This window comes from Uloborus diversus, chromosome 2 (genome assembly GCF_026930045.1).
Source record: "Uloborus diversus isolate 005 chromosome 2, Udiv.v.3.1, whole genome shotgun sequence".
Classification (NCBI taxonomy): domain Eukaryota; kingdom Metazoa; phylum Arthropoda; class Arachnida; order Araneae; family Uloboridae; genus Uloborus; species Uloborus diversus.
The window spans coordinates 216,616,597-216,688,685 of record NC_072732.1 but is presented as its reverse complement, the minus strand read 5'-3'; positions in this window follow the sequence as shown (position 1 = coordinate 216,688,685).

Sequence of the window (72,089 nt, the reverse complement as noted above, 5' to 3'; positions counted from 1 at the left end):
GTACCCTTTACCCCCCCCCCCCTGGAAAAAATTTGAAATAACAGGCCTGCACATGGTGAGTCCTGAGTCATTTCAGCACGAGAGAAGTGTACGTAAACATAAAAGCGGATGTTTAACGGATGTTTATAAGACGGTACATTTAGCAAACTTGTCATTTCATTGAGAAAGTTCGTATCGTGAGGTTTATTAAGTAACTTGCGGTGGTTTAAACTACTGATAATTACTCCCTCTAGGGACCTAATTCGGCTTAAAGCTACATGTGCTTGACCTTCAGCAAAAATGCACGATCGTAAGTCAACCAAAGCACAGCAATATAAATAGCCTGTATAACTCATGATGATGCAAGCTAAGAAACGTAGTCACTCATATCTTTATCGCAAAACTAAAAAAGCCTGTCAAGAAAGTACACGTCGCGAAACTCAATCCCCTGAATCACGAAAAAAACAAATGCAATCTGTTCGAGATGAAAATCGAATTAGTAGACTTTCTTTCTTTTGGTGCTTATTACAAAGGTTTATTTTGATGAGGACTGCAATCCGAGTGTCTTGCCTCCCTTACGCATGATATATTTTTTTATTACAGTACAAAATACATATAAACAACGTATGAAAGAATTTACATCAGAAAGAGGGGAAAGTACATCCGGAGCGAGGGTGGGAGTCGAGCCCACCGCCTCAAGCGTGAGAAGCAATCGTCTTGACCACTCGGTCACTGAGTTTAGTAGACTTAGTAAACAAACAATTCAGGCAGTGAAAGCTACCTGCATTTGTCGCAAGTTGTGTCTCACGCAGGTAGCGTGCGACACGATCCCGAACTGACAAAATAGCAATTGTTTTGTTGATATGGTGAATTTTGATTTCTGTCATGTGTTTAGTGACACTCCCAAGGTTAAGACAAATCGATTTGCGTAAGAATTACCAAAGTTGGCCAAGGCGTTTAGCCCCTACAACGCCACATAGGAACAAATATACATACATAGACTTATAAACACATTACCCTACTTTGCTTCGCGCAGTCGGGTAAAAATGGACGCTCTTTGAACATAGATTTAAGTTTCCATACCCTTGCAAAAATACTAAGAACTCAATTCAGCTCCAATTATTCTTCTTTATTCTAGTTTGGCCAAGAAAAGGCGGAGGATGATCTTGAAGCAAAAACATCATTTATGATAGGTTTTTTTTTTTTTGGTATCATTTTGGAATATATAGGATTAGCGAGACCGTGCCTCTTACTATTTGGTACTTTTTGGCAGAGTCTACCTATTACGAATGATACAAATGATTTTTCACATCAAAATCATCCGCCTTCTATCTGTGGTCAAGCTTTACCCCAAACGAGCTGATGTGTGCATCACATGACTTCCTTTTACTCCAATTTAATGCCATTTCCCCATTATTGGCAATTTTAATGTGATTAAATTGTTTACTCTCTAAATATCACCAACAGTGGCCAAATTGAAACCAAATTTTAAAAAAAGGAGACAAAAATCGCCAAATTTTTCGCCAAGTTGGCGACAAAACTTGGTGACCAAAAGACTGGCGATACATCGCCAAGTGTATCATACATCGTAAAGTGTTATTGTACATCGCCAAGTGTGCCCAATTATAACACAACTCGAGTTTACATCGAAATTAACTATGATTTCCCCCCAAAAAGGGGCAAAAGACCCCCTTAAGAACATCCGAATGCAACCAGTAGACAAGGTGCACAACTAGACCCCACTAGGAGCCTACGTACAAAATTTCAACTTTCTAGGCTATACCGTTTTTGAGTTATGCGAGATACATACACACATACGCACGTACATACGGACGTCACGAGAAAATTCGTTGTAATTAAGTCGGGGATCATCGAAATGGATATTTCGGGAGTCTGTACGTTCCTAGGCGTGTGATCCACGTGTGATCGGGTCGAAAAAAAAACATTCATTCGGGGGTAAGGAAAATGGAAATTAAGGCCGATTTTTGAGTTAAAATTTTTTCGCGAATACAATACTTCCTTCTTTGTAAAAGGAAGTAAAAAGAGTAAATATTGTGAAAGTTATTGAACAATATGCTGCTTAAGTAGTGCACGCGCAATCAATAATGAAAGCCTACTGCAGCGTACCGGGTACGCGAGCGTCGTTCAGGCTGAAAGCCTGAACGACGCTCGGGAAAAAAATACAGTTAGTCGCTGAATAAAATTGAAATAAACGAGGAACAGAACGACAACAACGTGCTTTGTTACTGTCTCGGCTAATATAAAATCTCCACAATAAAAAAAAAAAAAAACTCTCTACAAGTACTCGAGGCTTTTTGAAACATTTGCCCTTCAAATTCAATCTTTAGCAAGCAGCCAATGAGCAGCCAGTCCCGGTTTTCAGACAAAATCCCGGTGTCCCTGCCGGTTTACTCCATGTCCCAGTAATGGATAAATTTGATTAAAAATGACCAAAAAAGTCGATAAATAATTAACTGGGAAGAATTATCTAGGATTATTACTTTGTCGCGCGTTTGTAACATTGACTCAAAAAATTAATATCGGATTAGCTTGTGAGGATTTTTACAACAAGATTAAAACCAAGAAAAGATTTTCTAAAAAAAGTCCTTGTCAAGGAAAATTATATGTAAATATTGTTCAATTTTTTATCCCTCATTCAAAGTGTTTCTCCTAACTAGAATAACTTGTAAATATTAAAATGCAAGAAGTAAAATTTTTAAATTAATCTCCTTATGTCATTTCTTACTAGCCTTGTTTTAGGTTCATAATTAGTAACCATTTACACATAGCTTTAAGAATGAATAGCCGTGGAAAAAGAAAATATTCTAAAAGACAGCCAGATGTGTTTTCCCTTTTGAATACTAGCGACACTGGTGTGGGGGGGGGGGCATTCCAGATTCCGGTGTCCTGGTTGAACATTTCAAGCCTACTTTTGCCAAATGTCTTTACAATCCAACTACTTTGCGATGAGAAAAACTGATAATCGTCTAAATTGTTATAGACAATACTGTGTTTACTAAAGTTCACTGCAACGATCTCCGTAATGAGAAAACTGGCAAGTTTTTTGTCACTAAACATTCCTGGATTAAAAAGACTGAGTTTTCTTCGGGATGCCCTACAACCGGTAAAACTACCTTTGGGGTAGACAACGGTATATGAAGATTTCGGGGACATTGAAGAATTTTTACTTTGTCGTACGAAACAAAATGGTCAATTATTCTTACTGACATCAGTGCTTCGTTCTTAAAAGTCTTAATTGTTCGGCTGTTAATTCATCAGCCTTTCTATCCACCAAACATGAATTCTTTTGGCTATCAAAACATGCAATTAAAGAGAAAAATCATCCCTTCACTGTTTAATGAACAAGAGAAAAGCCATTTGTAAACATAGTCGAGCCAACATCCCGACGGGCATTAATGACCCCAGAACAACAATTAAAAATAACCGAAGGGAAAAGAGAAACTAATTAAAGCAATTAGCAAATGAAATGAGACCACAAACCGCCACCTGCATCTCGAAAATGTTCCTGGCGAAATGGAATGCTTTCTCCGACCTTCCTTAATTCCATTATCGCCCTCGCAGATCGTTAGGCGGAGTTACCATTTTCAATCAACAGTTCGGAAATGGAACGGAAACCTAATGGAACATCGTTCCTGGGGAAGCGATGAGGACGCAGATTGCGAGGGACACTTTCGATGGAGCACGCCTCACCGGTTAACTTACTGATGGTGAAAAAGCAGCGGTGACTGGACTGTGTTTGAATGTCTCAGTGCGTACAAGCGTCATTACATTTACATAAAAGACTCATTCAGAGTCAAAAAAGACTTGCCTCCGGAGAAATAGAGCAAGCATTATAATGGAGCTGAAAATTCATATCGATTCCTGTGTTACCTAAAAACTTTGGGATCCACAAAACTGAACAAATATAGTTAAAATAAATAAGATTGAACTCGGTTTTAGCGATAATGAGGACCAATCTTCTACACAGGGTGACAAGAAATAACTTGGACACATGATAAATTTCAAATTTTCAGAGCGGCCACCTTTAGCCTTGATACTTGTCACAACCTGTTAGCCTTGATACTTGTACCTTTAAACTTGTCACAATATTTTGGGCTATGGGCCGCAAATCATTTACTGGTATTTTTTTCCATCCCTTGCGTAAGGATTGCTTTAGGGATGCCAAAGTTTTATGAGGTTTATCTCACACCCTTGTCTCAACGATGGACTCCATTGGATTCAAATCTGGGGAATACGGTGGCCATTTGTGAGCTCCAATGAAGTCCGGAAAATGTGTCTTGCACGAATATTGAGTACTTTTAGCTCTGTTTGCAGGTGCGGAGTCCTGTTGAAAGGTCCATTTTTTGTTTACAAAGAACTTTTGTGACCAAGGTAAGACAACATCTTCCAAAATGAGTTTGGGGTAAGTTTCTTGATTATTTTTTTCCCTTGATCAACAAAAACAAGTGGTGTTTTCCCGCTAGCACATATCCCACCCTAAACCATTAGACCGGGGTCGTTGACGCCGGTTTACCAATGCAAGAAGGTCTTGAAGACAAGGATGTGTGTTAAACCCCAAAAAACTTTGGCATCTCTAAAAAAATCCTAAGGAAGGAATGGGATAAAATATCAGTAAGCGAGTTGCGGCCCATAGCCGAAAATTTTGTGACACGTTTAAAGCTCCGTATTACGGCTAAAAGTCGACACTTTGAAAATTTTTAAATACATTAGACGAAATGATGTATTCAGATTAATTTTGAAGTTTGGTCGCAGTATTTTCATTAGCGTTAAAGTTATAACGTATTATGTGTCTCCAAGTTATTTTTTATCACCCTGTATAATAACAGCACCCAGAATCTTTTCAACAGTTGATAAATCTCTTTACCTGCGGTCTATTAAGTGATTACGAGCAACACGGACAGTCCGATTATGAAATCCAAAATACTTCAATTTCGCCACTGTTTAGGCTAATCTGCATGGAGTAGTCATACTCGAGCTGGAGGCAGATGCTTCTCATTGAAGCAGAGATTACCTACAAACTGAGAGCTAAAGTAAATTTAACGCACCAGTGAGAATCCGTAACAATCGTAAGGCTCAAAACGTAAAGAGAAGGTGAAAGCTTATGTAAATCTTATCTACCAGTGTTAAAGTAATCTCAGTTTCAATGAAAAGACATCTGACTCCAGTTCGGTTATGACTATTCCAAACTGAAGAGCCCAAAACTAGGGCAAGTTAGTGTTTGTTTGTAATTCTGTCTGAAACTTGCAGCTTTTATGAGGCGATAATTGCAGAAGATCGTCAATGCTCATGTTGCACGATCATGCAATGTGTTCGAGATCTCTTGAGTGTTTGACTAGGATACTCTCGGATAAACTAACTTCCATGTGAAATTTTGGATCTCAAGAAACCCAGGTCGTTCGGTGGGAAACTAGACGCCAAAATTCTCAAATGGCCATGGGGAATCACTACATTAGTGGTACCACATAAATGATTAGATGCCAATATCTGGGGATCATACTAATTATGCAAACTAGCGAGGAGCCAATAAACAGATTGCTTTTTTTTTTATAAAAATTAATCTAATTAAAATGAAAAAATTAAAAGTCCGTTTCGCCAACATTCATCGAACGGCTGTTAGCTACAGGGATGCATCGAACAATGTTTTGGAAAAAATATTTTGACTGGAAAAACGACTTTTAGCTCAATATTAATTACGTAAAAAACAATACCTGCGAAGAGCCCTTTTAGTGCATCCGAGTGCAACCAAAGGGAAGGGAAGAAGGGGACCCAATTGGGTGGTTCAAAAAAACTTTTTTTTCAGCTAGAACCCAGGCCACCCCCTATTTTCTTCACACTTACTAATAGTATTATGCTGTAAAATTTTTAGCTTCTTACACAAAATTTAAGACGGTGCTCAACGACCCCTTCATTTAACATTAGCCGTATCATAGAAAATGCCACAAATTGAGAAATATTTAATTTCCCCAGTTTTTTTTTTTTTTTAAATAATATCTTATTGCAATGTATATGCATATTTCTATTGTATATTATAATCTGTAGCATTGTTTTTTTCAGTTCGAAGTATTTTTTAACCCCCCTCCCCATACCATGAAGCTTGGGGGAGGGGGTTGAGCACCCTCTTTCAGTTGAACTAGGAAGCTAAAATTCTTCCAGTATATTGCTATCCACAAGTCTGAAAATATTGAGGGGTGTCTCGTTATCTAGGAGAAACTTTTTTTTACACATGTATTTTTGAACCACCCCAGTGCCCAAGTAGATGTAGTACAAATCCTGAACATTAAACTTCAACTTTTTATGGCTAACCGATTTGCAGCTATGCGAGATTCGTGCCTGTGACATACAAAACGTAGCAGCAAAACCCGTCAAAATCAACTTGAGGGTTGTTAATACGGATATTTTGATTGCTTACATTTGGAACCCCAGAGATCTCTGCACCTACTAAATTTAAATGGTGTATCCTGTTCAAATAACCACGGCAAGTCTTGGCAAGTGGGTCACTGAGACATCTCCAAGTTTTGCACGGTGCTGAAAGAGGATGATCTCCAGTTCCCTATAGCCGAGGTAACTGCTAGCGACCTAACCCAGGACTTTCGGACCTACAGATTTTACGACCACCTACCCCGCACATACTCTCCGGGTACCTGGTATTGTCAATCTCCGAACCCGGAACACTGTGATTCCGAGTCCAGCGCCAGATCCACTATGTTCCACACGGCCCTTTGGTCGCTTACTGATTCGAAGAAATAGCTGAACATACGGAGATGACGAAAGAGCTTTTTTCTTACCGTAAATTTAACGTATGCTCATGGAGTGGAAGATACTCGGTCAAAATTTATTTAGGGCTGACAATAAAAAGGAAACTTAGGCAGAAATTAGAGTGAGAAATTTTTTCGTGAATAGAATACTTACTTTACTCAGAAGAAATAAGTAAAAATATTTCATAAACTTCACTCCTTTAAACTGAACGCTTGAAGCGAATTGGTAGAAAATGTAATAAATTGCCTTACTAGTATGGTTTCGAATCAGAAAAATTATGTACGCTTTTGAATCACAAAAATTAATGATTATACCTTATGTACTAAAGAGCTTTGGTTAGTTTCAATAATTTCACGAAGCAAACACGTTTTTTAATTTAAAAAAAACTTCTGAGGAGAGAGCTTTAGCGTATGATTTTCCGGCTTTTCATGTAATTGTGATGTTCCTGAACCCCTTAACAGTCGGATAATTTTCAAGAAAACGGTCATAAAAGTGTCTGTTTTTTTTATTTAAGAAAATTGTATTAAAATAAGTGTATGAACAACATGTGCATTCAATTTTTCATTTTCAATATTTCTTAGATTGAAATTTTAAAAACATTTAAAATTTTATGAAAAGTCAACAAGCAAGCCCAAGAAAGCAGCGAAAATTTAAGAAATACGTCTTTTAAACATTAAAAAAGAATTTTATTAATCTTTTGTGTAATATAAGTAAAGATAAGTAAATTTTTCTTGTGTGGTAAATTTCAAAGCTTGAGATACAGAGGCCAACGTCACAATCGGGTAATTTAGTACCAAAATTCCTACCTGTATCTCTGCAATTACATTTAAAATCCGCAATTACGTTTAAAATTGACCCGTGCTGCCATCTGATGTATTAAAAAAGAAATAAAATGTATTCTGGGTCTTAGAAATAAATTGATTTTAATCGTTTCGTCGCGTTAATATTGCACACCCCAGCACGGCAATATCACGGGCGCGAGAAATGAAAATCGAAACCCCAGCCCGGCATATTCACGGGAGCGAGAGGGAAGGGGATCAGAAAGCCACTTGAAGAGTTTTTGAGGGGAAAAAAGTAAAAGTAAACAAATTCGTATCCATCAACATTTTCAGACATCTTACTGATCGAACAATTCATCACGTTCTGAGAAAATGGTAACTTTTTGATCACTACATTTTTGTTTTCTTCTCCTTCTGCGTAACATTCTCTACAACCTCGATCCTTCCTTTTTCTTTTTCCTCTAAATTTTCTTTTTCTTCGCTCTTTGAACAAAAACTTCTTCTCTATGGGATTTTCTATTTAAGAAAAAAAAACTTTAAAGTTGACGGGAAATCGATCGCTTTCAAAAAAATAAAATCGACAGCGCGGCAAGAAATGTGAATGAAAAGTTAAATCGTTTATCTCCATCGAGCAGATGAAACTGCTATGGCAGAATTCAAGGTGGGATGTTGGGATTACCGGCGAAATTTTTCAGGCCTCCCTCTTTGAAAACAGACTTGTAAAATGGAGCGCCGAACCGTGGGAAGAGGGATCAAAATCGGGCAACATGCTCTCATTCTTGGCTACAGACCAAAAGAACAGCTTTTCAAATATATAACATATTTATTCTTTTACGAAATGCTTAGTTCAAAACTTAAAAACTGAAGTCCTAATTTTTCAATTGAATAAAAAACGAGCTGATGTGTGCATCACATGACTTCCTTTTACTCCAATTTAATGTCATTTTCTCATTATTGGCAGTTTTAATGTGATTCAATTGTTTACTCTCTAAATATCACCAACAATGGCCAAATTGAAACCAGATTTTAAAAAAATGTAAAAAAATTGTCAAATTTGTCGCCAAGTCGGCGACCAAACTTGGCGGACAAAAGACTGGCGATATATCGCCAAGTGTCCGCCAATTTATAACACCACGTGAGTTTACATACAAATTAACAATGATTTCCCCCCAAAAGGAGCAAAAGACCCCCTTTGGAGCATACGAATGCAACCAAAAAAGAAGGTGCACAACTAGACCCCACTAGGAGTCTATTTACAAAATTTCAACTTTCTAGGAAATTCCGTTCTTGAGTAATGCGACATACATACACACATACGCACATACATACGTACATACAGACGTCACGATAAAACGCGTTGTAATTAACTCGGGGATCGTCAAACTGGATATTTCGGGTGTCTGTACTTTCCTAAGCACATATCTACGTGTGGTCGAGTTGAAAAAAAAAAACTCAACATTCATTTGGGGTGAGCAAAATGGAAATTAAGGCCGATTTTTTGGTGAAAATTTTTTTCGCGAATACAATATTTCCTTTTTTGTAAAAGGAAGTAAAAACAATCAAGATCTTAACAATCCCTAATTTTGCATTTTCGTTTAAAAGATTGATGTTCTTTCTTGATTGGTATTTGTCTATCAAATCTGTCTGAATAAATGTTGCTTGAAGTGGAGATAACGGATCTGTGCTAAAAAAAAAAAAAGCTGAACAAAATACCGAATTAATGATCTTGTTATATTTCCATCCATTGCAATAGTCAGGGTGTTTTGCTTAACACATAGCAAAACCTTTTGCTTTATGCACGCAAATACTATTGATATTTTAATTGTAAAACAGCAGTTTACTAACGTGAATGTTGATATTTGAATCTCGAAAAATAGCATACAAAATAATAGTCCGTTACCCAAGGAAATTCAAGTCCGTTACCAAAGTAAAAATTGTCATTTCAGTGGACTTCACCTTACAGATGAATTTTGCATGAACTAACAATTATTTAAAGAAACAAATATTTATTTTACAATGAGTTTGAATACTATGTGTAACTTCTTTATCTTTACTAATAATAAAGCTGAAAGTCTCTCTGTCTGGATGTCCGAAGGGTGTCTGGATGTTCGGAGGATGTCTGGATGTCTGGACTCTGTGACGCTCATAGCACCTAGACCGTTCGGCCGATTTTCATGAAATATGGCACAAAGTTAGTTTGTAGCATGGGGGTGTGCATCTCGAAGCGATTTTTCGAAAATTCGATGTGGTTCTTTTCTATTCCAATTTTAAGAACAAAACTATCATAAGATGGACGAGTAAATTACGAAATTATCATAACGAGGAACCGTAACATGGGTACACTAATACATAATAAAACTGTGCTTTGAGAGCTCGTGTAATTATTATTCTTCAATTACTTCCCATACATATTTTTGAAATTCAGGAAAATGTTGAAATGATGTTTGTCTGTTGCCTCGATTCCGCTGAAACTTAACAGATTATCTATTCTATACAGGGCTTTTCGTAATTTACGTAAGCGAAACGAGAAGAAAAATCAGATGTCGAATCTGATAGGTAGAAAATCCCAATCTTTATTTTGGAAGAACTAGATGTTGCTACAGCGAATGTGTCTGTGATGAACATTCATCTTCTTTATTATTAAGCCAGCTAATCGACAAAGCATTTTTGATCTCGCTCTATGGTGTACATCTTGCAGTAACCAGTACGGGTTAACACTACCTTGACTCTAATTGAGTGTTACAAATTCTGTAAATAGTAATTATTTTTATGATTAATTTGTTGTATTCTGGTTAAATTTGGCGTTTATGCCATTATCTTTCATCTAAAATTATCTTAGTAACCTAACCTGTAAATAGTTTCTTGTAATGTACATACAACCCACTCACATTCGACTGAAGTATGCGGTCCTCCCATTTTTGAACAATTAGACTTGTGAATGGAATAAAAAGAAAATAGGAGAAAGTGGTAGACCGTTGTAGGATTTTCTGGAAATTTCTTTGCTTGTATAAAACGCCGGGCGTCTTGTGAATGAGAGGAGAGTCAGTTATGCTTTTTAACTGTCTGCGATTCGTCTGAGCCGTTGCTCTGTTTATTGTGAGGCATTTGCGCTGTGTTTTTGCCTATTAGGATTTAAATACGTGTGCCATCGTTGAGTTTACGGTGTTACTTGATATTTGCTTAACTGCTATGGTTAATTTAGCAGTTGTTAACGATATTTCTTGTACATAGTTGTTAATAAGTCTCCTGTGTTTTTCTCATTTCTGTGTGTATCGTCATTTAAAGAAAGTTTGAAGTTGCATCGAAATTGTAACAATAGTTTTTTTTTTTTTTTTTTTTTTGAGCAATCATGATTGCTTATTGTTCTCACTTGACTGTTTTTGGCGTGCTATGATTTTTTTCCCCCCGCCTCCCTCTGCACCGTCGACCGGCCTCACGATGCTGCTCCTCTAGCGAAAACCTTCTCCGGGTTGCATCCATATCCTACACGCAAACATACACACAAGCATGCCTACACACACACACATACCCACACACACACATACACAAATATACACACACATACCCACGCACTCATGCCTGGACGCAAACACAAACACACGCCTACACACACATACACACACTCACACACACACGCCTGCACACAGACACAAACACACACACATACACACATACACACACACACACATACCCGCACACACACATACACACACACATACCCGCACACACACATACACACACACATACCCGCACACACACATACACACACACATACTCGCACACACACACATACCTGCACACAGGCACAAACACAAACGCCTACATACACACATACCCACACACACACACACACATGCCTGCACACACGCAAAAAAACACGTGATTGCGAAAAACATAATTTGAATTCAAGATGTCAGAATTCAAATAATTTTTTTTATGAGGCTGCGGTAGAGCCACTATGTTTAGCAGACTTAGCGCAATCCTCCGATATAGCATCTATTCTTTCATGTAGCATCACTATTGGCGGATGACATAACTATTGAATTTTGACGCCCCGTTTCCTTACCAGATGCAGGCACCTGGGCTCTATTCCATGCGGGACTGCCCTAGAAATTTAATTTGTCAAGAGCACTCTAAGCCAAACGAGTACTCGGGGGGATCTTTTACATCATACGACATGGACGCTGTCAATTTTTTTGCATCTTGAAAATCTACTGACTGGAGTCAGAATCGAACCTGCACGTTTGGGCAAATGAGATCAGCGTCTAACCACTACACCACTCTACCGATTGACAGTGCATTTGCAATGGATTGCAAAAATATAACCTATCTTCAACTTGTACAGTTAGCATTTTTGATAAAAAGTAAGATGAAGCAAAAACATGAAAAACGCAAAACAAATCTGATAAAAAAAAGACTTAAAATTCGTAATGCCTCTTTGCCAGTACCAAAAAAAAAGAGGAAGTCCACAGAAGCTTATAAAAAGGACTCGGCAGTATCTACAGAAATGAACTCTTAGGCGTTGCTGTGTACCTCGTCTTTTTGCAATGATACAACTAATATGACGCTTCGCAATTAAGAGCACAAATAAACATTATAAATTTTAAATTCGCAAACAACCGTTTCGAGGCAAAGAAAATGAGTCTCTAAGTACAGAAAAAGGAGGTATACAGAAGTCAAAAAATATGGATAAGTCGGGGTTGTAGACCTCACTTTTTTTTTTTTTTTTTTTGCCTATGACTACTTGCGAATTTACGAGTTTATAATTTTTCTCTGAACTTGTGATTACGACGCGTCATATTAGTTCTCATATTTCAGCACAAAGTTTTCAATATCTTTTGTGAAAATGGGATCAGTTGGGTAAAAAGGAACACTGCGGTGGGAAGGTAAACGGCAGTATCTACAGAAATGAGTTTTCGAGACACTTGAAGAAATGTGTGTTGGATTCAATACAAACAACAGGGAAATGTTGGATTTAGACTTATTTTCAGTGAAAACCAAATAAGCAAGCCTGTACAATAAAGCTAACGTATAACAGGTGATAGAAATCCAAAAAAATAAAAATTTGCAGCTACTGTCCTTTACTTGCCCACGGCAAAACAGAATTTCAATGTCTCAGTTTTAGATGTTTCCCTTTCTTTAGGATGAATTGAAAGATTAAGTTTTGTGTAACTGGGAACTAATACTTTGATTTTATGACAGCTTGTTAGTGAATTAAATCACGTTTTCCTAACCTCAGAGACAAAGCGGTTGTTTTAAACACTCCATTCATCTCCTCATGAGGCCTCATGAGGTTTATGTAGGTAGGTAACCTCAATAAGCATAATCAGTTTAGAAGTTCTACCCCGACAATTAACGAAGCGTGGCACGTAGCCTGCATACGACCCGCTGGATCGACCAAGTATAATCTGGCATGATTTAAAGAGGAAAATCAAACATAAAATTTTATCACGCGCAGAATTCATGTAAAATACACACAAAGGTGTCAATAGAAAAGTTTTCAATTTTATTTTTATATGATAGAGAACATTTATTATAACATTTATTTTATATGTATGAACATCATAGGTGAAAAAATTATTGCGATACGATAAGTAGTTTTTTTTTAAATTAATATTTAAAGTTCAAGCGATTGTAACGTCAAATGGCACAGGAAGTGACGTCGTGCGCTCTTCCGCCGCGGGAGAAGCCGAAGGACGTGTAGTTGACTTCGAAGACGAAACATAAGGCTTACCTCCACGCATTTAACTCCTCGCGTTTCTGGAACATTAAACCTCTCATCCTCTCGGAAATATTTGAATACCATCATTGATGTTACTTGAGGAATATTATTAGATTGTGCTTTAACGAATACGGCATCCATAGTGTGTTTAAAAGGATTATTGAATTTCTAAAAAATAAAAATATCAGCGCGCTCAAAATGTCCGTAGAGAAAACAAGGGATCTTCGGCGAAAGGCTGCCCATTAGTGCCCTGTGACGTAAGCTCGTGACGTTTCAGAAGAGTGCACTATTGCGCGTGAATTTTTAAAAATTCATTAATAATCAATCACGGTGTTTTAAAATTCGGCGATGGTGAATTTTTTAGTTTTGAGGGTCAATTAACAATATCCTCTAGTCAAAATATGAACATTTAATAGGTTGCAACTTCCCTATTACATCAAAATGTATCTTCCAAAAAAATTGTTAAAATGAAAAACTTTCCACTTCTTCCATTTACCCCAGAATACAGGGTTAAAGAATAGATGAAAACACCTAAATTGCGCATCAAAAAATTACTGGGAAGATGAAATTCATAACTAAATGATTTTAGTAATCTTCGACGTGTCAAGCACAACGAGTTAAACCTGTGACTTTGCATTTGTAGACCTACTGTAGTAGTAAGATATGTAAGACTACTCCTTTTGACATTCTGAAAAAAAAAGCTTTTGTTTTTAATGTTCAGAAACACACGGAACTCTCAAAACGTCTTGTGTATGTCCCTTAAACCTAAACTTTCCGAAAAAGTTGCCTGTCAACTAGTTGACTGGCGTTTTCCGTTGTATTCAGGCGAGCCAACTTAGTTGAACCAATTTTTCTTCTAATAATCCGAATTTCTTCAGACATTTGCTCCACAACGCTGTCAAAACGGAATCGAGTTGACTCAACTAGTTTACTCGAGTGTAGAGGGAAAACATGGCAATGTCCCGATGAGTTGTATCGACTAAAATGTTGATTCAAATCATCGGGAAGAGAATGGTAGCCGCACATGGGCCTGATGAGTGAACTGTCGTGCGAAGGACAATTCCTTCACTTTCCTACCTCTGGTTACACATCCTGATGACCACTCGTTCGAAAGTTGGTTCAACTAATTTGCCTCGTGGAAAGAAGGTTTAAAGCTCTTTCCTCTAAAGTTTTTTCAAAATTAAAAACCGGTTTTGCTTCCTGAAGTTGATGGGTCTGCAGAAACAAAGAGTTAACTCCATTTTTTGATTGTTGGAGAAAATCTTCTTGAGTTAACAGCATGTTGCCTCAAGCGAATGAAGTAGCTAACTCATTCTAGGGAATATGAGAACTATCAACCAGAGATAACTCCTTGTTGAACCAAACGACCAAAAAATGAAGTTAACTCCTTGATGCTGCAAACCTTTCAATTGTTAAAAATCACCAAAACTCTCACATGAGATATAACATTTTGTTTTTGTGATTCATAACGGTACATTATTTTTCTGATTCCCGTTCGAAAGTTGATTCAATTTAGTTGCCTCGTGTGAAGCAGACTTTAGCCTTCACTTACCAACAATTTAGTTTCAAAAATTATCACCAGCGGGGTAATGGAGCATGTTACCCATTTACCCCACATTTCATTTTACCCCAGCTTACTCTATTACTTCTGACAAACCGACCGTTGGAAACATGGACGCCCATACGCAAAATTGTAAGAGGGGGCTCAGATATTTTCCCCATGGAAACCGATTTCAGGTCAGATTAGGGTCATTAAAATTTGACATTTTTTGTAACTTATTCGTTAATGGATGGAGGAGAAATGTTTTTATATTTTTGCAAAGAAAAAAGTACTAAAAGCAATCAAGCTCTAATTTCTAAGGGGGGGATCGAACCCCCACTGGCCCCCCTATTGGGGTGCCCATGGCATGGAAAGAAGGGGGATAGTTACCTGTTTCCTGAGAAGCAGTCGAATGCGTATCCTCGCCAGGAACCGCATCCCCCCTGAAGGGAACGAAGGCTCCTCCGACCGATCTTCGAGGAAGACCCGAGGCCACTGAGCCGAAGAAGCACTCGGGGCGGATGGGGCGCTCGACGCGCGTGCGCCTGGGGCTGAGATCCGGTCGGAAATGGGATCCTTCCGAACGCCAAAAAACCACTTTGGCCGCGCGGATTTTCCCCCCTCTTCAGTGGAAACCTCACGGATTTGATATGGCACGAAGTATTGTATTCCAGAGTGGGCGCAAACACAATTATTTTCTCTGAGGGGAAAATACGTTTTCTCTGCACGCACATTGTATTTACAGTAGAGCCTCGTTTATCCGGCTTCCATTTATCCGGATCAAATTTGTAAAGTTTAAAAAATGTATATTTTTTTACTTAAATAATGTTTCTAAATTACGATAGCGAAAGCGGAACTATAAACACAGCAAATATACACTCTTTATTTTGATTAAATGTAAAACTCCTGCACAGACAGGGCGTACAATAATTTTTAGTCATCTAATAAACAACCAGGCGTGATTTGGAGCATCAGTCTGACGCCGCTGCAACTGAACTATAAAAGGATAAAGTGTTATCTTATATAATTAATAAAAAATTATTAAATGAAAACAAAAAACCCGACTGCGTAAAAACCAAAAAAAAAAAAAAAAAACTAAAAAGAAAAATGTATAAACCTAGTAGTTTAGAATGTTATTAAGTGCTACTGAATAACTACATCATTGAAATAGTTTTATAATCGTACACAGATAAGACAGATCATAAATTCAAAAGCAGAATAGAAGGATCAACAGTGGGTCCATTCAAATTTTACGGGGCTCCTTGATTCAGAAAGGAATGAGCCCCGACTGTTGATCCTTCTATTCTGCTTCTGAATTTATGATTTGTCTTACCTGTGTACGATTATAAAACTATTTCAATGATGTAGTTATTCAGTAGTACTTAATAACATTCTAAATTACTGGGCTTATACATTTTTCTTTTTAGTTTTTTTGGTTTTTACGCAGTCGAGTTTTTTGTTTTCATTTAATAATTTTTATTTTACACTTTTTAGATAATTTTCATTGACTTAGTTATTATGATAAGAAGGTACATTTCGCAATCTTGTTATTTCATTGAGAGAGTTAGTATCGTGAGGTTCATTAAATAGCTTGCGGTGGTCTAAACTACTGATAATTAGTCCCTCTGGGCATCTAACTCGGCTTAAAGCTCCATGTGATTGACCTTCAGCAAAAATGCGCGATCTTAAGTCAACCACAGTACAGCTATATAAACAGCCTGTATAACTCATGATGACGTGAGCTATTAAATGTCGTTAGTCAAATCTTTCTCGCAAAACTAAAAAATCCTGTCAAGAAAATACACGTTGCGAAACTCAGTCCCCTGATTCACGACAAAAACAAATGCACCATATTAAAGATTAAAATCGAATTAGTGGACTTTCTTTCTTTTAGTGCTCATTGCCGGGTTTATTTTGTTGACGACTAAAATCTGAGTGTCTTGCCTCCCTTACGCATGATATATTTTTTATTACAGTGCAAAATACATATAAACAACACATGAAAGAATTTACATCAGAAATAGGGGAAAGTACATCCGGAGCGAGGGTGGGAGTCGAACCCACCGCCTCAAGTGTGAGAAGCAATCGCTTAGACCACTCGGCCATTGAGAACCCAATTAGTAGACTTAGTAAACAAAACATTCAGGCAGCGAAAGCTACCTGCATTTGTCGCACGCTGTGTCTTACGCAGGTAGCGTGCGACACGATCCCGAACTGACAAAATAGCAACTGTTTTGTTGATATGGTGAATTTTGATTACTGTCATGTGTTTAGTGACACTCCCAGGGTTAAAACAAATCGATTGACGTAAGAATTACCAAAATTGGCCAAAGCGTTTAGCCCCTACAACACCACATAGGAACAAACATACATACTTTGACTTATAAACACATTACTCTCCTTTGCGTCGCGCACGCGCAGTCTGGTAAAAACTGGGCGTATCTATGTATGTATCTATGTATCTATGTCGATTTACTTCTCCCGAACGCCAGTGATCTGACCCACGAAACAGGTAAATCGTAATCTTCCCGTCTTTATGTTTCGCTAATGAACATAATCCTCCGCTAATAATTAGTTGAGATAGCAATTAAAAACTATTACTTATGATACTTAGATTCCTACATAAAATCCCTATTTTTCGAAGGCTTTTCTCCATTCAAATTATTATTCAGTGCCTCATCTCAACTTTCTGTAACAATGCTTTTATTAAAATTTATAGCGGTGAAGAAAATCATTAAGACGAAAGGTCTCTTTCTTTTTTTTTTTTTTTTTCTTCTCAAATATGAAAAAGTAAAATTCTGGCATTTGTTTTAAAGGCTTTTCCTGTAATCAGGGGATTTAAAATGTTTACTTTTTTGGTTATTTTTCCGCAATCTACCGCAAAATTTTGCTGGTTTTTTAAAAAATTTTTTCCTTGTTCAAGCCTGATTGTTGAACACGCGTCGCTTGGCATAACTTTTATTTTCGAGGTAGACCGTGCAAAGCCCGGCGACGCAGCTAGTATAAACACGATATAACCAGGGTCGGTTGAAACAACGATTCAACTGACATTCAAATAACCCATATCTGCAGCTTCAATACATATTTTTTATTTTTATACACGGACGAATTTTCGAATAAAACCATCAAAGGAAGTTTATCTTACCAATTGCATTTTATAATAGTATAAGAAATAAATAAAAATGTTCCAATTGTGTTTTTTGGTGAAAAAAGAATTTAAACAATTGTGACTCGGCGAATTCAGAAGAATTCAATACATTGCAGTTTTATTTATTGGCTAAAAAGAGGGGAAAAAAGGTTTTTCCTGACAAGGCAAAGTTTTTACTGCTTAAGTGATCTCCAATTTAGAGCGAAGTTCTATTACCTTTATTTTTTTAGGGTGAAGAGAAAAGGCACAATATATCCGAATGAGCGATATAACGAGACATTACAGCATATTACTCGGTACTTCATTAATATTGACCTCTTTTCTGCCGGGGCAGTTTATATTTTCCATTATAGACCGTTCGACCGATTTTCATGAAATTTGGCACAAAATTAGTTTGTAGCATGGGGGTGTGCACCTCGAAGCGATTTTTCGAAAATTCGATGCGGTTCTTTTTCTATTCCAATTTTAAGAACAAAATTATCATAAGATGAACGAGTAAATTACGAAATTATCATTACGTGGAACCGTAACATGGGCACAAGCCAATTGGCGAGAAAATTCACCATACATTATTTGTAAATATACAGGCGAACCAAAAGACCTTTTAATTTTTCTACTACTGGCAAAGCCGTGCGGGTGCCACTAGTATATAATAGATTCAGAACTATTTTCAGAGATACCGTTAGGAAATTTTCGAGGCGTGAAAATACTCCTTGACATTTTTAAGGAAGTCAAATTTATTTGGGGGGGGGGAGTGAAATAGACGAAAACAGTAAAGGGGAGACTGGTATACTGCCGTGATAAGCACAAAAGTCGTATCTGCAGCTAAGTTCAAAAGGAGAAATTGTCGTTTAGTTTTGCACCTCCATGAATTGAATTAAGATGTAACTTTTGGATAATTTTTTTTCCAAATATTTCCCATCGACAAAAGACCATAAAAACACTGTATTTAGGCGAAATATGTAGCCAAAAACCAACTGGTGGCTGAAACTCAATTTTAACACCTGACACGCAAAGGAAGGATGTTATAACTTTGACATGTCTGTGTATCTGTGTATCATTGTGTCTGTGGCACTCTAGCACCTAAACGAATGGACCGATTTAAAAAAAAAAAAAAAAAAAAATGTTCGAAAGGAGAGTTGATCGAGAGTGTTCTTAGCTAGGTTGCATCTTTGGATGTCATTAATTAACGAAGATATTAATTAAAAACCTTTAAAAGGTTTTTCGCGTTTTTTACAGTGAAACCACAGTGAAATTTTTTTAAATTTAATACCAAATAAAGAGAATTTTTTTCCGCGTCTGATAGAATGTGTTTGGAACTTCCATGTTTCATAGAATTCGAATTATAACGTTTTTTAAAGCAGATTTTAATAACGGCTAAGCCTGTATTCACGCGATTGATAACCGAATTCATTGTTGGCCGACAAGGAAATAAAACGCAAAGATTTAAATTTTTCATCTGTTGCCAGTTTCTATTTCATAGCAAATAAAATACTTGACATTGATTTTTAATAACATAAGGCTTTTAATTTTTTAAAAGAATTTTCAATTTTCCCTCTTGATTCTACAGTGGGGTCGTTTCCAAAATTTTAAAAGTATTTTTTTCTGAAAGAGCATGTTTAAAAACGTAGGATCTGACCATTTTTTAAATAATTTATGTAAGTTTAATATTTTTAAAAAATTACTTAAATCGGTGCGCTTTCATTGTTTACACTTCTGTCGTGTGACATCACAAATGATGAAATGCCATTCAATGTTGCCATTTACAGAACAAAATATTTAATTCTCATCTTTACTCACGCGTATTGGCAACGATAGGGTTGATAGCAAGCATAGAGCGCAATTTTAATTCGCTGCTTGGTTATCATAACGCGGAAACGTAGCAGAAAGATGCGCCAAATTGCATCATTTATGACGTCTTGTTTATAAAATCTGACATTTAAAAAAATTAATTTAAAAAATTAAAAATTAATTTGAATTTTGACATTTTGAATTCAAATTATGTTTTTCGCAATCACGAGTGTGTGTATGTAGGCGTGTGTGTTTGTGTGTGGGGGGGTATGTGTGTTTGTGTGTAGGGGGTATGTGTATGTGTGTGTAGGCATGTGTGTTTGTGTCTGTGTGCTGGCATAAGTGTGTGGGTAGTTGTGTGTATGAATGTGTATGCGTGGGGGTGGGGTATGTGTATGAGTCCGTAGGCATATGAGTTTGTGTCTGTGTGCAGGCGTGAATGTGTGGGTAGTTGTATGTGTGTGTGTATGTTTTTGTGTGCGTGTATGTGTAGATGTCTGTATGTATGCGAGTGTGTATGTGTATGTGTGTAGGTGTATGTGTGTGTGTGTACGTGCGTGTGTGTGTGTAGGTGTATGTGTGTGTGTGTGTACGTGCGTGTGCGTGTGTGTGTAGCTGTGTATGTATGCGCGTGTGTGTAGGACATGGATGCAACCTGGAGACGGCTTTCGCTAGAGGAGCAGCACCGTGAGGAGCAGGTCGACGGTGACGGTGCGGAGGGTGGCGGGGGGAAAATAAAATGATAGGACGCCAAAAACAGTCAAGTGAGAACAATAAGCAATCGTGATTGCTCAAAAAAACTGTTGGGAAAATGAAAGTATTTTCTGGGTCCATGTTATTTTTTTGCTTATTCTATCCATTTCAATGACTAAAAGTATTACTTTTGACTGAAGGAAACCACCCCGTTGCAAGTAGGGTTTTTTTTTAATTTTTAATTTTATCGTTGCTTGTTTATTAAACGTACAGATACGACTTTTGTGCTTAGCACCGCAGAATACTCATCAATTCAAAATTTCTAAGGATGAAGTGGATGACGATAGGAAAAGGATTGTTTTGATTTTTAGTAATTAGAATGCTTGACATTTTATGCTTGAAAAAATAAAATAAATAAAAACAAATGTAACGTTTTAAAGTTTTCAATTGTTTTTTTCCCTCATTTTTGATGACTCCAAAACTTTATTTTAAGTGCCAAACTTGAAAATATACGCGACTACATTTTTGAGGCATATTTCCAATTTCAATGCGGAAAATACGTTTGTATAGGCGTATTTCACGCATATACAAGACTATATTGTATTGTACTGTTACATACTATACAATATATCTCTGGATGCATAATACTCTAAGCATAATACTTTAATCTTTAGATGAAAAAAAAAAGTTTTTAAAAAGAACTTAAGATGCATTCATCGCAGTCAGTTAAAAGTAGTGCGACGGCGACAGGTTGTTTTTTCCCCTGCATGGACACTATGTTGGCAGAGGAGCAAGTTCTACAGAGTACAATTACATTCGCTGGCGACGAAATTGGCTGCCAAGTTTAAGGAAAAAAACCTTGACATGTTCGGAGGGAGGGGGGGGGGCACAAAAGTTTCTGGAATCTTACAGACCACTCGTCGTCAGGTTAACAGCGAGATGCAAAAGACAAAAGAGGGAAGATTGAGGTACAATGAGTTTGAATGTGAACTGCTGGTGGTTTTACTCGGTGTTACTGTTTAGACTAGAAGTGATGTAGATAAGAGGGAGATGAGGGGGGGGGGGGGGTCATAACTCCACCCACCCCCCTGAAGCAAAAAATTATATGCATGAACACTAGGATGGTTCAAAAAAACATTTTTCAACTAGAGTCCAGGACATCCGCTTTTTTTTTTCTTTTGAGCAATAACGATTGCTTATTGTTCTCACTTGACTGTTTTTGGCGTGCTATGATTTTATTTTCCCGCCAGCACCCTCTGCCAGCACCACCGTCGACCGGCCTCACGATGCTGCTCTTCTAGCGAAAACCGTCTATAGGTTGCTTCCATATCCTACACGCATACATACACACACGCATGTCTGCACACACATACCCACACACTCATGCCTGACCACAGACACAAACATACGCCTACACACACGCCTGCACACATACACAAACACACACCTACACACACGCCTGCACACATACACAAACACACACACACATACCCACACACACAGACACATGCCTGCACACACGCAAAAAAAAAAAACACGTGATTGCGAAAAACATAATTTGAATTGAAGATGTCAAAATTCAAATTATTATTTTTTTTTGAGACTTAGTAATCGTCTTATGCTGCAAAAGTTTTAGCTTCTTACGCAAATTTTAAGAAGGTGCTCAACGACCCCTTAATTTAACATTAGCCGTAGCATAGCAAATGCCCCAAAGTTACAAACATTTCATTTCCCCAGCTTTTTTTTTTTTTTGTAAATAATTATTTTATTGCAATGTATATGCATATTACTAGAGTATATTATAACATGTAGCATTGTTTTTTCAGTTCAATGTGTTTTTTAACCCCCCTCCTCCCCATACTTATGAATTTTGGGGGAGAGGTTGAGCACCCTCTTTCAGTTGAAATAGGTAGTTAAAACTCTTCCACTATATTACTATCCACAAGTCTAAAAATATTCAGCGGTGTCCTGTTATCTATTAGAAACTTTTTTTTTTTACATGTATTTTTGAACCACCGTAATAAACACACATGCAAGGATCTAAAACTGCGTTTTTCGGCCCTTTAATTTCGAAACATTTCTTATGAACACACCCCCATCAGACCCAGATGATGATCAGATTGCTATGATTCATTGCGCGATTTATGCAGGAGAGGACACTTAATCAAAATAAAAAGTGAATGTTTAGCGCACTTATAGTTGAGCTATCATCATAGTTTAAGATTATTATTTGTGTGGATGAAAAATCTTTTAAAGCTCTACAAATCTCTTTGATCCGGATTAACGGGGGGCCGGATAAATGAGGTTCTACTGTACTTACAATTATTACGCTTAACAGTAAGCGATTTTTCAAAAGCAACCGCATCCGAAACATTGCTCAGTTATTGACTATTCCAGACTGACGAGTCCATAACAAGGTCGAAACTGCAGTCTCTGGATGTGATAAACAGGCAGTTGGTGTATTGCATGTAGTTCTGCCTTAGCCCTGGCTTATTGGCGGTAACTTACTGATTAACAGAACAAGGGATTTCGACAACTTCAAACCAGCAGTCGAAAGTAACTTCTAAATGGTAATTTCAGAATGATTGGATGACGTACAAGGTTCCAACAGCAGATCGAAGCATTATGCCTCTCTACAACTTTTTTTGTAATCAAAAAAACTAAAAACTCGGAATGGTGGAAAGTTTACCCTTCAAAATTACCATAAATCACTGTACTGCTGTGAAAGTTCAATAAATAAGAAAGAAGTTGCGGGAAAGCCAGAAAAAGTCTACCATAAGAGAGCATTGAAGATTTTATTCTATAAGCATTTCACTAGTGAAAAAGAACTAGAAGCTTCTAAAAAAAATCACATAAAAAATCCAAGCATACTTTAAATTTTTTCACCACTCGAAAGATCTGCAATAAATTAGACTCTTAATTGGTGTCAAGTTTCAATTCTTGATGCCTTTTTTTCTTTTTTTTTGTCCGAAAAACAGGGAATATTTAAATTGATGATGACGAGCACCATAACGAGTTCTGAAAAATAATTTCTTGTTCAAAGTTTTTAAGTAAATCACCTGTTAAAATATTTATTATTGTTTCTTAGCGTGAAATGATTCAAAACAAGCTCCTCGGAGGGCGAGACACACGATATGAAATGTATGTGAACATTTTTTTTCTTGTGTATTGCATAGATAGTATAGTATGCGAAACTGATTTTTCCTTTCAATCACAATTTTATTAATTTTAGCATTGCTCTTGTTTACATTTCTACAGAAAACACAACAAATGTCTCTGGTCGGTTGCTGATACTAGATAAAGCGTACATTAATGTGGACTGTTGAACGTTGCCTAAATTTTCATTAGCACACGAAGTTTAGCTGAATAACCCTAATTATCTATCTCCCAAGTAGCAATCAAACTGGGAAGAGCTATTTACGCTTTTAAAGGTTTTGAGAGATGATTTGTCTCTATATTCGATGATCTCTAACGACTTGATGTTATTTTAATCGCACATTTTAAAGGAAGTTTTACTCTAGAACAGATGTTCCCAGACTTCAGACCTCCGCGAACCTCCATCGGTAAATTTACAAACTTCGCGAAATCCTCCTCCCCCCCCCCTTCCCAGCGCGCGCCAAAAAAAAAAAAGAAAAGAAAGAAAAAGATTTGACACAGTTAAATCTATTTTTTTTCTAACATATTTTTAAGCTTCTTTTCCTTTACATTTATTTATTTATTGTTCTGTTTATTTTTCAGAGCTCTTGTCTAGTTTTCATTTTTTTCTATAATATTTTGAGTTATGGAAGTAAAATTCTATTTGAAATTCAATTAGGAAGGAAAATCCAATTAGGGTGGAACATCATCAAATTTATACAACAAGTTTACTAATAAAAATGAACTTTTGAAGTTAGTGAAAAAAACAGCGTTATGTTCCCGATGATGTCCCCTAAATCTCCCCCTTTTTTCTGAAAGTGGGGACGCGACTTAAACGCGGGTTTTCGATTTTTTCTCTCTTTTCCTTCTAAAAGTTTTTCCCAATTTTCTAAAGGTTTGGAGGAGGGGGTCGACATTTTTCGTAAGATCAAATAATAAGCGAGTATATAAGGTAATACGTGAAATGCACCGCCAGCTCAGTCATTTCCAGCCGAGGACTGCAGTTTCGTGCTTATTAGCACTCATCAGCCCGGCATAGGAAAGTGACTGAGCTGGAGATGGAAAACTGAAAATTTACTGAATAAAAAATTTACTGAATATACCTTGCCTCGCGTTCAATCTCCGTGTTGAACCGAACCATTGCTTCGGTCACTCGTCTGGTCTGCTAATTCTATATTAGCTACCAATTTGTTTCGCCCTCTTGGCTTCCTTTGAGGTTTTCCATCTCCAGCTCAGTCACTTTCCTATGCCGGGCTGATGAGTGCTAATAAGCACGAAACTGCAGTCCTCGGCTGGAAATGACTGAGCTGGCGGTGTATTTCACGTATTTCTGCTTTAGCCCTGGCTAATGGGCGGTAATTTACTGAATATAGTATTAGTTATTTCTCAAAAAAAAGGGCGGCAAATTGAGGAACCGCCCCGGACGGCAGAAACCGTAGCTACGCAACTGACCCCCCTCCCCATACTTATGAATTTTGGGGGAGGGGCTGAGCACCATCCTTCAGTTGAAATATATATAGGAAGTTAAAACTCTTTCAGTATATTACTATCCACAAGTCTAAAAATATTCAGCGATGTCCTGTTATCTAGGAAAAATCTTTTTTCGTATGTATTTTTGAACCACCGTAATAAACACACATGCAAGGATCTAAAACTGCGTTTTTCGGCCTTTAATTTCGAAACATTTCTTATGAACACACCCCCATCAGATCCAGATGATGATCAGATTGCTATAATTCATTGCGCGATTTATGCAGGAGTGGACATTTAATCAAAATAAAAAGCGAATGTTTAGAGCACTCATAGTTGAGCTATCATAGTTTAAGATTATTATTTGTGTGTATGAAAAACCTTTTAAAGCTCTGCAAAATCTCTTTGATCCGGATTAACGGGGGACGGATAAATGAGGTTCTACTGTACTTACAACTATAACGCTTAACAGTAAGCGATTTTTCAGAAGCAACCGCGTCCGAAACATTGCTCAGTTATTGACTATTCCAGACTGATGAGTCCATAACAAGGTCGAAACTGCAGTCTCTGGATGTGATAACCAGGCTGTTGGTGTATTGCATGTAGTTCTGTCTTAGCCCTGGCTTATTGGCGGTAACTTACTGATTAACAGAACAAGGGATTTCAACAACTTCAAAGCAGCATTCGAAAGTAGCTTCTAAATGGTAATTTCAGAATGATTGGATGATTAAATGAACTGCGTACAATATTCCAACAGCAGATCGAAGCATTATGCCCCTCTACAACTTTTTTTGTAATCAAAAAAACTAAAAACTCAGAATGGTGGAAAGTTTACCCTTCAAAATTACCATAAATCACTGTACTGCTGTGAAAATTCAATAAATAAGAAAGAAGTTACGGGAACGCCAGAAAAAGTCTACCATAAGAAAGCGTTGAAGATTTCATTCTATTAAGCATTTCAATGGTGTACTTAGAAGCTTCTAAAAAATCACATAAAAAATCCAAGCATACTTTAAATTTTTTTCACCACTCCAAAGATCTACAAGAAATTAGACTCTTAATTGGTATCAAGTTTCAATTCTTTTTTTCTTTAGCGATCACGATTGCTTATTGTTCTCACTTGACTGTTTTGATGTGCTATCATTTTATTTTCCCGCTAGCACCCTCTGCAGCATCACCCGTCGACCGGCTCCTCACGATGCTGCTCCTCTAGCGAAAACCGTCTGCAGGTTGCATCCATTTGCTACACACACGCGCATAAATACACAACTACACACCCACACACACGCACACAAAAATACATACACCTATACACACATACACAAACACATACACACACAAATACATAAACCTACACACACATACACAAACACATACACACTCAAACACATACATACACACACGCGCATACATACAGACACCTACACATACATACACACCTACACACAACTACCCACACACTCATCACACTCATACCTACACACAACTACCCACACACTCATCACACTCATACCTACACACAACTACCCACACACTCATCACACTCATACCTGCACACAGACACAAACACATATGCCTACACACACATACACATTTCCCACCACACACAAACACTCATACCTGCACACAGACACAAACACACATGCCTACACACACATACACATACCCCTACACACACATACACATACCCCTACACACACATACACATACCCCCACACACAAACACACATACCCCCTCACACACATAAACACACATGCCTACATACACACACACACACTCGTGATTGCGAAAAACATAATTTGAATTCAAGAGGTCAAAATTAATTTTTTTTTGTCCTCAAAACAGGGAATATTTAAATTGATTAATTATTACGCGCAACATTAAGTGTCCCAAAAACAATTTCTCGCTTGAAGTTTTTAACTAAATCAAACTATTAAAATATTAACATTGTTTCTTAGCGTGATATGATTCAAAACAAGCTCCTCGGGGGGAGAGACACACAACATGAGACATTTTTTTTCTTGTGTATTGCACATCGATAGTACAGCCGAACTCGATGAAAACGAGAGCGAAGGAACCGCGTTATTTTCTTGTTATAACCGAGTGCTCGTAAAAACGAGTTTGAGAAAAAATTCATCATAGTTGCCCTTTTCCTTCCTTTTAATCAATGTACAGCACCAAAGAAATTGGTTACTTTGCTTTAAACTGTCTGAATGCCTTTTTTGTCACTGTTTTTGGGGAATACACATATACACACATATACATAATTTTTAAACGTTTCTTTGCTCCACAAATTAAAACTAGTATGTTGTGGTCATTACGAAACTTTCTTCTATATCTTTCGTATAATTATAATCCGTCCCTATGCTTGACGATGTAGCAATATTCCCAACAAAAACAAAATTACACACACCAAAACTTAACCACCATCCCGATTCCTGATTTATCTCAAAAGCAAAGCATAGAATGAAAATTGAAAATTATTTTAAAAACACAAGATGGCAACAGTTAAAAAGTTTAAATCATCGCGATTTTCTTGTCATTTTTCAGCAATTAAAATCACGCGAATTACGTAGACGACAGTTTATACAATTTATCTTTCTTACTAGTGTTACCCGCACGGCTTTGCCCGTAATAGAAAATTAAAAGATCTTTTGGTTCGCCTGTAATATTTACAAATAATGTATGGTGAATTTTCTCGCCAATTGGCTTGTGCCCATGTTACGGTTCCATGTCATGATAATTTCGTAACTGACTCGTCCATCTTATGATAATTTTGTTCTTAAAATTGGAATAGAAAAAGAACCACATCGAATTTTCGAAAAATCGCTTCGAGGTGCACACCCCCATGCTACAAACTAACTTTGTGCCGAATTTTATGAAAATCGGCCGAAAGGTCTAGGCGCTATGCGCGTCACAGAGATCCTGACAGACTTTCAGCTTTATTATAAGTAAAGATAAAGAAGATTAATGAAAATATGAAGCTATTTTATTCACACAAAAAAATCAGCCCCCCATGGAGCGATTGGCGCCAAAATTGAACCAACGCCTGTTTACATATGGATTGATATTTATTCCAAATTTCATTTAGATCGTAGCACTACTTCTTGAGATATGGCACTTACAATGGAAAACAAAAGAACGTTCGATTGCGCCGCTCCCTTTTCAGATATTGACACCAAAACAAAATCAGCTCTTATACCCTCTAAGGGCTACTTGTCGATAAATTTTTGTTTGATTCCGTTCATTATTTCTTGAGATACAGCAGTCACAATTGACGACAAAAAACGTTCTTTAGCTCAACCCCCGTTTCAGCTATTGACATCAAAATTGAATCAGCACCTGTACCTGTTAAGGGCAACATATGGATCTAATTTTATCTGATTCCGCCAGTTACTTCTTGGGAAAAGCAGGCAAGCATAACTCAAAAAACGTCCCATTGCCTCCCCCCTTGGAGGAATTCGCGCCAAAAACCAATGGGCACAAGTTCACATAGAGGCACATATGTGTACCAAATTTCGTTAGATTTCATGCGGTAGTTTTTGCTGAAGAGCTGCCACAAAAAACTGGTCATACACATACGTAACGCACACACACACAGACATTTTCTAAAAATGGTCGAAATGGACTCGGCACACCTCAAAACGTTCGAATCCGTCAAAATTCGAAATTCAAAAATTTGCACGAATCCACTACTTTCTTCTATACATTAGATATAGAAGAAAGTAAAAAAAGTGCTGACATCTCTTGTTCTCAGGATTTATGATTTGTAATTAACTTTAGTAGATCTTGGAATGCTGAAGAAAGTTTACCAAAAAAAAGGGGGGGGGGGGGGGGGTAAGCTGGAAGTCAATAGAAATTTTATGAATCACAAAAATATTGCTCGCTTTAAGCGGGGTTTTGCTCGTTAAAAGCGAGTTACGCTCCCATAGACTTAACATTATACCAAAAAAAAAAAGTGTTTCTATCTTCCGCGCTAAATCCGGACTCACGTTAAACCAAGTCTCGTTATAAGCAAGTTCAACTGCATAGCATGCAAAACTGATTTTTCTTTTCAATCACAATTTTAGTAATTTTAACACTACTCTTGTTTACATTTCTATAGAAAACACAACAAATGTCTCTGGCCGGTTGCCGATAGTAGGCTGCCGTGTGCAGGTAAACGGCAGTATGAGCAAAAATGAGTTTTCGAGACATTTGAAGAAATATGTGCCGACTTCAACATTAACCATGGGGGAAGTCTTGGAATTAGACGTTTTTTCCGCGCCTTTTTTTCAGCGGAAAGCAAATAAGCAAGCTTGCACAGTAAGGCTAACGTACATTAGACGACAAAAATGAAATATATATATATATATATATATATATATATATATATATATATATATATATATATATATATATATATATATATATATATATATATATATATATATATATATATATATATATATATATATATATATATATATATATACATCAATTTGAATTTTTGGCACCTTGAATTCTAATTATGTTTTTCACAATCACGAGCGTGTGTGCGTTTGAATGCGCGTGTGTGTTTGTGTAGGGGCAGGTGTGTGGGGGCGTGTGTGTGTATGTGTAGGTATGCATATGTGTGCGTGTTGTGTATGCAGTGCTGCGTGTGTACGCGCGCGTGTGTGTGTGTGTGTATGTAGGCATAAGTGTTAGTGTCTGTGTGCAGGCATGAGTGTGTGTATGTGTGTGTGTAGGAGTGTGTGTTTATGTCTGTGCGCAGGCATAAGTGTGTGTATGTGTGTGTAGGAGTGTGTGTTTGTGTCTGTGCGCAGGCATGAATGTGTGTGTAGGCGTGTGTGTGTAGGATATGAACGCAACCTGGAGACGGTTTTCGCTATAGAGGAGCAGCATCGTGAGGCCGGTCGACGCGACGGTGGTGCTGGCAGAGGGTGCTGGTGGGAAAATAAAATCATAGGAATTCAAAACAGTCAAATGTGAACAATAAGCAATCGTGATTGCTCAAAAAATTTCAGTTACTGCCCTTTGCCTGCACACGGCAGTAGAGAAAGCGTACATTAATGTGGACAGTTGAATGTTGCTTAAATTTTCATCAGCACACGAAGTTTAGATGAATAACCCTAATTATCTATCCCCCAAGTAGCAGTCAAACTGGGAGGAGCTATTTACGCTTCTCAAGTTGTTGAGAGATGATTTGTCTCTATATTCGATGATCGCTGAGGACTTGATGTTATTTAAATCACACATTTTTAAGGAAGTTTTATTCTAGAAGTTGCTCGAGACGTGCAAATCTTGTGAAAAGAGCGGAGTAGCGAGGCCAGGTTGTTTTCACCGCATTAGTACTTTGCTGGTAGTGAAATACATTTTACAGAGCTTTCGCTTTAACATGGAAGGGCAATGCTGTGTCGCACAAATTGTAAAATGAATTACATATACGTGTTCCGGGGTGAAAGGAAAACCATTCCACCTGCCTATGAAGTAGAGAAAGTATATCCTTTTCTCAAAAACTAGACTTCTCAAATTTTAACCTAAATTTGGTGACTAATCTTTCATTAATCACTTACGACTAGTTTTTTCATGATGACTATAAGTATTAAATGAAAGTAAAATGAAATGAAAGGAAGTGTTTACATCTTCTATTACTTCTCGTGAAACGAGGTACGGAAGAGAAATTTTCATATTCTAAATGTTCTTTGAAGCAATTTGAAATTATCTATTTTCCTCTGGATGATCTTAAATCTTCTCATCCTTTTTACGTGCTGATGAATGAGGAGTACCTTTACTTCTTCAGTTGCATGTAGCTTCATTTCTGAGAATATGTATTTTAATGTAGGAGAATGTGGGGCAAAGTGAAATAGTTAAGATGACTAAACTTTTTCCACTATGAACAAATTGGAAATTTGCTTTGAAAATTACAGTACATAAAGAAAGAACAACATATATCTTATATAATTAAAAACTGAGCATATGTATCTATGTATGTATGTATGTCCAAGTTACTCCTCCCAAACGCCAGTGAACTGACCATCGAATCAGGTATCGATAGATTCGTAATTTTCCCGCCTTTATGTTTGGCTATTTAACATAATTCTCCGATAATAATTAGCGGATATATCAATTAAGGACTTAATTATGACACTTAGATTTCGACGTAAAATCCCTATGTTTCGAAGGCTTTCCTCCATTCAAATTCAGTGCTTCGTATCAACTTTCCGCAACAATGGCTTTATTAAAATTTATAGCGATTAGAAAATCATTGAGACGAAAGATCTGTTGCCATTTTTTTTCTCGAATATGAACAAGTAAAATTCTTGCTTTTGTTTTAAAGGCTTTTCCTGTAATCGGGGGGACTTAAAACGTGTACTTTTCAGTTATTTTTCTGCAAACTGCCACAAAAATTTACTGATAAGTCTGAGTGTTGAACACGCGTCACTTGACACAACTTTTATTTTCGAGGTTGACCGTGCAAAGCCGGCCGACGTGGCTAATTTTATTATAAAACTTGAGTTGAAATAGTATTTCTTATTTTTGGCAGTAAGTTTTTGCTTCCAAAAAAAGGAAAATTTTCCCCTTTTTTTATTTTATTTATTTATTTATTTATTTATTTTTGTTCTGTTTTGTTTTTTAAGGGGAAGTGAAAATGAAATATTTTTGTAACAATATATCAAAAATATATTTAAAATATTTTTTATAATTGAGTAAAAAATATTTTTGATCAAAGAAATCAGTAAATAAAAGATTGAATGAATAAATGAAAAGATACTGAAAAAAACAAACGAATAATTAAACAAATAAATTAATTAATGATTGAGGACAAATAAATGAGTGAGTAAGAGATCGAATGAATGAATGAATAAGTGAATTACTGAATTAAGATATGTTAATGAAGTAATTCATAAAGAACACGTAAGAAATTTAATAAATGATTGAATAATTAAACGAAAATAAACAATTTCCCTTTGCCCCGCATGTACTTGTCTAATTGTACAAAATACGTAAAACACAAAAGAGCTTGATATTAAACAAATAAATACTACACCAAATAGAGTAGGTCTGAATTAATTTTTTAAATGTTGATTACAAGAACTTTATCATTTAGTAATACCAAAAATAATTTTCGACTTCCAAAAAACTATTACAATAATAGAAAATCGCCCGTCGAGGTATGATGGATGAAAATTGCTTCTACATTTGAACGAAGCCAATGCCTGTTTGGTCATATTCTGATGGATGAAATTGTAACCCTAACTCCTGGAGATGAACCCTAAACTCCAGTAGATAGTGTTCATTGTTGACCTCTTTTTCGTTTCTTCATTCTCCTAAAAATGAGTATTACCAGCAAAACAGTGAAGTGACCGGATCCAGTTCAATCTTGTCAAAGTAAAGCATTTCCTGCGCGTCAAACATTACCAAAAAAAATAAATAATTAATTAAAAATTAATTTCAATTTTGACATCTGGAATTCAAATTATGTTTTTCGCAATCACGAGTGTGTGTGTGCATGTAGGCGTGTGTGTTTGTGTGTGGGGGGGTATGTGTGTTTGTGTGTAGGGGTATGTATATGTGTGTGTAGGCATGTGTGTTTGTGTCTCTGTGTGTAGGCATGTGTGTTTGTGTCTGTGTGCAGGCATGAGTGTTTGTGTCTGTGTGCAGGCATGAGTGTGTGGGTAGTTGTGTGTATGAGTATTTGTGTGCGTGGGGGCGGGGTATGTGTATGTGTGTGCAGGCATGAATGTGTGGGTAGTTGTGTGTATGTGTTTGTGTATGTGTCTGTATGTATGAGTGTGTGTATGTGTTTGTGTGTGTATGTGTGTGTGCGCGTGTGTGTGTAGTTGTGTATGTATGCGCGTGTGTGTAGCATATGGATGCAACCTGGAGATGGCTTTCGCTAGAGGAGCAGCATCATGAGGAACCAGTCGACGGTGGTGCTGCAGAGGGTGCTGGCGGGAGAATAAAATGATAGCACATCAAAACAGTCAAATGAAAGCAATAAGCAATCGTGAATGCTCAAAAAAAGTTCCAAATTATAATACCGTGGCGCGAGTTTCATTGCTGTCAGGAGCGTTACTCGATCATTCGCTATTATATATATGAGGGTGAGTATCAATTTTTGAAAATTGCTTGTCTTATCATATTCAATGATTTTCAGAGGTAATTTCTTCTTGACTGGAATAGGCTACATGTGTTACTACATAGCTAAAATATTACCAGATAGGTGGCGCTAAAAGCAGAGTAAATATTTCACCATTTCACTTTGCCCCCACAAAACTCCGAAAATCAATAACTTTGCTCAGTATCTAGCTCTAAAGTCTGTTCCTGCTAATTGAAATTTCCATCTCACGATGTAAGTTAACCCACATCGTAAGTTTGCTCACTTATGTGCTCACTATCTAATTATCAATTTAATTCGAGAAAGATTCTATTTCAGTCAAAGAACGTGCTCCAGTTAATCCAATTAGCCGCTGATGGAAATGCAAACGATTAGATTTTCGCAACTTTAAATGCAATGATTCTAACAAAACGACTAGACTCGCATTGCACAACGAGCGCTTTCAATTCTTAAGAGTCAATTTTCAGTTACAAATCACTCCCGAATTGTCGGTTGCAGCTGTCTCCGTATATTACCAGTGTCGAGCGGGGTGTCTCCTTACAATAGAGAACCCAAATTGTTGTTAAAAATTATTCACTGGGACAGCACAAGGACATATGAACAAGTTTTACTAAGATAAAAGAAATGCACGATATTTTAGCTAACAGTGCGAAGTTGTTTCCAGTATATCGACTTGACTCGGAAAATAAAAACCGCAATTTTATTTTTTTTAAGTGTCAATTTTTTTTTTTTTCACTTTAGTATAGTCATAATGTTTACTGGTTGTGAAAATGTTTTTCTTTTTTTTTTTTTAACTTCTCCCTATTTTTATTTACTTAAAGTACTTTTTCCAATGCGCAAAGAACCATCTTTAATATTATCCATTTTGACTATAAAATATAATAAGTTAAACGCATGCATCATGTGCTTTTACTCACTACATAAAGGATTAGTCAGACATAAATCTTTTGCTTCATTCATAACCTGCACGACTTTGCCCGTATTAGAAAACTAAAAGACCATTTGGTTCGCCGGTATATTAACAGGTCACTTCTGTTATGCGTACAGAAAGTTTGCACATCAAAATTTTTACATATTTTCGGCAGATTTGGAAATTTTCAACCTATGACTACTTGTCAATTAGCCTCTTTTACGTCAACAGCGGTATTTGTTGCGAGAAAAATTATAGAGAAAACAAAAACATATTTGCATGTACAGTTAGGCTCAGTATTGTTGGCGCTCGGTTGGAAGTGTCAAAGACATGAAATTGATAGAAAATGGAGAAGAAAGCGAATGTGATAAGCAAATCCAGACTTTCACAATGTGCACCTCATCTGGGAGTTAGGCTCCAGTTTTCGATTGAAATTTATTTCTTATTTCAAGCCAAAAGCGTCCCTTTGCGGAAAAAAATGTTTCGACTACTCTTGATTACAGAAATCTATGCTTGTTTTCAAAGAGGCCGAGCGTCAACAAGCTTGAACTGCACTGATCTACGTTTGTCATTGAATTTGGCATATTATTTTTGACCCAAATTTGGCGAAATATCACTAAGTTGTCGCCAAATTCTATCCAATTTATGACTTAATTTCTGTCCCATTAGATCTGTAACTTCACTACCTCTGTAAGCTTCGTTAACTTTTAATATTTGTGAATTTCAAAACTGATTTTTATTAATTGATTTAACTTTGTTAGATTAGCTCGGTTTTTTAGGAAATGTAATATTTGATCGAAATGCATTCAATTAATAATGAATCTAACAGCAAACCGTAAATTGTTTAAACTCCATACGAAAGATAAAACGAACATTTCTTCCTGAAATTAGTTCGAACTAAAATGTTTTCAATATTTAAAAGCAAATGTTGACATTATAAATTAGACTAAGTAGTAATAAATCAATATCGTGCAATAAAGTAGGGGAATATGGGGTAAAGTGAAAAAGCGAAATATTTACTCGGCATTTAGCGTCACCTATCTGGTAATATTTTAACATAGTAGTTGCACACGTAGTCTATTCCAGTCAGGAAAAAAATACCATCGAATATTAAAGCATATGATAATACAGGCAATTTAAAAATAAACGAGCTGATGTGTGCATCACATGACTTCCTTTTACTCCAATTTAATGTCATTTCCCTTATTGGCAATTTTAATGTGATTCAATTGTTTACTCTCTAAATATCACCAACAGTGGACAAATTGAAACCAAATTTTAAAAAAAAAATCGCCAAATTTGTCACCAAGTTGGCGACAAAACATGGCGACCAAAAGACTGGCGATATATGGCCAAGTGTCCGACAAATCATAACACCACTTGAGTTTACATCGAAATTAACAATGATTTCTCCCCAAAAAGCGGCAAAAGACCCCCTTAGGAACATCCGAATGCAACCAAAAGGGAAGGTGCACAACTAGACCCCACTAGGAGTCTACGGACCAAATTTCAACTTTCTAGGACATACCGTTTTTGAGTTATGCGAGATACATACACACATACATACGTACATACGGACGTCACGAGAAAATTCGTTGTAATTAACTCGGGGGTCGTCAAAATGGATATTTCGGGTGTCTGTACGTGTGGTCGGGTCGAAAAAAAAAAACTCAACATTCATTCGGGGGTGAGAAAAATAGCAATTAAGGCCGATTTTCGAGCGAAAATTTTTTCGCGAATACAATACTTCCTTTTTTGTAAAAGGAAGTAAAAATGGTACTCTTATTGTAATAGTTGTTGAAAGTCGAAAATTATTTTTTTATTTTATAAAATGATGAAGTTTTGTTGTTGACATTTTAATTATTGATTGAGATCTTCTAAAATGCAGTGCAATATTTATTTAGTTAATATTAAGCTTATTTAAGTTTCAAATATTTTGCTCTAATAGTCGAGTAAATGCGGGGAAAGCGGATGGGGTAAAGTGAAATAACTTATTTCGTTACTCACTCAGTAATTCACTAAAATATTCAACATAATTAACACGACGTATTCATGTATTAGTTTATTCATTTACGTTTCTTCCTTTAGTAATTCTCTTATTTATTCATTTGTCCTCTTATTTTCGTATTCATTTATTCTTTTACTCATCTATTAATTTTTCTTCATGCATTAATTAATTTATTTATTTAATTGTTCGTTATTCTCCCATTTTCTTTTCATTTATTCATTCAAAATTTTCTTTCCTGTTTCATTTGATCAAAAATACTTTTTACAATCAAATAGAAAATATTTCATAACAAAAAAATTCATTTTACACTTTGCCCCATGAAAAAAAAGTGAAATATTTCCATTATTTTTTAAATGCTCAAAATTACTACCAAAAATTAAAAAGAATATTTCAATGAAAGTTTTATTACAAAATACAATGCTCTTTCTTTTAGTACTGTAATTTTCAAATCAAATTCCCAATAAGTTCATTTTGAAAAGTTTCAGTCATCTTAGTCATTTCACTTTGCCCCACATTTCCCAACATTTTTTAAAGTGTTAAGGAAAAAAGAAATGAAACGAAACAAAGGATCTAAAGGCGTAATAATGATATAAAACAAAAGGCTGGTTTTCGTTGTGAAAATTAATTCCATTCATCTTAAATTTTTGATTTTATTCTGGAGCTTAAACCTTTAGAACCGACTGGTTAGCTTGAGGTATGCTTCGAATTCCGGTTTTCTAAAAACAATTTTCCATACTTGAACAAAATGGCAAGATTGTCGAGGAAAAAATGGATTTTTCCTAATTAATCGCCTTCGTTCTTTGTTTACCGTACGTGGAAAATGTACTATAAATGTATTTTTCCGATTTTCCTAATGAAACCAAATTCGATACTATACGATATTTATTTTGAATGGAAACATTTACTTTTTGGGTGAAAAAATTAAACTTCGAGTAAAAAAAATAACTATTCATAGATTATTATTTTTTTAAATCGTCTTTAAATCTTCCCAGCACTAACCTAGACAAGATGAAACTTTGAAATTGGTCCGGTAGATTCCAAGTTTTCCCCGGACATACTAATTTAGAATTTGTGTTTCATTTACATAAATATTAATAATGTCGCTTTTTCGATATTAAAACCTAAATCAATTTTTTACTTCCTTTACATAGTAAAGGAGGTGTATTCGCGAAACAATTTTGATCCAAAAATAGGCCTTAATTTCCATTTAACTCGCCCCCGAATGAATGTAGAGTTTTTTTTTTTTTCAACCCTACTACATGTGTACACCCTAAAAACGTATAGACACCCGAAATATCCATTTGGACGATCCCCGAATTAATTACAATGAGTTTTTGCGTGAAGTCTGTATGTGCGGATATGCGTATGTATGTTGCATAACTCAAGAACGGTATGTCCTCGCTGCAAACTCAAGTGGTGTTATAATTTAGCGGACACTTGGCAATATATCGCCACTCTTTTGGTCGCCAACTTGGCGACAAATTTGGCGATTTTTTTTTTTTTTTTTTTGAGCAATCACGATTGCTTATTGCTTTCATTTGACTGTTTTTGATGTCCTATCATTTTATTTTCCCACCGCCACCCTCTGCACCATCACCGTGGACAGGCGGGCACCTCACGATGCTGCTCCTATAGCGGAAGCCGTCTCCAGGTTGCATCCATGTCCTACACACACGCGCATACATACACAACTACACACACACGCGCGCACATACACACACACACAAACACACATACACCTATACACACAAACCCAGCCGTAGGTGGGGTCTGGTCTTTGGGGGACCGGGCCCGTCCCTATACCGGTCCCAAGCCCGGGTAAATGGGGAGGGTTTTACGATGGTGTAGCATCCACGTATGTAAAACGACCACTCTTTACTTGCGTGTGAGCAGATCTGTATCTGCCCAGTGGCTATCGAGTGGAACAGTGAGTAGGCAATGGGCACCACCGGAGTCAGGTCCGTACCTGGGTCCACGGTGTCTAGAGTCGTAAGTGGTTTAGATCTCGTTCCCTTATGGGTAAGGGGGCCCCGGCCGAAAGGTCCGTTCTCTGGAAGCCCCAGATGGCATAGCAGAGCGGGGTTCCCTGTTCCGTACCTATACACACATAAACACATACACACACAAACACATGCACACACAAACACACACGCAACTACTCACACATTCATGCCTGCACACAGACACAAACACATATGCCGACATACACATACGCATACATACACACACGTACACACAACTACCCACACATTCCTGCCTGAACACAGACACAAACACATATGCCTACACACACATACACATCCCCCCCCACTTATGCCAGCACACAGACACAAACACACATACCCCGTACACAGAAACACCCCCCCCCCCCACACACACACAAACACACATGCCTACATACACACACTCGTGATTGCGAAAAACATAATTTGAATTCAAGATGTCGAAATTCAAATTAATTTTTCTTTTTTTTTTTATTATTATTATTTTTTTTTTTTTTTCAAATTTGGTTTCATTTTGGCCACTGTTGGTGATATTTAGAGAGTTAACAATTGACTCACATTTTAAAATTGCCAATAATGGAGAAATAACATTAAATTGGTGTAAAAGGAAGTCATGTGATGTACACATCAGCTCGTTGTTTGCAGAGTATTCGAAAATGCTTTAACTGTGGGGTCATAAGCGATTCCTGCTATTGTCCAATAATTGTTCAAGGTTTCTATTTTTGGAGTTTTTGCTAGAAAAATATCATCTTATTTATATCATTGGTCAAAAAAGTAGTCGTTGCGGGTCAATTCGAGCTACCATGTCTCTACTTAAAAACTATCCAACTCATTGTCAGTGGTTTCATTTTTGTTGCTATAAAACGAAAGAATTACTCCTAAAATGTTATCCAAAATTTATCAAGAAAATTACTAAATTGATTTAAAAGGAATTAAATGCGTGATTCAAAACTAACCTGACATTCAGGATCTCTTTGAGCCACGTTTGTATTGAATAACAAAGAAAAAAAAATTTAATAGAAATAGGCAACTTTATTTAATGTATAAAAACAAAACTTCTACATGTTTAAAAACTCATCCATTGTACGACGCAACATCCCAAGCTTACTCTTACATACTGACTCAGTGGCTCGTTCTACCTCGAAAATAAAAGTTGTTTAGTGACGAAGAAAGTTAAGTGACGCATGTTTAACAATCAGACTTAAATAACAGAGGAGAGAAAAAAAATATAAATCTTTCATGTAGAAGATCAACTTTATGACTTAAAATTTAAATTCGGACCTCTTTGATTTTTTTTAATTGAAAAAAAAATGTCATTTCTGTGTAAACATTCTGTTTCTTGGATTTTCTAGCGGGGGTTTTAAGGGAGAGAGCGCCCTCCAAACGGAGAAAAATACAATAAGGGAAAACTAATCAACTGTTTGGACGACAAAACCTGTACAACAAATGCACAGAAAAAGAAATCGCGGTACTTAAGCCATCGTAACTATCTTTACTAATAATAAAGCTGAAAGTCTCTCTGTCCGGATCTCTGACGCGCATAGCGCCTAGACCGTTCGGCCGATTTTCATGAAATTTAGCACAAAGTTAGTTTGTAGCATGGAGGTGTGCACCTCGAAGCGATGTTTCGAAAATTCAATTTTGTTCTTTTTCTATTCCAATTTTAAGAACATTTTCCCGAGCAAAATTATCATAAGATGAACGAGTAAATTACCAAGTTATCATAACGTGGAACCATTACATGGGCAAGCCAATTGGCGAGAAACTCATCATACATTATTTGTAAATATATAGGCGAACCAAAAGACCTTTTAATTTTCTAATTCGGGCAAAGCCGTGCGGGTGCCACTAGTTTCGTTAATACTTTAATTAGTACGAAATGTATTTCGATCCAAAGATATTTTTCCTTTTTAATCCTTGAAGGATAAATATGTAAAGATAATTAATAACAGTTGTAATTTTTCTCACAAGTTCAAACAACGAAGATTCGAACCGAACCGAGATTTCTCTCGTGTTTTGAAAAAATCCACTGATGACATCGCATATTTCACGCAGGACTTCCCCAGTACTCAACTGAAGCGCAAGATGCTTCTTCAATGAAATGATCCTAAGAAGCAGGGCCTGAATATCTGTCGCGAATGCACGTTTGTGCTGCCATCTCTTGTCTAAACGAAACACTTTACTCGAAAAAAGATCACGGGTATAAAGAGGCAAGTTTTAAAAGGAATTTCATGTTGTTCAGTAAAAAAAAAAAAAAGACAACATGGACAACTTAGAGGCAGCTCGCACAGGAGAGGGGCAAGGGGGCAACTACACCCCCCCCCCACTTCCAAAAGTATAAAGGGGCCTCGCCCCCTCACTTTTCAGAGTAAAAAAATTAATGATTAGTTGAAAAATGATTTTTTATATTGTGGATAAATTTATTTTACAATGGAAAAAACTAAAAATTCCAAATGAATGAACTTTTCTCATCTTATTTCGTAAGAATGGAACTTTAAAATGGAAGGCGAGAGTCTACAGTGGCTATCCGTCCGCATTTTTGATGCCATATATTCCACAATTTTAGAAGCTATTAAATTAGTAATATTAAAAGCCAGTAATACAACCCAATTTTTAAAAAAAATCAGCTTCTTGGGCCATGCCCCTTCTTGTTTCAACACTTCTCCCCCCCCCCTTTTTGGTGCACCAGCCGCTTATGGGACAACAAATGCATTGGAGGGTCTCAAAAGAGCCTTCTGACAAAGATTTCTTCAGTTCTTACCTTATCCTTTCTGCATACGCAATTTTGTGCTCCTTTCAGGTAACAATACTGCCGAAAAAGGTAAAACATTCCGTTCCACATGTGTCCTGTCCGGTAAATTACAGGCTCAGACAGTTTGGGGAGGGGTAAAGAGAGAGTCCAGTTTTGTTTTGTTGCAAATTAAAAACTCATATCGGACAGAACATGATGCTTAAGAACAGACGAATAAACTTAACGAAATTTTGATTATTCTCCTGCTCATCTTGGGTTTTAGTTTCTCGATCACCTTGCAAATTAAATTTCTCCAAAACAAACTTAGTAAGTAAAAAGTAACAAAAAATAAATTAAGCAAGTTAAGGTCTGCAAATCCCTTATTAGAAATATAATATACTCATACATATTTCTACAATTAAACGTAAACCTGATCTAAGCGTTTGAAAACCAAAAAACCAGAATTTGAGTAACCCCATTTTTATTATGTATGGGAATGAATAAGAAATAATCGAAAAAAAAAATAGAAAAGAATAACGACCCAATAGTTTCGAAAACACATTACGATTCGGTGTAGTTTGAAATCCAGCAGCGTTGAAACAGTAAAAAATTAAAATGACTCATTAATAAAACAGCAATAGAACAGATACTAGTACAGTAACAGACTTTTGTTTGCACCCTTAATATATAATTAACAGAGTAGACCGAAGGGGACTTAGTGATTAGGAAATCGCACACGTGTGACCCACGCCTTATAGACCCACACCGAATGCACTCAGGGTACCATGGGTATAGGGAAAAAAAAGTCATCCCCTTCAGTCTCGTAGCTAAGTTGTGAAAGTGGAGAAGACTGGAGGCGCCATCTCTTGATGATATCCGTAATCGTATCGTAATTTATGTTAGGGGTTATTCAGAAACGATGTCACTCTTTGAGAAGGGAATCGGGAAACTGGGATTGTTTGGGACAATAGGAGGGTAACAAGTACTGTGACACACATTTTGATTAAAACAAAGCATTTTTATTAATGACAATCAATATCATATGTTTATATAATATAGTGTGATAAGGGGAGGGGTAAGGTGAAATGAAGCACTTTGTGGGAAAGGGGTGAGAGGTTAAATATGGAAAAAGTGACGTTGTGACGTTTTTAACGAAAACTTTAATTGGTTTAAGTATTACGTGAATTATGGCAGTAGTTACATTCACAAACAAGTAAGAAGGGGCAGGGGGGGGCAAAAGGGGGCGGTCTCCCCCCCCCTCAATGTTTCGAGTAGAATGATAAAAAATGGGAGATTTCAATTGATGTAAATCGCAAATCAATGTTCATCGAAAAGAAAATTTCACTGGTTCTCAGTAATAGTTGATGAAATTCGACGCATTTCCAGACAACAGCTAGTGTTTTCCGTTATTTGGATGATGACTTAGAAATTCATGAATAACTTGCCGGCCTTTTGAGAGAAAAAAACTGATGGTAATTCATCAATCATGGTTAAATTTAACTAAACAAGTAGTTTCCTCATATATGTTAAATGTTTCATAATTTTTTTTTCAGTGTAACGTTGGTATACCCAATATGAGAGGCCCGTGCAAGTGCTATGAATGCATGACTTTCACAAGAAGATTCCCTGGTATTTTACATTCATTGCTTCGCCCACATTTTAAGTGTATGCTTATTTAACAAATGTTCATCGCTTTTTTCTGCTGAAAACACATTTCAGCTACTCAATGCACAATATGCTTTCATAGAAACATCTTAAAAATACATGCAATTTTTGAAAAAAATATCGCTCATCAACAAATACTTTTTCTGGGGATCTTTAATTATGGACGGAGTGACACAAGATGGTCTTAAGGAGTTAAAACCATAAAAACATTTCTCGATAATTTCAAAGCAGTGATTAAACACCTGGAAGAAATCAATCTTTCGAAAACGGCTCTTTCAGTGCTGATAAAACGGATGCCATTTTAATATTCAGGACTTCGTTTAAATTTTTACTCAATTTGTTTGTATTTTAGAGAGTTTTTGAATAATGCTTTACTCGATCAAAACATCTTCAGTAGCTAACCTTATTTTTCGGTCTGTTCATGCTTCAGTTCAATCTACAATTGAAACCGTCATTAAATTTCGTATAGATTTTTTTTTCAAACAAGCTTGGAACTTTTCAGAAACATAATTTTCACTCCGAGCCAATTTTAAAAAGGTGCCGGGGAAAAAATGAAATTAGAAGCGGTGAAAAATATCCTAATGATATGAAGTCAAACAATGATTTAATATTTTGTATGAACCAATAGATTAAGTTTCTAATGAAATCAACACAAGAGTTGATGATAAATATTTTTCTGTATTCTTGCTCTATATTATCTAGATTGGACATTGAAAACGAAAAATAAAATGTTTCAATAATGAGTAAAATTTATATGAGGCAAGAAGAATTGTTTTGCGAAAAGAGATTAGACTATTCAATGATGAAAAATGAAGACCCACATAATTTTTAAAATTGCTTGGGTGATTTTGAAGAGCAAAATCTGAAAAGTGTGCTTTCATACATAACTTTTGTTACTTCAATTATTTTTTAACTATTCCAATCAGCTCGGCTAGTCAAGAAAGATCATTTTCATATTTTAGAATGTTAAAGAATTGATTTCAAAGCATAATGGGCAAAAAAAAAACTTCTATCTTTAGCTGTACTGGGAAAAGAATATGACACTTGGCATTGATGGTATGAAGAGTATAAGTGATTTAGTAACAAGATTTCCTGTTCTTTCGGATTGCAAAAATCATGCATGAAAACTTTGATATGAGGTAAAAACTATACAATCAAGATGTTTTATGTGATAACTTATAGTAAAATGAATGAAAATTGTTTTCACAAAAATTTAAATTGTTTCTAAACACTAATTTTTATTAATATTGTTACAAATTCTGTAGATAGTAATTATTTTTGTGATTAATTTGTCTAAATTTGGCGTTTATTAAATTATCTTTCATCTAAAATAATTGTAGTAACGTAACCTGTAAATAGTTTCTTGTAATGAATATACAGCCCCCGTACATTCGACTGAAGTATACGTCCCCTCATTTCTGAATGATAAAATTTGTGAATGGAAAAGAAATAAAATAACGGTCTACGATTTTCGGGAATCTTGTGGAATATTTGAGAGTTCTCTTTCGGTGTGTATAAAAAGCAGTTACGCATGATAAAAAGTCAGTTTCGATTGAGAATTTGTACCGAGAGTGTATTAGCTCTGTTTATTGCGAGGCATTTCGCTGTGTTGTTTTTCGTATTTGGAAGTAAATACGTGTGTAACCGTTGAGTTTACGGTGTTGAGTAATATTTGCTTAATTGCTGATGATTAATTTAGCAGTTGTAGACGATCTTTCCTGTACATAGTGCAAATAAATTTCCTGTGTTTTTCTCAAGAACTGTGTCTTCCTTTCAAGAAAGTTGGAAGTCACACCAGATCCGTTACAATATCAAACGCATTTTATGACCACTTCCTGTTAGCCAATGTGTTTTGCTCCATACTAAGGTAGTTAATACTTCAGAAAACCGACCCCCCAAATGAAATGCTGAAATGCTGTCCCTGATAGTAAGTATGAATTACCGTTTTAAAATTTTAACAGTCATAGTTAAAAAATATTTGAAATAATTGTCAAAAAAAGTTGCCGGAGTAACATTCTAGCGGGGAGGCAATAATAATGTACTCGGTGCTTTTCGTGTGTGAAGTACAGTCAACTCCACTGTTAGATTTGATACAACGCCAATGGAGTGAAATAAAGAACACTCACCCTCCTGGGCGACTCCGGCAGACTGGGCACGAAAGAGGGTCCTCTCCCGGACTCGAGCAGAGTCCGGGGCAGTCCGTCTAGTGTGGGGAAATCTTTGAGGGGAGTTGGAGAGTCCGCATCGTCATACCGCGACTTCTGGAAAAGAAGAAAGACGTAATGAACTCACATAATCAGAACAGGATTTTTTAAAAATAAAATTAAAATTTTGAAATAAACAAGAGTGTGATGAAAAGAAATTGTTAACAATTGTATTTTTTCTGTTGTCTCCTGGATTTTGCAATTTTTCTAAAGTAGCAGCTGCACACACACATATTAAATAGCGTCTGGGCCCAATCATTTTGATATTGGACATGGGGCACATTTCTATTTCAGGGCCCCCTTAGAGCCCGACTAAGATTTTTGAAGACACTGGGCATGAAATTCATTTGTGCCCCCTCTCCCTATTCCCGCTTATTCTGAAGCTATAAAATATTTCGATACTTGCATATTGAAACAACCATGCTAAATTTGGTGGTACCTCATATCACAACCTTTAAAAAATAGAAGAGATATAGTATACGATAATTCTATAAGATGTGGTTAAACTTTGCCCGTTCTAGTTCCGTAAATATCAAAGTTATCTATGATATAACTTTTAATAGTAAATACAGACTAAACTTTTAGTGGTTTTGAGATTTGTAAAAAGATCAAATTTTGAATAGGAATTTTTATTTTTTAGGATTTTTTTTCCTTGTCTTGGCATTTGCAAAACTATCAATGATATCATTATATTCTAAATTTTGAGTGAAATCATTATTTATTTTTAATTAGCATGATAAATTGATGGGATTTTGGGCCCTCCTGAGTCTAAGAGGAGGGGCCTGTGCCCCGCATGCCCCTGCGGTAATCAGGCTCTGAATAGCGTGGTTGGCTCGTCATTTTATTTTAGGTCCTTTCCATCTATCTGGAGCTCACAACGTAGGAATTCACAGCTTAATAAGGCCTCAGGTAAGTTGGGCCTTTAAGAGAAACAAGGCATATGTCTATATATGGCATCTGGATATCACATCTTCCGTTTTCTAGTAGGAAACATCAATGTTCCACGGTGATCAAATTTTGTTACAGAAATTCGATTTCTGGGCTGCACTCTGGTAAGAGCTCAGAATGGGGCACCTTTTGTTTCGGGAAAAATTGTATCCAGTAGTTTAGAAAACTCTTGCGACTCCTGATTACGGAGAGAAAAACTCTCCCCGGTATCAATAAAGTGGCGTAACAAGTATCACAAATAGTTCGACTACCAAACGGCGCGACCTTGAGGGTCACGGATCTTGACGAAATTCCAGATTTAGGTCTATTGCCACTAGATATGAGCCCAGGTAAAGCGTTTTGACAGCATAGGCCCAATTCGAGCGTAATGGGGGGTCCAAAGTTCCTAGTTTGGCTCTGGAAAAGCAATGGTTTTTCTTACGAAATTAACCTCTTTTTTTTTAATTATTTTCTTGATATTGCATTGCAGTACCGCCCAACTAAATGCATTCACAGTATAGAGTAAATTTCACCGCGCCTACCTTGTACGAACAAGATACGCGACAGATGCTAGAAGAGCAAATATTGGCCCAAATTTTCTAATTTCAAAGAAAACGCAAAAGCAATTCCGAAGCTAAACAAGCAAATTTAGACCCTCCTTAATGCCAAATCAGAGACTATGCACTCAAACTATTTTACCTGGGCATATATCTAGTCCAGAAGTTTATCCATATTCGTGACCTTCAAGTTTTGGCCCTCTGAACCACACTGGTTTGCAAGATTCAATAATTGCAATGGCATTTTCATTGGAATTTGAAACTGTGGGACAATGTCTATCCCCCCCCCCCCCCAAGACATTCTTCATCCCTTGTCAGTACAACGAAGGAGGAAGGGGAGAGACCTACTCTTTGCTGTGAATGCAATTAATTGACTCATACTGCAGCAATGTAAATGGCAGAAAAGGGTTTTTAAAAAAAAGTTTAATTTCAATGGAAAAATCATGACTTTTCTGGACTCCAATAACAACTTTGGACCTCCGTTGCAACCGAACTAGGGCCTATGCAGTCAAACCGCTTTACCTGGGCTCATATCTAGTGCAAAGTGACTTAAATCCATAATTTCATCCAGATCTGTGACCCTCAAGGTTGTGCCTTTTGGTAGTGAGATAAAAACATCAATTTCTTGCAGTTAATTCGTGTAATGTTTTCTATGAATAATCAATACGTGTCTGGAATGTGTCGCGAACTTTTTGGACAAATACACAGCGCTTTTACCATTCAGACATGTTCCTTCATACTTTACAAAAAAGACAACTCTCGCTACTGTCGCCGTCGTCTAGAACATGTCTGCCAGACCCTCATTTAGGGTGATCAGTTGGCAGTCTTGGAGACATTAATGTTTTTGCATATGAGTGAACGTGCTTTTTGTTCTTTTCCGAAGAAATTTGAATTGAGTACACAGCACCCTCCCCCCCCCCCCCCCTCCTCCACAAAGAAAAATTCGAATTTATGGGACTGATGTCTGAGTTGCACGCTTCAAACTCTCACTATAGTTGGGCCATTCCACGGAAATCGGTTATTTTGTCCCGCACGTGACGCTTCATACATTTCATAAAAAATAATAATTTAAAAGGATGATGAACAAAGTTTTGTTGCTTAAGAAATCACAAACGCGTGTGTGACTTCTTAAGCAAAAATTTTCATCAAAAATTATTTCTTTTTCATGAAATATAGAAACCGTCACGAGCGGGACAAAATGACCATTTTCAATGGAATGGGCAAAAACATATTTTTTTTCAATACTTTAAAGAATTATTTCTAAACTAATGAGATATGTTTCCTTTACGGTGGAACCATAGCTTTAAAAACCTTCAATTTGTTTCGTCATTGCTGTATTAATAGAGCAAAAATATGAGCTTATTGATAAGCAAGTTACTAGAGGTTGACTTTGGATGCCCCGCACGTGACGTATGTAAATAAATTTTATTTTAAATTACAAAATTGTTTTTTAAAATATAATTGTGTCAGGATTATCTTTGTATCCAATGTAAAGATTAGAAAAATTGCTAGCCCCTATTTCATCAAAATATTAAGAGATATGACGAAATGTTAATGAAATTTAAGTGTACTTTTGTCCCGCACGTGACGGTGGAATGGCCCAATTGGGACAAACGCAACCTTGCAGTGTCCTAATGATGCGATTAGGATGTGCGTAGACTTCACACTGCTGCGAGGTTATACTTGCCCCGACTACAGTCAAAAATATTTCTATGAAAAATTGTCGATATTTTACAGACTACGGATATTTTTTTAGCGGAAAAGCCTACATAAACATTTATCAATAAAAACAGCAGTTTTAGAGCTGTTTAATAAGAAAATCAAAGATTCCCCCCCACCTTTCAATTCATGCCAACTTTATTTTCCATAACTAATACGATTTATTGAATACAAGAAATGTTTGCACAGAACGAGTTGGCTTTTTCTTTTTTTTTTAAATCGAAATCTGAGTTTCGTAAATTCGAAAATAAACTTTGAAACTTGAAAGCAGCACCTTTTCATCAAGTTAGGTACCTTACGCAGCAGCACGTCACGTGATTAAGGATCAAAAAATGTAAATAATCGTCGGCACCATGCTAAACTAACGAATGTGAGAATTGGCACTTTTCAGAAGAACCAAAACAATAATTTTTTCCACCTGATGCATTCAGTTACTTTCAATGTTTTGATTTTTACAGACAACTGTAAGTGTAAAACTATCGTTTGAAATAGTATAACTTCGATTTAACAATACAGTCGAGTCCCGACTTACGCGACCCTTCGCGTAAGTTGAAATTTCGCGTTGTGGAAAAGGGTATGTGTAAAAACTTTTATAAACATACCCATACGATTAAAGACACTTGTAAACACCACCTCAAACTGTTAAAAACCATTTCTTAACTATACACATTACTGTTTCTTAAATAAAAAATTGAATTTTTATTTATTGTATTTTTTTTTTTAAACATTTTATTTAACATAAAAAACTGCTACGATGCACAAAATCAATGATCAATGGTAAAGGAAAACGTAAAATAAACCACTACGGTACATACATTATGTAATAAAAAAAATAAATGCACTATAATCATTGAAACTTTCTCTTTTTCTTTCTATCTTCACAAACTTTAAATGAAACAGCGCTCTTAGATGTCATTACATTTGATCAACTTTCCCATATAGAATGAAAAAAATAAATTGAAAATGAGGAGTAGTTATTTGTATAAGCGATGTTTAGACTAGTACGGTGTGGGAACTTCCGCTCTCAGTGATGCCAAAGGAATGAAGGTCCATTCACGAAAAAACCGCGATTCCCTTCGGAAAATTTTCATGTTGCGGTGAATAATTCGCGATAGGAATAAAATTCTAAACCGGGGAAAAATCACGTTATAGCCATTTCGCGTAAGTCGGATCGCGTTGTAGCGAGAGTCGACTGTACCCGATTTAACAATAATTTAATGATACATTTCACTAGTTCGGATTTGACTGGATTGAATGTCTATTTTCCTCGATTTAACGATAGCCTTGATTTCGCGATAACTTTTTCTACTCCCTTGACAGTCGTTCAATCGAGGTTCTACCAGTAGGTAGCCTTTTTGAGTACTACGGCAAACTATTGAATTTGTGAAACACAATTCGCGATTTTTCTCATTCGCTAGTTCAGCACGGTGCCGACGACCTAGAGAAAAGATAAATCATTTATTATTGTAACAATAACAATTTTAAAATAGTCATAAACATTGGGGATGCAATTATTTTAACTTTAAAAAGACATACAAACGTACTCAATTTCATCTAATATTTTCATTGTTTCATTCAATATAAAATACTTTCTTTTTTACTTCCTTTTACAAAAAAAGAAGTATTGTATTCGCGAAAAATTTTCACCCAAAAATCGGCCTTAATTTCCATTTTTCTCACCCCCGAATGAATGTTGAGTTTTTTTTCGACCCGACCACACGTGGATATGCGCCTAGGAACGTACAAACATCCGAAATATCCATTTTGACGATCCTCGAGTTAATTACAACGAGTTTTCTCGTAACGTCTGTATGTACGCATGTATGTGCGTATGTATGTCGCATAACTCAAGAACGGAATGTCCTAGAAAGTTGAAATTTGGTACGTAGACTCCTAGTGTAGTCTAGTTGTGCACCTTCCTTTTTGGTTGCATTCGTATGCTCCAAAAGGGGTCTTTTGCCCCTTTTTGGGGGGAAATCATTGTTAATATCGATGTAAACTCAAGTGGTGTTATAATTTGGCGGACACTTGGCGACATATCGCTAGTCTTATGGTCGCCAAGTTTTGTCGCCAACTTGGCGACGAATTTGGCGATTTTTGAAATTTATTTTTATTAATCTGGTTTCAATTTGGCCACTGTTGGTGATATATATAGAGTAAACTATTGAATCATATTAAAACTGCCAATAATAAGAAAATGACATTAAATTGGAGTAAAAGGAAGTCATGTGTTGCACACATCAGCTCGTTTTCTCATAAAAAATTAATTTCTCTTCAATTATTTTTTAGTGTCTTATTGTTACGACTTGTTCCTACCAACAATTTCGAACAACAGAATACGTCAATTCATTTTCTAAGTAGCTTGTTTTTATTATTTTCATTTGTAATAATTTTCATCTCTTTGAAACAGAGCTCATACAAGTATTTAAGAAAAATTCAATATTTTTTGAAACATTATAGGACCGCTTCAGGACACAAATAGTAAAGGATAAGAAGTGGTAAGTTTAGCTCATTACAGACTGTTTTGCTCCATAAACATAATGTTTATTGATAACCAAAATCAACGTGACACACTCAATTTTAACGTTTGTTTTCAGTAAAAATGTCCCAAATATAACTCAATCGCTTTACATTTTTCCAAAATTCTTTCACAAGCAGTACCCAGTGTCAGTCATCCGTTTTGCACACCATTTTGAAATAAAAGCTCTGTAGCAACAAGAATCGAAACTTGTCGTACTTCATTAAAATCTTTTCTAGGGGCCAACAGTTTGAACCATATATAAATCCTATATGGGGGGGAGGGTATCCAAAACATATACAATGTCCAAAGAATTTCAATTTTGATGTTTCATTCTGATATACAGTTCTTTCGAGACGAATGAACTATGTGCACAAGACATGTTCTTATATCAATCAAATTCAAATTTGGCATATTTCCTGCAGACAAATAATAACCTATATTTTAATACTTAAATGCTGTAATACAATAGGCCCATTCACATTATTTTTACTTCCTTTTACAAAAAGGAAGTATTGTATTCGCGAAAAAACTTTCACTAAAAAATCGGCCTTCATTTCCATTTTGCTCACCCCCAAATGAATGTTGTTTTTTTTTTCATCCCGACCACACGTGGATATATGCTCAGGAACGTACAGGCACCCGAAATATCCATTTTGACGATCATCGAGTTAATTACAACGAGTATTCTCGTGACGTCTGTATGTAAGTATGTATGTTCGTATGTGTGTATGTATGTCACATAACTCAAGAACGGAATGTCCTAGAAAGTTGAAATTTGGTACGTAGACTCCTAGTGGAGTCTAGTTGTGCACCTTCCTTTTTGGTTGCATTCGGAAGCTCCAAAGGGGGGACTTTTGCCCCTTTTTGGGGGGGGGGGGATCATTGATAATTTCGATGTAAACTCAAGTGGTGTTATAATTTGGCGGACACTTGGCAATATATCGCCAGTCTTTTGGTCGCCAAGTTTTGTCACCAACTTGGCGGTAAATTTAGCGATTTTTTTTTTAAATCTGGTTTCGATTTGGCCACTGTTGGTGATATTTAGAGAGTAAACTATTGAATCACATTAAAACTGCCAATAATGAGAAAATGACATTAAATTAGAGTAAAAGGTCATGTGATGCACACATCAGCTCGTTTCTAATACCTGTTCTATTGAAAGTTCTCATCGTAAAGTAGAAGTAAGAAATATAAATAACCATTTGGGTTTTTTTTTACCAGCATTGTGTGTGTAAAATATTAAGTGCAAATGAAATTGAAGGTAACAAATCGGGAAAACATTTTGAAAAGGAAAAGGAGCTAAATCAAACAAAATCATTACTTCTTAATCACGTGTCTTATTAGCATGAGTGTACTTTAGGAGCTTGATATTTATTATCTGAAAAGCGATGTTTTTAAAATAAGTAACATAAAGTTAATAAAATAAAACTCTGAAACGACATTTGGCCACACAATAAACCACGCAGTAAATAAAGATAGAAAACTTTAGGTGTCCTCTGTACTGCGAAAATAGTAAAAATAATTGCAACAAAACATTTCGACACTGAAATACACTTAGAAAACAAAACACATCAAATCAAATTAGAAAATTTTAAGGAAAATTACAACATTTTAGAGCGTTTCAGGGCTCGACAATTTTTCAAGATATGCTACTACCAGCGAAATAATGAGCATTTTTTACACGATGTCATTTTGAATTTGTAAGTTATTGAGTTTTAATGCATAAAAAATTTCGGAAACCTCAAAAAAATGCAAAAAACGATCATCATGTCAAGCAAGCAAACCACGTTTCTACTTAATAGTCTTCATGATTCAGGAAGGACATCTGCAAAAGTGTAGGGGAGAGTGGGAGAGACCTTGGGACACTTTTCATATTTTAATTTTTAACGTCAATTACTTGAATAAAATTTTAAATCTAAAAATCACATTAAATTACCCCAACATACTTCTATGCAATATATTTTTCAAAATTCAGGCAGTTTTAAAATAAAATATCGCCAACCATTTAAAGTAAAAGTTCCAAGCTGCCCCGAGATACAACATCCTATTGTACCTTGGGACACATTCTGCTGTAGTATGGGAAAACCTTCATGATTCAGGAAACAGCCATATACTTGAATAAATTTTGCACCAGGAAACAAAAAACCTTTTTTTCATAGTAGTGAATTAAATCATGAATAATTAATTATGAATAATGAATTATTATCTAAAATTAAATTTGTTTAAAAGACTCCATCGGATTAGAACATTGTTCCATGTTCCTAAACATATCATAATTATTTAGAACCATGCATATGTTGTACCTTGAAACATGTCCTAAGGTACAAAATGTTTGGCTGTCCCAAGGTACAATCACCACGTGGTTTAAGAAAAACCAAAATGATGGTCAATCAGGATGCATCATCATTGTTTTCTCATAAGCAAAATAATTAAGGCACTTCTCTTTTATGACAAAATAAAATTCAGTCGATTAGTTTTACAAATACAAAGACGGAAAATGAAATAAAAATGAAGAAAAAGAAAAATTAATTTGAATTTTGACATCTTGAATTCAAATTATGTTTTTCGCAATCACGAGTGTGTGTATGTAGGCGTGTGTGTGTTTGTGTGTGGGGGGGGGGGTATGTGTGTTTGTGTGTAGGGGGTATGTGTGTGTAGGCATGTGTCTTTGTGTCTGTGTGCTGGCATAAGTGTGTGGGTAGTTGTGTGTATGAATGTGTGTGGGGGGATATGTGTATGTGTGTGAGGCATATGTGTTTGTGTCTGTGTGCAGGCATGTGTGGGTAGTTGTATGTGTAAGTGTCTGTATGTAATCGTGTATGTGTTTGTGTGTGTATGTATGTGTGCGTGTGTTTGTGTGTGTGTTTGTGTGTGCGTGTGTAGTTGTGTATGTATGCGCGTGTGTGTAGGACATGGATGCAACCTGGAGACGGCTTTCGCTAGAGGAGCAGCATCGTGAGGAGCCGGTCGACGGTGATGGTGTGGAGGGTGGCGATGGGAAAATAAAATGATAGAGGACGCCAAAAACAGTCAAATAAAAGCAATAAGCAATCGTGATTGCTCAAAAATATTTACTTTGGAGTCATGAAATTTTCTTTCTCTCACAAAATCGTAAATTTTACTCATTTGCTGCTGATTTTTACTATGGTACCATTTAGTGGTGAAGGTTACTATTAGAGATTACAAAAACATGGCTGATAAAAATAGATTCTTAGAATAAGAAGTGTCCCAAGGTACTACACTCTCCCCTACGCTTCATACATTGAACAGAAACCCATAAAATGAATAAATGAAACGCGTTAAAAACTGAAGGTATGCATAAAGATTCAGGAAAGACCCCTTTACCAAACGAGTTAGATAAGATTGTTTAAGATAGTTTGTTTATTCAAGTGCAGCTTTACACTCTGAAGTGAAAACAGAACCGTTTAGAAGAAAACATCTGGTAGCTAAGTATGTGCATTAACGACGCCGGTGAAGTACGTTTACTTTGTACTAAATGGAAGATTTTGTAACGCCGTCTAAACTGTGTATATAACATTTATAAACAGAATGAACTCTCGAATGCTATAAGGTACTTTCAAAGAAAAACCCTTTTTCTATAGAAACCACAAAAATAAGACTGACTTCCTTGAGAGGGTATTCCCATCTCTAAGTAAACGAAAGAATTCCTCGTTTCTGACGAGTTGAGGGAAGATTCTACTTGCTATAGCTGGGGCGCCGACTTGAAAAAATTGAGGGGGCCAGAAGTTATCGAGGAGAGGTCAAGGGGGTATGGAACCCCCCACTAAAAACGGGTGTCTGGCGGCTTTCCCCGAAAAAAGTTCAGATTTTTGTATTTTGAAAAGTCATTTTATATATTTGACATGGCATTTTCAAGGTATAAAAATCTAAAAATTGGCATGCAAATGTTCTGGTTCGATTACACTATGTCACTTGTCTAAAAGGACATTTTTGCAGATGTATTTTTTGTGAGCCGTGCAGTGGACATATATTGCTTGTGGATACAAATCTAAAACCAACTTTGTAGTTCACCCAATTCATATTTGACGCAACGCACCCCGTCATAGCAGTCCTCTTAAATACTGAAAAGGCAAGTCTAGGCGTACGAGAAAATCTTTTAGTAAATTAAATAGGGACGTTGCCTTAGTATCAGAACTTTCATAAAACCATACAAATTCGTTAGAGCTTCACAATTGCCATTGACACTCCTCAATTAAAAAGAAACTCATCCTTAAGTAATGCACTGACCACTTCCTCTAAAACATACACAAATTATTGGCGGGGCCCGAGCCCCCTTAAGCCCCATGGAGTCGGCGCTAGTGTGTTATAGTTTGAGTCATTTGACTGGAGCTGATGAATTTTGCTAGTTCATCCCTCCAAGAACTCGCGTCTGATTCAGTACCAGAAGTGAATGAAAAGTTAGAGAAAATCTCTACACCGCCTCTTCTGTTAAGCAACATGTTGGCCATCTTACATTTTGAAGCCACATCGTCGAAATCTGCTCTATAAAAAAGCTGAAATGGAAAGGTGCTTTTTAAACTTTATTTGCTACGTTTTCCGTGTCAAGAAAAAAAAATGGATGAATATTCATTATCTAGAGTTGAAAGCTAAAACTTTTCTCAAATATTTATGCAGAAAGAATATGCAATTAGCTACTAAGTCCGAACCTCTATGGGGTTGCTTCCGAAATTTAAAAAGTATTTTTTTCTGAAAGAGCATGCTTAAAAACATAGGATTTGATCATTTTGAAAATAACTTGACAAAGTTTAACATTTTTGAACAATTATTTTAACCAGTGCGCAGATTCAATTTCATTTTTTTACGCTTCTGCACATGACATTACAAGGGATGAAATGTTATTCACTGATGCCATTAGCGCAATATTTAATTCGCTTCTTTACTCGCATGTACAGGTAACGATATAGTTGTTAACGAGCGTAGAATGCAGTATTTAATTCGCTTCTTGATATCATATCGTGGAAACGCAGTGGACAAGCAAGCATAAGCTTTCAGCGTGCCAGTAAAAATACGCTCCAAAGTTCATCACTTGTGACGTCACAAAGATTACGCGTTGTTTGAAAAATCGGACATTTAAAAAAATTAATTAAAAATTAAACGTTTTGGAAATAAAAGTTTTACCTTGCCCTTTTTTTTTCCGCTTATTCTATCAACTTCAGTGACTAAAAGTAGTACTTTTGACTGATGGAACCAATCCCATTAGCTTTACAATTGCATATTATTTCTTTAAATGAATCTTAGTGAGCTACTTGCTACTAAATTAGTGAAAAAGTAGTATTACAATTTCAAGGAGGGGAAAATTCGGAACTTCAGCTTCTTTTTCTTTGACATGAAACTCATAATTACCGTCGATACTCTACACTCAAGTCTACTCAGCTTTCCATGTTTTCGAAAGTTATCCAGAAAATGTTTAAATTTTACATAAGTTCTGACTCGCGAGATTCATCTTTATAATGAAGTTATGTCGGTGGGTCGAAAAAGTTGGGCACCATTGATCTAAGCAATGAATGCACTTCATTGGACACTGTATAACGAGCTGATGTGTGCATCACATGACTTCCTTTTACTCCAATTTAATGTCTTTTTCTCATTATTGGCAGTTTTAATATGATTCAATAGTTTGCTCTCTAAATATCACCAACAATGGCCAAATTGAAAACAGATTTTAAAAAAAATCGCCAAATTCGTCGCCAAGTTTGCGACAAAGCTTGGCAACCAAAAGACTGGTAATATATCGCCAAATGTCCGCCAAATTATAACACCACTTGAGTTTACATTGAAATTAACAATGATTTCCCCTCAAAAAGGGGCAAAAGACCCCTTTTGGAGCTTACGAATGCAACCAAAAAGGAAGGTGCACAACTAGACTCCACTAGGAGTCTACGTACCAAATTTCAACTTTCTAGGACATTCCGTTCTTGAGTTATGCGACATACATACACACATACATACGTACATACAGAGGTCACGAGAAAACTCGTTGTAATTAACTCGGGGATCGTCAAAAGGGATATTTTGAGTGTCTGTACGTTTCTAGGCACATATCCACATGTGGTCGGGTTGAAAAGAAAACTCAACATTTATTCGGGGGTGAGACATTTATTCGGTAATGGAAATTAAGGCCGATTTTTGGGTGAATTTTTTTTTGCGAATACAATACTTCCTTTTTTGTAAAAGGAATTAATAAACGCTACGATACTTCATTCAGCCTCTGTTATCACTAGATTTCATTCCCATTTACAAAGCCCCGAGTACGTGCCTGCTAGAAAATTCCCAGAATGCATCTAAGTGACCGCTTACTTCTCTTTTGCCCACACCCAACACTAATGGCTTGTTTCAATCAATATAAGTAGGACTCTCGCTTTCCTGTCGTCTTATCGGAACGTGTCGTCGTCAAATTCTGAGATGTTTATCTCTTCGGTGCTCCATGTTGACGTGACACTTTCAAAGTCTCGCGATCCGCGTGAACCATTAACAAACGGCGGGCTGCCGTCGAAACAGTACACAGAGAGTTACAAATCTTGCATTGAGACAGTAAAAAAAATAGTTTGTATTGATATGCTTATTGTGTATTCTTATTATTTTCCCTTCGTGAATATAAGTGAGAAAAAAATGTCCATTAAACTTAAGGGTTGTGAAAATCCGACTTTCAGACTTCATTCCTCTTTTATGGAACCCTTCCTCCCTCTTTAGGAACCTGTCCCGCATTTAGTTTTTAAATTCGGCAATCTTGGTGGTCAGTGAAATGATTTTCAGTTCCTACCTGCTTTTGGAATGAGTATTAAAATTAAATCTATCTTCAAATTAAGTAAATCGGAAGACGATATTTGTAGTTGAATAAAAGTTAACCATAGACTAATAATAAGAGTAGACCGAGCTTTCTCAGACTTGCTGATGAAAAAAAATTGGTTCATGGATACATCACGTGACTAGTGGAAAGGCTTGGCGAAAACTTTGGCAGCATGGTTGCTAGATGGCAACATTATCTATAGTTTGGCACTAGACATGTATTTTAAGACGTAATGTGTTTTCATTATATTTTTTTTTTCCAGGTGCAGAGATTGAACTGTTTTTCTTTTAGTTATGTATTATTTTGACATTCGTAATTAGTTTCTGATCACAGTTTTCAGTAACTTTTATTTCATTTGGAAATCTTACGTCAGCGTGTTGGCGTAAACGTTTTGCGTTAACGCAAAAGTGTACTAATCGGTATCTTAAATTGAAATTGCATGTAAGAATCTTACCGTTTGCCGATTCTTTTTGGGCGTTTGCATCTTTAATTGCTTAGAGAGTTATTGAAAAAATGACTAAAGAAAATGCACAGTATCATCTAAACGAAAAACTCACTATATTAACAAAATATTTACAACTTAGAATAACAAATTTACAAATAGGATTTCATAAAAGCTCATTCTTCCGTATTCCATCAATTCTATTTATTTTATTTCTCGCTCGCGTTGATCGTCTGCTTCGATCAACGCCCGCTGTTGCTAGGATATCCACCAGTCACATGGTTTGGTTTATGAGCAGCAAAAGGGTTGCCATAGCTCGGTCTACTCTTATTATTAGTCTATGAAGTTAACAAAGCAAACATACAGCTTTTTACGAATAACGAATAAATTAGCTTATGCTCAAGCATAAGCTAATTGGATAAGGACAAGGTAAACATTAATTTCTCTATTTTACACAGAGACATTTATTTTTACGTTAACTAAATCTAAATTTACCGCCTTAAGTAAGCCTTGGTCTTTAACTTGATAATACCCTTTTGATAAGATAAAAAATTTCATGGCATTGATAAGGTTTTTATTCCTGATTAGATATATTAAAATGTTATTGGTATCTAAAACGATTGAAATTTGTAATCATGAACTCAAAAATATTCAAAAATCCACCACTTATCAACTAATCCTGTTTTCAGTCATAGCAGTCAAATTCGATGCAGTTTTTACCCCTGAGGCATTTTTTTTTTAACGATTTCCCCATTTTAAAAGTCGTTGCTTAACGTATTTCAACCATATTGTGCAAGTTTTATTACAGTTAGTTTCTTACTCTCTGCTCGGTTCAAGTTTTGAAACATATAGCATGCGGTATTTTAACCAATTAGTTGTGAAAACTGATAAATTAGGCCTTTATTATTTTAGTCACGTTGAATTAATATGCCACAGATCTCTAGAGAAACTTTGTACGGAACTGTGTATAGAAGCCAAAACTACACCTTCTCTCTCATTTCATTAGATCTTGGACTCGTAACTGGAGAGCAGCAGGTTCGATGCATATCGGTCGAAGATCCTCCGTGTACGCTAATGGTGACTAAAGCATGTTAAATCTGGCGTTGTCCCAAAGTCCTCCATGTCTCCATACCAAATCAATATCTCTGGGGATGCTGGAAAAGGGTTGACGGCTCGAATAAAAAAGGCAGAGTAGTCTTCAGGGTCACATCCAACCGGTTCAAGTATGAGCTGTGGCTGACATATGAGATAGTGGTCCATGGAGTGTAGTATCAATTTTAAAAATTGATGCGGAAAATATCCCTTCGCTATTTACTAATTTTGAAATTTTGAGCATTGTGTACATTAAAGCTTGAAAAATAGCTAAATTAACAATGGCAATTTTTTATTTTGTTACACTCAATTTTTCAAAAACTAAAAACAGTTTTAATTCTAATTACTACGTTTATCTTTTCTTCATTAATAATGAAGTTGAATCTTTGGATCTCTGTCTGGATGTCTGTGACGCGCATAGTGCCTAGACCGTTCGACCGATTTTCATGAACTTTGGCACAAAATTAGTTTGCAGCATAGGGGTGTGCCCCTCGCAGCGATTTTTCGAAAATTCGATTTTGCTCTTTTTCTATTCCAATTTCAAGAACATTTTACCGAGCAAATTATAACATCGACGAGCAAATTATCACAACGTGGACGAGCAAATTGCCATGACATGAGCGAGCAAATGAACATATCAAATTGGTGATAAATTTATCATGCATTATTTGTAAATATACAGGCGATCCAAATGACCTTTTAATTTTTTACAACGGGCAGAGCCGTGCGGGTACCACACTAGCGTGTAATAAATGCAGTGATGTTGTCTTTCGATACCCAAAATCGGATTTCCTGACTGAGTGATAATGTCTTCGAGGCGTAAAACGTGAAATACAGTTTTATCATAGCTGTTAATCACTGAACTTTAAGGAAACACTATTAAACTATTGTTAATGAAACAACTCTCTTTATTCTTCTTCCAATGAAGATGAAACAAAAGAAACCTGTGAAATATGGCGCCCGCATAATTTTGTCGACAAGAACCATCGGTAAAGAACACTTTTGTGAGAAATGAACTTGGCGGCTAATAAATAGACACATCGTCTTTTATTCAGCCGTCGTTTCAATGGGGTACAACACAAGACTGCTGGGATTGTGTTCCACTGCTGAGAAGAAGAGTCAAGATTGCTTCTAAAAACTCAACCTCATTCGTCAAGATAACTGCAGCCTTACGCACACAGTTTTCTGAGCAGGAGCAAAGATTTCAAAGACATGGCGTCAAAAGAAAAATGCTTTTTTCTTCCCTTTTTTCCCTCCGAAGATTAAAAAAAGGTCGCGCTGCTACGTTCAGGTTTAGTACACCTAAGACATGAAATTTCGCGACTCAGCGAGATCGGAAGATTCGATTTCTTTTCAACTCCAGTTGGAGAAACAAAACTGCCTTCGAAAATACTTCACGGGTTTTTTTTTTTTTTTTCTTTCGTTCTTTTTTCGAAACAATGTGCCACGAGCTTTTTCCTTCCCAACTGCAGAACAAGTCATTTTTGTTCCATTCTATTTCGGGTGTTTCCCTCTCTGGTTTGAATGATTATTGGGAAACGGTGGAAAAATAAGGCTCTGAGCGACGAAAGATCGTATTATAAATTCACGCGTGAAGTGATACGCAACACGTTACCGAATCTTTACGTTCTTGAAGAATGAATGAAAATAGCCAGCGGGGAAAAAAAAGAGAAATTCCGAAAGTTGAAAATGTGCACCGGACAGACGCTTTCTGTATTTTTAGTTTTAAAATCCGGTCTAGACGCTGAACCCTGCATTTGTTATTCCACGTGGCCAGGGACCGATTTACACACCTGGGTGCCCCGGGCGCTGACAGATATGATGCCCCCCCCCCCCACACAAAAAATATGAAGGTAAGTGTTGGATATTATTTTGATAGAAGGAAAACTTTAAAAACATCGATTTCATACGAAAAAAGTTAATAATTAAGATGTTTTGCAAAGAAATCATTTAATATAAATCTAAAATAATTTTATGGTTTTCATGTTAGAATTTTTTTTTTACAGTCGCAGATGGAAAAACTATGATACAAATGGTAAAGGTAAATCATAATGTGCTTTCTGAGCATCAATGATTCTTTATATGTTTTCTCCTTTGTTTTCTAGTAGTAAATTTATCTATAATGTCCTCATAATCAAGTTTTAGGTCAAACTTACTTTTATTGATAACAGAGCTAATAAAGATAATTTACCATCAGAAATGAGAGTACCGCAAAGAACACTTAATTCTCTTCAATAGCGAAAATGATCGTTCTCCGCAACAATTGGCTAATGTGCTTTCATTTAATAAAAAAAATTGTCAAATGATAAAAATTTTTTGTTCCCTTTAGTTGGAGGCTCCGAACACTGGTCCCTGAAAAAAAAATTTTTGATGACAGAAAATTGGTGCGCCCTTTCCTTTGGTGCCCCGGGACGGGGCCCCGAATGCCCTGCCGTAAATCAGTCCCTGCACGTGGCAGTCACTAGTTGAAAAGTTAATTCAAATTTCTACATTGTGCATAAAAGTGTTTTCCTAATTTGCAATTAACAAATAATTTATTCGTCGCACTTAGATAGTATCTAGAATAATTGTTTTGATTTATTTGGTTAGGTTAATTTTCACAAGAATCTTGGCAGGCTGTGCTATGCTGAATTAAAGTTGAACGCCTGAGCAGGAAAGATAGAAATTAAAATGTAAAAACTTAAGAAGTAGGAAAATTTTGCAAAGTTTAGCACTAGAATAAAATGAGAATTTTTTAAAAACTGTTTGGCGGTTCCTCCCCTTCAGTTACTTTCCAGATGGCCGAGTTTGAACCAAGAATTTTATTACCAGTGATGATTAAAAATTGATCCCATTACAAAGCATATACAACTGTCCATATTTTGAAAATCGTTAGTATCATTTTTAATGGTAATCTTCTTATAACTAAACAATTAGTTTTTAAGTACGTTTTGAAAAAAGAAACAATCTATCAATTTATTTTCCTCCAGCATTTTTAATGTCATTTCAATGGAGGGCTTACTTTGGATTAATATGCACTGAGTGTGGCCTTTAAGCTATGGAGATGTGTTACAAAAACAATAATATAAGATTCAAAAAAATTGTTTTTAGAAAAATTCTCTTTTGTTCATTCTCTATATAATGAACAAAATGTTGGGTGTCCTTGAAGTTCGCTGTAACGGAATTTCACTGTATAGGTATATATCATCACTTTCAACCATTGTCAATCCACTGCTGGACGAAGGTCTTTTCCAACTGCTTCCAAATTTTGTCTGTTGCTTGAAATTTCCATCTGATGCCTGCCAATTTTCGAATTTCATCATTCTATCTAGTTTGCGGACGTCTTCTAGGTCGTTTCACATCACGTGGGTACCAGTCCTACGCATTAATGGTCCATCGGTAGCATGAAACCTCAAAGCCTAGCTATGACCGTCGCTAACGTACTCCCACAAGTGTCTTTTACTTCTCTGTTCATAATCATCTGTGCTTGCGGAATCACTTTGAATAAAATTCGTAGATAAGCAGGAAATGTGTGGAACATGACAAATTAAAGCCATGATGAGGTTATCCACGACGAATTTATCTTAGCGATGAAAATAAAATATGCAGTACGAAAACGATCTCTGCTGTCATGCGTAGATCTCTCATGTTAAGCTAATGTTCTGGTGCTTCTCTTTTGTAAAATAATCCCTTCTGGAAGCACCCTGAGCGGAGAAGCCCTTGCGCTCACCTTGGCTGCCGAAAAAAATCGATTAGAGGAACATTCCCAGTAATCGGTATCGGCGAAACTCCACGCAAGGACATTTCGAGCATTTTAAAAAAAAAAAGAAGTTTTAGTACTTTGTGCCATTAACTTCCCTGATTGGAAGCTGGTTATTAGTCCTGAACCTCACATAATACAAACTAATTTTGCTTTTTTCGAAGCATCACCAAAAAAAAGCGTATTCGACGCACCAACAAGAAAGAAAGAAAATAGCTTTCGGAAGAGGAACTGCATCAGTTTTATTAATAGATACGTCGGCGATAGCATCTAATAACTCCCTGCTGAGGGAATCAACTACGTCATAAAAAAGGATGAACGTTGAGCAACAGACGATTGGAATCATTTAAGAACGGAATTTAGGGTGTTTAACGTTCTGAAAAAACAGAGAATCCGCTGTTAGCCTCAGTTATGTTTCTTTGTTGTATTTACCAGGGCAGCGGAGTCGGAGGTTTGAAATTCCAAGACACGGAGTCGGTCATTTTCCCTCCGACACCACATCCCTGGTATTTACCACTGAGAAGAGATAAAATGGAGGGAGTGAAGATTTTCATTCGTGAAGCAAAGACCCAAAGCCACGTGATAGATTTTAAAGCAAAGCATTGGAAGAAATCGGGTCTCTTTCGCTTGTTTCAAGCAAAACGTGTCAAACGCCTGTCGTTGTTGAGTCATGTGACTTCAGGTCTTTGCCTCAGCTTTTGCTGAGCCAATGATTGGACTAGCTCCCTCCATTTACTTATTCCTACTCCAAGGTACTTACTAGTTTTTTTCCCTCCAGTTATGTGATGATGTAAGTCTTGTAGAGTGTCTGCTTTTTATGGGACACGAAACTCCAATTTTATTTATTTATTTATTTATTTTATTTTATTTTATTATTATTATTTTTTTTTTTGAGCAATCACGATTGCTCATTGTTCTCACTTGACTGTTTTTGGCGTGCTATGATTTTATTTTCCCCCCGCCTCCCTCTGCCAGCACCACCGTCGACCGGCCTCACGATGCTGCTCCTCTAGCGAAAATCTTCGTTCGAAAAAAATCAAATTTCATGAACTAACTGTTCAAGCTGTAGTGTTTAATACAACGGCTTGCATGTGATGTTTTACAGCGCTGTTTTGCAGTTAAATGCTGTAATCGAGCCACCTTTAAGTAATATAATGTGTCTAAAAACAAGCAGCGTACAAAAATGATAACAAACATGCAGCAGAAGCAGCGATTGGAAAATTCATAAATCACTTATGGTATTTAGGGGATGTGTCCGTATTGGATAAAGGAATGAACTTTGAAGATGGGAAAAAGAAAAGACTAGTTCTCCAAAAAATGCTTGCTGTAAGGAAGACGTGTCTGGTGACTGTATAAAATATTTCAGAAACAATAGATGATTTGGAATACTTTCTTAGTTAAGATCTTCCACTTTATAGAATCAATTACAAGTCAATAAAACTGTTCGATAGATTACAAATACCAATAGATTTTTTCCTACTTGATCCAAAATGAAGGAAGCTATTCAAGGGGAAGAGAGATCGCTAAAGTGCTGAAAGTTGTAAATGACACCGCTGAAAGAGGAGCACAATTAATCGAAAAATTTTACAACCAATTTACCAAATATGAGTCACAAGCGCAATTTACTTTACAAACAGTCCAAGACTATCGGCAAAACACACACACACACACACGATCGAGATACCTTGAGAAAAGCGTACGATTGAGTTTTAGTTTCTAAAGCATTATTTGATTCTTATTCAATGTAAAATCTTCAGATGATATAAAGTAATTAAAAAGATTAATTTTAGTGCTACATCACCGTAAAAATATTTTGCAAACATAGGAGAAACGATGTATTGGGTCTGAAGTAAAAACTCGAAGATTTGTGGAAAAATTATCAAAAGTGTTAAAGTTCAACGGCCTAGGGGCACGTGTTATTATTGAACGACCGAGTTCAAATTTTGCACACGTTACTTTTTATTATAGTGTCACAAAACTAGGGGGCGTCACTTGTTGAATTCAAAAAAAAATTTTCCCCATATAAATAAGGACCACCCTAATATATATATATATATATATATATATATATATATATATATATATATATATATATATATATATATATATATATATATATATATATAATGAACCCTCTGACTTTGAGCCAATTTCATATTTTTGGAAGGTCGAGATCGAGAGATTCGGTAGCATATCTTTATGTATTAATAGGCAAGCTGTTTTCTTTCGGTACCGATTCCTCTTCTGTTTGTGAACCGATTTCCTTCATTCTTTTTTTGTTTAGTAGCTATTGCCGAGTTTTAGTGTCATCAATAAAAAATTTTGAAATCGAACGCTGATTAACGGAGATATTAATAAAAAACACATTTTCGTCCTAAATGGCTCTTTCTACGCGAACGGATGGTCCAATTTTTTCGAATTTGATATGGTTGGAAAGGTCTTTAAAAAATACTCCTAACGAAAAAATTGTCAGGGCGCCCAAGGTCCAATAACCTAAATCCACTAGAAAAAAAGTTATAAGCGTTTTTTTAGTTAGCGAAACTCAAAAATTTTAATTTTATCTCTTTTCCATTGTTGAAATTCATTGTTGGAAGCGTGAAACATTAAGTTTTAATTCATTTTTTAAACCGCTTTTTCTACACGAAAAATGCATTTTAGTGCTTTGAGCTTGGTATGGTTGGAAAGCTTGTGAAAACTACTTCTAAAAACGTTTGCCCCCCGTTTAGGGCAAAAAAACGAAAACCCGCTAAGATGACTAGAAAATAAACTAGAAGCAATTATAAGTTAGTGGAAATTCATTTTTATTTGCTTTTTCACGCGACATAGTCAGCGTGAAGGAATTGCTGGATAATATTGGGGTGTTGCCATTCCTCACTTGAGCATGAAGAAATAAAATACTTGCATTTTTTTTAATTATTATTGAGGCTTTTTGGGAAACTATAGGCATTAAAAATATTTTCATTTTGATTATGTTTTCGCGATTTTAATATTTAAATAAATCATTTTACGGAGTGAGGGGAGGGAGGGCTTTCAGTTTCGATAAAATTACCTTCTTCTCACAATAATACCTGTATTTGCTATCGCCAGCAAAAATCTCAAGGTGAAACTTTTGATAAAATTGGCGTATTATTACGACGTCCTGTGCTTTCCGCATGCACAATTATGTTGCCACGCGAGTACAATTCGTTCATTTGACTGTTGAAAATTTTATATTTCTATCGGCAACGATCATGCCTACTTTTACAAAAAATATTGTTTATACAAAAGTTTTACGTATTAAAGGAGTTTTACGGTTTCATTTCATTCAGGATGGCTTCCATAATTGTGAAAATGGCGAACTTTATTCATTGGTGTAAAATTTTTGGCACCAAAATGCCAGCGCGAGAAATATTTTTCTTTTTCATTCGTAAAAAAAAAAGAGTAGAGAAGTGTCTATTTGCAAGGAGCTGACTACGAATAAAGTCCCTCTTTAAGGTGGGGTTCATTAAATTAACCGTTCGTGACAAGGGGGAGGAAATAAATGACAAGAGGGACATACAATGTAGAAAATGTGACATCAAGCCTTTTTTTTTTTTTGGTAAGAAAGTTTATTAAAAACAGTATGACATGTGGCAAAGAGAACAGGGAGCATAGTGAAGTGTGAAACTTTGTGACAAAGGGGAGAGGCGTCAAAATTTTTGAAAAGAGCATTAGTCAGTTATTTCCTAAACCGTAATATCACAAAACGATTTTTTTTTAAATAAAAGTGCACTATTATTACGATGTCCAATGTTTTTGAATGGACAATTTTTAATGTAGCAAGTACCATTCGTTCATTTGTCTGTTTGAAATTTTTTATTTCTAATGGAAGAGAGGTCAATGCAACTAACTCAATAATATTAAACTTTTTAGAAGAAATATTGTTCATGAAGAAATTTTACGTATAATCTGAGTTTTGCAGCATCATTTCATTCGGGAAGATTTTGATAATTGGGAAATTGGCGCTCTTCATTTATTGGCCTCAAATTTTTGGCACCAATTGCAGCACGAGAAATGTTTTTTCTTTGCATACGTAAACAAAGAGTAGGGAAATATATATTTTCATACGGTTACCACAAAACAGGGGCTGTCCACGAATGAAATCCCGCTTTAAGGTGGGGTTCACGAAATAGTAACAGTCTGTGACAAGGGAGAGGGCTCTTCATCTATTGGCGTCAAATTTTTGACACCAATTGCAGTGCGAGAAAAAAATTTCTTTCCATACGTAAACAAAGAGTAGTGAAATATATATTTCCATACGGTTACCACAAAACAGGGGCTGTCCACGAATGAAGTCCCGCTTTCAGGTGGGGTTCACGAAATAGTAAAAATTTGTAACTGGGGAGAGGGAAAGAAATGACAAGATGGACATACAATGAGGAGAATGTGACAACAAGCCTTATTTTAATAGGAACGTTTATGAAAAACAGCGTGACATGTGACAAAAGGGAGAGAGGTATGGTGAACTGTGAAACTTTGACAAAGAGGGGAGAGGGTCGAAAATGTTGAAAAGTGTGACATTAGTTATGCACCGCCCTCAACCATAAACGAATCTCAAAGATTACTTTTTTTTTTTAAATTGCACTATTATTGCGTCGACCAGTGTTTTCGAATGGACAGTTATATGTTGCCACGAGTAGAGTTCGTTCATTTGATACTTAGAAATTTATATTTCTAATGACGAAGAAGCTACTTACTTAGTAATAGTAGACGTTTTATAAGTAATATTGTTTAAATAGAAGTTTTTCGTATAAACTGAGTTTTGATGCTTCATTTCATACGGAGATATTTCGAAAATTGTATTATTGACGATTTTTATCCATTGGCGTCCAGTTTTTTGTTTCCCAATGCCAGCGCAAAAAATGTTTTTCCATTGCATATGTAAACAAAGAGTAAGGAAGTATCTATTTGCATAGGGTTAGCACAAAGCAACATGGTATCCAAAATAAAATTAATCAAACCAAGAATTTGACGACCACACCAATTTCTCAATGGGGCTGTTTTTTTCAGTCAAAAGTACTACTTTTAGTCACTGAAATTAATAGAATAAGCAAAAGAAATAACGTGGAGCCAGAAAAAACTTTTGTTTTCTCGACAGTTATTTTTTATTAATATTTCTGGAATTAAAGCGTGATCTTTATCACGTTACAATTGATGTACTTTGGCGCACTACTCCATTGTCGTGCTAAATGTTTACGCTTTGCTGTCAACCGCCTTTCCACGCTATGATAATTTGCGCTGTGTGCTAATGGCATCAGTGAATGGCATTTCATCGCTTTTGATGTCATGTTCGGAAGCGTAAAAACTGAATTTCAATCTGCGCACCGATTAAAATAATTGTTAAAAGAAATTAAATTTTTAATAAATTATTTAAAAAATGGTTAAAACCCATGTTTCTAAGCTTGCTCTTTCAGAAAAAATACTTTAAAAATTTCGGAAACGTCCCCAATACCGAAATATCCTTTTTCATCCATATATTTTGAGATTAACAGACAAAAAGCAAAATTGGAATAAATTATTACCTTTTGTAATTGTGTGTACGTATAAAAATTGTATGGTTCCAGATATGCAGTAAACAAGAGTAAAAGTAGAAATAAAAATGTTGGGAATAGTTAAATTCATACAAGGTTTCTCAAATATTCATTTATGAATATGGTCGAATTTCGACCACTGGGCGAACACTAGTATTAAATATTACACATACACAAAGGGAGGACACAGAAATAAACCAAATATATATTCTTAGTGTCTCTCACATAATCGACTCCCGTGAAATCACATAAAATACAATTCGCGTCATAGATACGAAATTTTCTTTTATATGTGCTAGACTAGGAAGAAAAAGTGATTGTTTTCTCAATCGGGGGCAAAACAAGGGGAATGTTTTTTGACTCAGGCGACACGCCGGGTAAAGTGTTTATTTGCTTATCTCCTCGACATTCCGCCAGGTGGCGTATTCGCGAGGGTGAGGCTGACCGATTTTCATCTCCGATATTGATCTGGTGATGCAGGATGCCTTCTATTTTAAGAGAGCACCGATTTGAGGCGGGATACGCGGAAAACCGGCGCCAAACCCTCACACGCAGCAGAGAGAAGGGACAGGGCCGGACACGCCGAACGTGCCCTTTCAGAACATGTCCTAACCCCATTAGATAAGTATGCACGAAGACCCTATTGCCCTGCTACTGGCATACCTGGTACGAGTTGCACCAAGGCGGTAATATGACGCGAAAACTCTCCCCACCAAAGCTCAAAAAAAAAAAAAAAAAAAAACCCGCAAAGGGGGGGAAAAAAAAAAAACATTTTTTTGTAATGATCTATGTAGACGCGAAATTTATACAAATTTCTGAAAAACCTTTCTTTTAACATGTTACAACAAAATTTGAGATTAACTTTTAGCTAATTTACAAAGGACAAATACCATATTATGTATGCATCTATATATATATAAAAATCAATGTTTGTCTGTATGTCATCCATGAACTCAAAAACTACCCGGCAGATTAGGCTGAAACTTTCACCGTTTGTTATTTTTGGTACTGGGAATGTTTATAGACCAGTTCGAAAAAAATCCGATCGATAGTTCCTTTTTTATTCCGATTTAAATCACAATCCATTGGATAAATACGAATAAAATTATCGGCAGCAGAAATTAATTCGCGTGAAAGATCTCATTGATAAGAAGTTAGCTGTTGCCATTTTTCTTGAGTTTGAACAAATAAATTCTTTCTTTATTGTTTTATGGCTTTTCACGCAACGGGGGGATTTAAAACTTTTTCAATTTGATATTTTTAGCGATTGATTGATCTTGCAAACTGCGTGAGTACAAAATTTGAGTATAGTCACGGCTTCACATGATACCTGGACCGATTATTATGAAAATTGCTATATATATGTATTTTTCCACGGAGAAGGTGCATAATATGCTCACTGAAGCCACTCCGCCACCAGGTGGCACTGCAGAGTAGCAACTTCTGCCCCGTTCAACCGATTGTCATGAAAATCAGTATAATGATGTATTTTTTTGTTGGCGTAGCAACGCGCGTCGGGTACAGCTAGTTCTGCATAAAACTTTCCCTAGCAGCATACACGAGTATGCGCTTAGTTGTCGTTGAATACTGTTTATTTCTTTTTAAGAAATTTTCACATTTCATTCAAACATGCATACGCAAGTGTTTTTTCCTGTTTTTCAGTAACTAATTCGTTTACACGTGCTACGTGGACTCACTTTCTCTCGTAGATTCCCCCCCCCCCCCCCCAAAGTTTTAAAATGCGGTTTTCATTTCTTCCTTATTTTTATGCTACCAAAACTTCACAAATCAGAAAAGTTTTCTTTTACGTAATTAAGTTCTATTTGATAAGGAAGCGTCAAGTTGAGAATGGTTTTTGAGGTAGTGGTGCTATTATTTATTAATCTCATTCACGTCCCCCCCCTGTCAATTTTCACAAATAAATTTCAATGATGCTTTTATTTTGGTTTCAGGGGTATTGATTTCCACAAATTATGTGCTGGATATTATCAAGGAAACGCGTCCTTTTAACAACTTTCCTTTAAATTCGTTTTTTTTTTTTTTTTTTTTTTCTTCACTGTTTTCTCATTTAAAACTTGAGGGACACAACATATAGTGTTGCGTATAAATGATTGTTTTATTATTTATTTTGATGGTACTCATTCCATGCCTTTTTTTTTAATGCTAGCGTTATGTTTTATAAGTTTATTCTATTGAATAGAAAAGAATTCTTTCACTTAAGACTATACACCTCGCTTAGTTTTTAAATTTTACTTGCTGCATTTGCAGAGAATTAAGCAATTTAAGAGCAAACTAAAACACTAAACAGCGAATTAAAAATGATTTTGAATCAACTAACTATTAGATTGAACACTGAACAGTTGTCAATAAATTCAAAATCAAAGTTCATATTATTTTTTTATATTCATCTTCATCTCTTTACTAGTAGATTATTAAACCACATGTTGACACGCTGATCAACAGCCGAAACTACAAAAAAAAAAAAAAATCTTTTTCTCCCACAATTTGAAACATTGTCGCCAATTTTTCTGAAACCCAAAGTGCAGCAGCTAGAGCAACGACACCAGTAAAAGACATGATTAAGACAATAGTCACTATTTACTTTTAATATCAGGTTTTTCAATGTCAAGTGTATGGCGTATATTTCAACATATAAATTGGTCATAAACTTTCCTACAAGTGCATGCAAGGAAAACAATTTACTATAAACACCTGCACCGGTAGTCTCATTCTTTTGGGACCTGTTCAAAAAGTGCCGAAGGAAATTAGTAAACTATGAACGAATTACTTCCAGAAGTGTGAATAAACGTAGAGCAGAAAGGAACTTCTGCCAGTGAGTTGAAATTTCTCCTTCTTCTAAGACAAAACTGTTTATTTTATTTATTTATTTATTTTTTTTATTTTTTATTTTTATTTTTTTTTTCGACGAGGACTAGGATAACGGCACCAGTAACAGACATGCTTAAGACATCGCTCTCAGGTTAACTCAATTTTCTGAGTCTTTTATTGTATTTAGACATTTAAACTTATTTTTCTCTCATGCAACTATACCTCATCTCACGTTTGGCTGCTTCTGGATCCTCTGAATGAGTTAATTCTATTTTTATTTGCTTAATTTCGAAAAAGCGTTCGACCCCCCAGTAACAGACACCAACATTCCTGATGATACCCAGTAATAGGCTTGCCAGACGTCCCGGTTTCACCGGGACAGTCCCGGATTTCAGACAAAACTCCGGTGTCCCGGACGGTTTACTTCATGTCCCGGAAAATGATAAATAAGATAAAATATAACCAAAAATGTCTAAAAATAAGAAACTGAAGAATAGTTTAGTATAGTTCATTTGTCACTTTTGTAACATTAACATAAAAATTAATAAAATATTAGCTTGTGAAGATTTTTTACAACAAGATTAAAAACGAAAAAAGTTCTTGTCAATTGAAAATACATGAAAATATATTTCAATGTTTTTTCCCCATTCATATAGTTTCTACTTACTTATGTAAGAAATAAAATGTTTAAATTTATTTTCTTGTTTCATGGGTTTTGGTTCACCTCTGGTTTGGTTCGTAGTTAGTAGCCATTTATTCATAGCATTGAGAAGAAACTACCCACTAAAATAATAATCTAAAAACCACTCAAGAAAGTGCACCCTTCTGAATACCCTGCGACACTGTGTGTGGGGGGGGAGGGGGGGGTCTCACTTTTGATGTCCCGGTTAAGCATTTCAGAAATCTGGCAAGCCTACCCAGCAACAGATAGGATGAGGAAAGGATGAATAATGGACTGAATTCCCCTTTTTCTCTCCAAAATGTGCAAAAGTTCTTTATTTTTAGATCTAAAGCCTTATTTAAATTCAAATGAACATGAAACACCAGTTGACCTCGTGGTGGCTGTTCATAACTTTACACCATTGGCTTGTAAATACCAACTGGCTCACAAAATTCACTCTGATTGATAACACTAGACGGTTGCACCGCATTCATGGGCACACAGCAACATCAGTGTTACTTTCCTTAAAGAGCTTATTATTTAAATCCAAACTTACGGCTGTCTGTCACTGGAACCTTGTCTGGT